The sequence below is a fragment of the Mus musculus genome, chromosome 11 (assembly GCF_000001635.26).
Source record: "Mus musculus strain C57BL/6J chromosome 11, GRCm38.p6 C57BL/6J".
NCBI lineage: Eukaryota > Metazoa > Chordata > Mammalia > Rodentia > Muridae > Mus > Mus musculus.
The window spans coordinates 28,720,352-28,792,440 of record NC_000077.6 but is presented as its reverse complement, the minus strand read 5'-3'; the positions used below and the strand labels follow the sequence as shown (position 1 = coordinate 28,792,440).

The 72,089-nt window shown below is 38.1% G+C and overlaps 2 long non-coding RNA genes and 4 other non-coding genes across 6 annotated transcripts; 1 reads left to right on the top strand and 5 right to left on the bottom strand.

Annotated features, from left to right (window-relative positions):
* Nucleotides 1–20,272: 20,272 nt before the first annotated feature.
* Nucleotides 20,273–38,363, bottom strand: Gm40818. Its single transcript, XR_872324.1, has 3 exons — nucleotides 38,295–38,363; nucleotides 23,573–23,611; nucleotides 20,273–21,956 (listed from the first exon to the last, which is right to left on the bottom strand). It is a non-coding gene; the product is annotated as a predicted gene, 40818 (long non-coding RNA).
* Mir217 (microRNA 217) lies at nucleotides 28,606–28,713 on the bottom strand. The gene has a single exon (NR_029828.1). It is a non-coding gene; the product is annotated as a microRNA 217 (primary transcript).
* Mir216a (microRNA 216a) lies at nucleotides 35,358–35,429 on the bottom strand. Its single transcript, NR_029797.1, has one exon. It is a non-coding gene; the product is annotated as a microRNA 216a (primary transcript).
* A 2,296-nt stretch (nucleotides 38,364–40,659) lies between the features above and the next one.
* On the bottom strand, nucleotides 40,660–61,808 carry Mir217hg. Its single transcript, XR_381119.3, has 3 exons — nucleotides 61,418–61,808; nucleotides 42,896–42,972; nucleotides 40,660–40,812 (listed from the first exon to the last, which is right to left on the bottom strand). It is a non-coding gene; the product is annotated as a microRNA 217 host gene (long non-coding RNA).
* Nucleotides 46,165–46,250, bottom strand: Mir216b (microRNA 216b). Its single transcript, NR_030419.1, has one exon. It is a non-coding gene; the product is annotated as a microRNA 216b (primary transcript).
* Nucleotides 46,175–46,243, top strand: Mir216c (microRNA 216c). The gene has a single exon (NR_106152.1). It is a non-coding gene; the product is annotated as a microRNA 216c (primary transcript).
* Nucleotides 61,809–72,089: the final 10,281 nt, after the last annotated feature.

Here is a 72,089-nt window from a genome sequence, read left to right as displayed (position 1 = left end):
TATAGATACATGAAATCATGTAAGCATATATCACATGGAATCATGTGTGTATATATCACATGAAAGCAGAAGCAAAACTGTCTAGAGAAAGAAGGTGACTGATGGAAGGAATAGGGCAGAGAAGGAATAGGGTAGATGGGTTTGAGGGATATGTTCAATGCACAATAAGTACACATGTGAATGTTCTTATATAAGACTGAATTGTGTGTCCCCACCACTATCCCCTAATTTAAGAATGGAAGCCTAAATTCCCATGTGATTGTGCTTGGAGATGGGACTTTTCAGAGATATTTGGCACTTGTGGTTTGAATGTAAAATGACCCCTATAGGCCCATGTGTTTAAAATGTCTGTCATCAGATGGTGCCACTCTTGTGGAAAGCTGTAGAACCTTAAGAAGCTGGGGTTCACTTTAGGGAACAAGGCGATTAGAGATAAGCTGTGAGGTTTAGTAGCCCAGCATCAATAACCATCCCTCTGTTTCTTTCTAACTATGGATATGAACAGTTGCCTCATACTTTTGATGCTACACTCTCCTGATTTGACAGACAACATTCTTTCTTGTAGACAAAGATAAATCCTTCTTCTATTTGGTTGCTACTTGTCAGGTATTTGATAAGGAGAAAGGTAACTGACATAGAAAGTTGGTACTAGAGTAGGACTGGATTATGATAAACTCGAATGTGAATGTAGGGTTTAAAAACCAGCTTGCAGGAGCTCAAACAGCCTTAAAATGCTATAAGCCGAGCTTGATGGAGGATTTTTTGTCGGGAGTTTAGAAGGCTAGAGTACTGGGAAAAATGTGGAATGAGGAGGTCCAGCTGATGAGGTTCCTGAGGGGAAAATGAACTCTACTGGTAGTTGGACTAGAAACCATTTATGTTTGCATTTTAGCAAAAGAATCTGATTGCTTTTTGCCTATATCCTTAGAGTTTCAGTATTTTAGAGTTTGAAAGCAATTTGTGGAGGAAATTGCAAGGCTGGATTACATTTAGGGTGTGACATGGGTTTTGCTCACTGCTTTGTTCCAGGTTTACAGTGGGAGAGAGCAATATGTAGAGCAAAAGGATACAAGAATGTGAAGTGTGATGAGGAAAGACTCAACAAATTGCAGGCAAAAAGATCCTAACCCAAAACATCAGGGAAATCCAGGACACAATGAGAAGACCAAACCTACAGATACTTGGTATAGGCGAGAAAAAAGATTTCCAACTTAAATGGCCAGTAAATACCTTCAACAAAATTATAGAAGAAAACTTCCCTAACCTAGAGGAAGAGATGTTCATTAATATACAAGAAGCCTACAGAACTCCAAATAGGTTGAAACAGAAATGAACATCCTCCCATCACAAAATAATAAAAACACCAATTGCACAAAACAAAGAAAGAATATTAAAAGCAGTAAGGGAAAAGGTAAAGTAACATATAAAGGCAGACCTATCAGAACTATACATGACTTCACCCTAGAGACTATGAAAGCCAGAAGATCCTGGACAGATGTCATACAGACCCTAAAAGAACACAAATGCCATTCCAGGCTACTATACCCAGCAAAAATTTCAATTACCATAGATGGAGAAAACAAGGTATTCTGTGACAAAACCAAGCTTACACAATATCTTTCCACAAATCCAGCCCTTCAAAGGATAATAAAGGGAAAACTTCAACACAAAGAGGGAAACTAAAGCTCGAGAAAAAGCAAGAAAGCAATCTTTCAACAAACCTAAAGAAAATAAGCCACATGAACAGAATTCCAACTCTAGCAACAAAAATAATAGGAAGCAACAATTACTTTTCCTTAATATCTCAATGGACTCAATTCCCCAATAAAAAGACATGGACTAATAGACTGGCTACAAAAACAGGACCCAACTTTTTGCTGCATACAGGAAACCCACCTCAGTGACAAAGACAGACACTAACTTAGAGTAAAATGCTGGAAAACAATTTTCCAAGCAAAAGGTCTGAAGAAACAAGCTGGAATAGTCATTCTAATATCGAATAAAATCAACTTCCAACCCAATGTTATCAAAAAAGACAAGGAGGGACACTTCATACTCATCAAAGGTAAAATATTCCAAGATGAACTCTCAACTCTGAATATCTATTCTTCAAATTCAAGGGCAGTCACATTCACTAAAGAAACTTTAGTAAAGCTCAAAGCACACATTGCACCTCACACAATAATAATGGGAGACTTCAACACCCCACTCTCATCAATAGACAGATCAAAACAAAACCTAAACAGAGACACATGGAAACTAACAGAAGTTATGTAACTGGATTTAACAGATATCTACAGACATTTTATTCTAAACAAAAGGGTATACCTTCTTCTCAGCACCTCATGGTACTTTCTCCAAAACTGACCTCAGCAGATACAAAAATATTGAAATAATCCCATGCACCCAACAGATCACCACAGACTAAGGCTGATCTTCAAAAACAAAATAAATAATAGAAAACCCACAAACATGTGGAAGCTAAACAACAATCTACTCAATGATAATTAGGTCAAGGAAGAAATAAAAAAGAAATTAAAGTCTTTCTAGAGTTTAATGAAAATGAAGCCACAAGATAACAAAACTTATGGGACACAAGGAAAGCAGTCCTAAGAGGAAAACTCATAGCTCTGAGTGCCTCCAAAAAGAAGCTAGAGCAAACATACACTAACAGCTTGACAGAACACCTGAAAGCTCTAGAACAAAGGGAAGCAAATTCACCTAAGAGGAGTAGACAGCAGGAAATTATTAACCTCAAGGCTGAAAACAACTAAGTAGAAACAAAAAGTACTATTCAAAGAATCAAACAAACCAGGAGCTGGTTCTTTGAGAAAATCAACAAGGTAGATAAACCCCTAGCCAGGCTAACTAGAGGGCAAAGGGACAGTATCCTAATTAACAAAATCAGATGTGAAAGAGGAGACACAATAACAGAATCGGAGGAAATAAAAAAAAATCATCAGATCCTACTACAAAATGCCATACTCAACAAAACTGGAAAACCTGGTTGAAATGGACAATTTTCTAGACAGATACCAGGTACCGCAGTTAAATCAGGATCAGATTGACAATCTAAACAGTCTCATATCACCTAAAGAAATAGAAGCAGTCATTGATAGTCTCCCAACCAAAAAAGTCCAGGAACAGATGGGTTGAGAGCACAGTTCTAACAGACCTTCAGAGAAGACCTAATTCCAATACTCTTCAAACTATTCCACCAAATAGAAACAGAAGGTACTCTACCCAATTCATTCTGTAAAGCCACAATTACTCTGAAACCTAAACCACACAAAGACCCAAGAAAGAAAGAGCACTTCAGACCAACTTCCCTTAGAATATTGATGCAAAAATACTCAATAAAATTCTTGCAAACTGAATCCAAGAACACTTCAAAATGATCATCCATCATGATGAAGTAGGCTTCATCGCAGGGATGCAAGGATGGTTCAATATATGGAAATCCATCAATGTAATTCACTATATAAAAAAACCTCAAAGGAAAAAAAACCACATGATCATCTCATTAGATGCTGAGAAAGCTCTTGACAAAATCCAACACCCATTCATGATAAAAGTCTTGGAAAGATCAGGAATCAAGGCCCACATATAAACATGATAAAAGCAATATACAGCAAACCAATAGCCAACATCCAACTAAATGGTGAGAAACTTGAAGCAATCCCACTAAAATCAGGGACCACACAAGGCTGCTCACTCTCTCCATACTTATTCAATATAGTACTTGAAGTCCTAGCCAGAGCAATTAGACAACAGAAGGAGATCAAAGGAATCCAATTTGGAAAGGAAGAAGTCAAGATGTCACTATTTGCAGATGATATAATACTATATGTGACCCCCCCAAAACTCCACCAGAGAGCTCCTAAACCTGATAAACCACTTCAGTGAAGTAGTAGGATATTAAATTAATTCAATCAAATCAGTGGCCTTTCTTTACAAAAAGGATAAACAGGCTGAGAATGAAATTAGGGAAACAACACCCTCCAAAATAGTCACAAATAATATTAAATAACTTGGTGTGATTATAACTAAGGAAGTGAAAGATCTGTATGACAAGAAATTCAACTCTTTGAAGAATGAAATCTAAGATGATCTCAGAAGTCAGAAATATCTCCCATGCTCATGTATTGTCAGGATTAATATAGTAAAAATGGTTATCTTTCCAAAAGCAATCTACCGAGTCAATGCAATCCCCATCAAAATTCCAACTTAATTCTTCAACGAATTAGAAAGGGCAATTTTTGTGATAAAAACTGCATGGTACTGGTATAGTGACAGACAAGTAGACCAATTGAATAGAATTGAAGACCCAAAAATGAACCCACACACCTATGGTCACTTGATCTTCGACAAGGGAGCTAAAACCATCCAGTGGAAAAAAGACAGCATTTTTAACAAATGGTGCTGGCACAACTGGTTGTTATCATGTAGAAGAATGAGAATCGATCCATTCCTATCTCCTTGTACTAAGGTCAAATATAAGTGGATCAAGAAACTCCACATAAAACCAGAGACACTGAAACTTATAGAGGAGAAAGTGGAGAAAAGCCTCGAAGATATGGGCACAGGGGAAAAATTCCTGAATAGAACAGCAATGGCTTGTGCTGTAAGATCGAGGATTGACAAATGGGACCTCATGAAACTGCAAAGCTTCTGCAAGGCAAAAGACACCGTCAATAAGACAAAAAGACCACCAACAGATTGGGAAAGGATCTTTACCTATCTTAAATCAGATAGGGGACTAATATCCAATATATATAAAGAACTCAAGAGGGTGGACTCCAGAAAATCAAATAACCCCCTTAAAAGATGGGGCTCAGAGCTAAACAAAGAATTCTCACCTGAGGAATACCGAATGGGTGAGAAGCACCTGAAAAAATGTTCAACATCCTTAATCATCAGAGAAATGCAAATCAAAACAACCCTGAGATTCCATCTCACAACAGTCAGAATGTCTAAGATCAAAAATTCAGGTGACAGCAGATGCTGGCGAGGATGTGGAGAAAGAGGAACACTCCTCCATTGTTGGTGGGATTGCAAGCTTGTACAACCACTCTGGAAATCAGTCTGGCGGTTCCTCAGAAAATTGGACATAGTACTACCAGAAGATCCAGCAATACCTCTCCTGGGAATATATCCAGAAGATGTCCCAACCGGTAAGAAGGACACATGCTCCACTATGTTCATAGCAGCCTTATTTATAATAGCCAGAAGCTGGAAAGAACCCAGATGTCCCTCAACAGAGGAATGGATACAAAAAATGTGGTACATTTACACAATGGAGTACTATTCAGCTATTAAAAAGAATGAATTTGTGAAATTCCTAGGCAAATGGTTGGACCTGGAGGGCATCATCCTGAGTGAGGTAACACAATCACAAAAGAACTCAAGTGAAATATACTCACTGATAAGTGGATATTAGCCCAGAAACTTAGTATAGTGAGATATAAGGTACAATTTGCAAAACACATGAAACTGAAGAAGAACAAAGACCAAAGTGTGGACACTTTGCCCCTTCTTAGAATTGGAAACAATCACCCATGGAAGGAGTTACAGAGACAAAGTTTGGAGCTGAGACAAAAGGATGGACCATCTAGAGACTGCCATATCCAGGGATCCATCCCATAATTAGCCTCCAAACGATGACACCATTGCATATACTAGCAAGCGTTTGCTGCAAGGACCGTGATATAGCTGTCTCTTGTGAGACTATGCCGGGGCCTAGCAAACACAGAAGTGGATGCTCACAGTCAACTATTGGATGGATCACAGGGCCCCCAATGAAAGAGCTAGAGAAAGTATCCAAGGAGCTAAAGTAATCTGCAACCCTGTAGGTGCAACATTATGAACTAACCAGTACCCTGGAGTTCTTGACTCTAGCTGCATGTGTATCAAAAGATGGCCTAGTCGGCCATCACTGGAAAGAGAGGCCCATTGGACACGCAAACTTTATATGCTCCAGTACAGGGGAACGCCGGGGCCAAAAAATGGGAATGGGTGGGTAGGGGAGTGGGGGGGGTGTGGGGGGGACTTTTGGGATAGCATTGGAAATGTAATTGAGGAAAATACATAAAAAATAAAATTAAAATAAAAAAGAAAGGGCAATTTTCAAATTCCTCTGGAATACCAAAAAATCTAGAATAGCAAAAATTATTCTCAATGATCTAAGAACCTCTCGTGGAATCCCCATGCCTCAAACTGTATTACAGAACAATTGTGATTAAAAACTACATGGTACTGGTACAATGACAGACAGGTAGATTAATGGAACAGAATTGAAGACCCAGAAATGAACCCACACACCTATGGTTCCTTGATATTTGACAAAGGAGCTAAAACCATCCAGTGGATAGAGAATAGCATTTCCAATAATTGGTCTTGCATCAACTGGCAGTTCACATGTAGAAGAATGTGAATTGATTCATTCTTATCTCCTTGTACAAATCTCAAGTCTAAGTGGATCAAAGCACTCCACATAAGACTGGAGACACTGAAACTTATAGAGAAGAAAGTGTGGAAGAACTTTGATGATAAGGGCACAGGGGAATGATACATGAACAGAACAGCAATGGCTTGTGCTGAATGATCAAGAATCTACAAATGGGACCTCATAAAGTTGCAAACCTTCTGTAAGGCAAAGGACACTGTCAATAAGACCAAAAGGCAACCAACAGATTGGGAAAAGATCTTTACCAATCCTAAATCTGAGAGGGGGCTAATATCTAATGTATATAAAGAACTAAGAAGTTGGATTCCAGAAAATCAAAGAACCCTATTAAAAGGGGTACAGAGCTAAACAAAGAATTCTCAACTGATCAATACTGAACGGTTGAGAATCACCTAAAAAAAAATGTTCAACATCCTTAATCATCAGGGAAATGCCAATCAAAACAACCCTGCGATTCCACCTCACACTATTCAGAATGGCTAAGATAAAAAACTCAGGTGACAGCAGATGGTGGCAAAGATATTAAGAAAGAGGAACACTCCTCCATTGCCCGTGGGACTGCAAGCTGGTGAACCATTCTGGAAATAAGTTTGGTGGTTTTTCAGAAAATTAGACATAGTTCTATCAGAAGATCCAGCAATTCTTCTCCTGGGCATATACCCAGAAGTTGTTCCAACTGCTAATAAGAATACATGCTCCACTGTGTTCATAGCAGGCTTATTTATAATAGCTAGAACCTGGAAAGAACCCAGATGTCCCTCAACAGAGGAACTGATACTGAAAATGTGGTACATTTACACAATGGGTACCACTCAGCTATTAAAAACAATGAGTTTGTGAAATTCTTAGACAAATTTTTGGATCTGGAGGATATCATCTTGACTGAGGTAACCCAATCACAGAAGAACACACATGATATGCACTCACTGATAAGTGGATATTAGCTCAGAGCTCAGAATCCTTCTTAGAAGGGGGAACAAAATTCCTGTGGAAGGAGTTACAGAGACAAAGTTTGGAGCAGAGGCTATAGGAGTGACCAACCTAGAGACTGCCTCACTTCGGGATCCATCCCATAAACAACCACCAAACCCAGACACTATGGCAGATGCCAATAAAAGCCTGATGACAGGAGCCTGATATAGCTGACTTATGAGGGCCTTTCTCAGTGCCGGGTAAATATAGAAATGGATGCTCACAATCATCTATAGGACAGAGCACAAGGTCCCCAATGAAGGAGCTAGAGAAAGTAAGTACCCAAGGAGCTGAAGGGGTCTGAAGCTCAATAGAAGTAACATCAATATGAACTAATCAGTACACCCAGAGCTCCTTAGAACTAAATCACCAATCAAAGACAACACATGGTGGGACATGTGGCTTTAGCTGTATATAGATGAGGATGGCCTAGTTAGCCATCAATGGGAGGAGAGGTCCTGTGAAGGTTCTATGCCCCATTATAGTGGAATGCCTAGACTGGGAATGGGAGTGAGTGGGTTGGGGAGCAGGGGGAGGGGAGAGAGGAGAGGGATTTGGAGGGGAAACTAGTAAAGGGGATAACATTTGGAATGTAAATAAAGAAAATATCTAATAAAAAATTGTCACCATTGGAATTTAGCGCTCTGTTAGACCATGTTCATTGAAGACTCGGTCTCAATGTCAATTCACTTGAAAGAAATATGCCTAAACTGAGGAGGCCACTAAGGATTCCTTACTCAATTACTACTAGAAAGGTAGTCTTTTCCCAGAGTCAAAGTACATAGGCACCTACATCTTTGCATCAAGGCGGACAGGCTACATCCCAAGCTTATAGCAGAACTTGATAGCATCATTTATGTGGTAACGGTTTTGAAGGCTTGAACCATGTAAGGAGAATGAGGGGTTCATGGAGGCCTTTACCAAGGTTCTTGAAAGTTGCCTAGGCAAGGCAATGTCAGAAAGGGGGTTCAACAGGTCATTATGTGAAGTTATGAGGTAAAGTCAATGCAAAGGAGATCCCAGAATTTTTGATATGCAAGGAGCATGGTATTTCCACTGAAGAAAGCTTCATGCATGGAGTAGAGCTGGTCCAGAGAGAGACAATGTGTGTTTCATAAGACAGAACTGGAGGGGTAGGGATATGTAAGCCCATTGGTGTCTAGATGATTTCATCATGAGCCCCAGATGATGAGCAGGATTTGGTATTTTCCTTGTTGTTTTCTTTTTCTTTGTTTGTTTGTTTTTTGTTTAAGCCATACAAAGTATGATATTTTGCTAGAGTCCTGTAGTATGCTGGGAAGATTTTTTGACCTGTGTGTTTTGGATATATCTAGATGCTCTATGAACAGGGCTCATAATAGTGGGTACCAAGGATTATTAGTGTTACTATCTGAAAAGAACAACCACTCTGTCCTTCCAACTCCTTTGTAGGAACCTTCCTCATATTGTCATTGAGAGATCTCCAAATCTAATAGTTGTCTAATTGTTGGGCATGTGTAGGAGATAAAAAGTGAGGGTTACTACTTCATTGCTTTTCAACTTTGTTGTTGTTGATCAATTTCTGTATCTCTATTATGAGTGACTGTCCTCTAAGCCAATCAACTGTCATCTTATAGAGTTTGGTTATACTCCATTGCAAAAGAAGTATCCCATCTTGTCTTGTATACCATTTATATCTACTCATAGCAAGATGGGAAGCTCCCAAGACCCCCACCTGGGTATCCAGTTGCCCCAAACCACATGTTATATGCAACTCTGCCTTTATTGATTGAGGGAGGTGCTACAGTATATAGGGTAAGGGAGACTAGGGGAGAGGCTAAATGAAGCTCTAGGAGCCCTTACCTTGCTGAGTAAAGGCTTTTCAGAGGCAGTCTGTTTTGAGGGGGGGGCCAGTGTACAGCCCTGGATGTAACCACTCATTAATGCTCTGCAAAGATATTCAATAAACTCACTTATTTATCAGAGTTGGTGGAATTTTGCCTTGATTGTCATTGGGACCTTAGAAGATTGGATAGATGTTGCTATTTCCCTCCAGGAAATATTCGTTCCTTTACATATGCATATAAGAACAAATATGTTGAGCCTGAGAGTTAGCTCTGTCTTTAAACAACACACCAGATGGGTACAAGGGGGGAAAGAGTGGACAGAGAGGGAGAGAGAATATAGATATTCTAAAAAGCAACGAGAGGGGATCAAACATTGCCCCACATTCAGTTATCCAAGATCATAAACTGTCTTTAGTAGCTCATGTTCTGTGCTGCTTGTTTTCAGAGCACACTGGTCTATGGGCGCTGGGCAATACTTCCCACATGTGTTTCCCATTAGGGTGATAACTAAAAAGTGCTCAGGTTCCATTTTCTTCTGTAATTAGCCTGGGTTGGATGTTACTGGAGAGAAGAAGTGAGAGACTCATTTTTGAATTGAAAATTGGACTGGACATGTCACACTGGGTAAAATTGCTTCAATTGGCTGTAGTGAGAAACTCCTAGATTCCTCCTCTCACTCATTGTGAACAGATTTCCTCATTGCAAGTAGATTCCTCAAGATTTTATGTATTTACAATTTTTTTACTTATTTGAATTTTAATGGGCAAACTTTTACAATAGTCACATGCTAGAAGGAAATATTGAGTGAAAAAATCACAGAAAACATTACCAGATAATCATCATAAAATTTAAAATGTATATTCCTTTGCTCACATACAGTGCTTTAAAAGAAATCATAGCATCATAAAAACATGCTGAGGTTAGAATAGAAATGCTGTATCAAATGCGAGATACAAGTCTTAGTATCTGGTTCAGAACTTTTCTTTAGCATTATATATGAAAGAACATTCAATGGTATGGGTAAATGATACACCATTAAGTGTCAAATCAAATGCAATAATGAAATATTTTATAAAGTGTGGAGTAGTTTCGCCTAAGTTCATAGGAGGGTACCTAAGATAGAGAAAATAAAAAGAAATATGGAGAAGATGAGAGAGAAAAGTAAATATCAAAACCACTTTCAAGTTCTTTGAAGGTCTTCAGTTCTAGGTCTTCTTTGAAGGTCTGATAGAACTCTGCACTAAACCATCTGATCCTGGGCTTTGCTTTTTTTTTTTTTTTTTTTTTTTTTTTTTTTTGGTTTGGAGACTGTTAATGACTGCTTGTATTTCTTTAGGGGATATAGGACTGTTTAGATCATTAACCTGATCTTGATTTAACTTTGGTACCTGGTATCTGCCTAGAAATTTGTCCATCTCTTCCAGGTTTTCCAGTATTGTTGAGGATAGCCATTTGTAGAAGGATCTGGTGATGTTTTGGATTTCCTCAGTTTCTGCTGTTATGTCGCCCTTTTCATTTCTGATTTTGTTAATTAGGATGCTGTCCCTGTGCCCTCTAGTGAGTCTGGCTAAGGGTTTGTCTATCTTGTTGATTTTCTCAAAGAACCAGCTCCTCCTTTAGTTGATTCTTTGAATAGTTCTTTTTGTTTCCACTTGGTTGGTTAGACTCTGAGTTTAATTATTTCCTGCCATCTACTCCTCTTGGGTGAATTTCCTTCTTTTTGTTCGAGAGGTTTTAGGTGTGCTGTCAAGCTGCTGGTGTTTGCTCTCTCTAGTTTCTTTTTGGAGGTACTGAGAGCTATGAGTTTTTCTCTTTGGGATGCTTTCATTGTGTTCCATAAGTTTGGGTATATTGTGGCTTCATTTTCATTAAACTCAATAAAGTCTTCAATTTCTTTCTTTATTTCTTCCTTGACCAAGGAATCATTGAGCAGAGTGTTGTTCATTTTCATGTGAATGTTGGCTTTGTACAATTTATGTTGTTATTGCATATCATCCTTAGTCCATGGTGATCTGATAGCATGCATGGGACAATTTCAATATTTTTGTATCTGTTGAGGCCTGTTTGGTGACCAATTATATGGTCGATTTTGGAGAAGGTACCATGAGGTGCTGAGAAGAACGTATATCCTTTTGTTTAGAATAAAATGTTCTGTAGATATCTGTTAAATCCAGTTGTTTCGTAACTTCTGTTAGTTTCCATGTGTCTCTGTTTAGGTTTTGTTTCCAGGATCTGTCTATTGATGAGAGTGGAGTGTTGAATTCTCCCACTATTATTGTGTGAGGTGCAATATGTGCTTTGAGTTTTACTAAAGTTTCTTTAATGAATGCGGCTGCTCTTGCATTTGGAGAATAATAGATATTCAGAGTTGAGAGTTCATCTTGGAATATTTTACTTTTGATGAGTATGAAGTGCTCCTCCTTGTCTTTTTTGATAACTTTGGGTTGGAAGTCGGTTTTATTCGATATTAGAATGGCTACTCCAGCTTGTTTCTTCAGACCATTTGCTTGGAAAATTGTTTTCTAGCCTTTCACTCTGAAGTAGTGTTTATCTTTTTCCCTGTGATGGGTTTCCTGTAAGCAGCAACATGTTGGGTCCTGTTTGTGTACCCAGTCTGTTAGTCTATGTCTTTTTATTGGGGAATTGAGTCCATTGATATTAAGAGATATTAAGGAAAAGTAATTGTTGCTTCCTATTATTTTTGTTGTTATAGTTTTGATTCTGTTTTTGTGGCTGTCTTCTTTTAGGTTTGTTGAAGAATTACTTTCTTGCTTTTTCTAGGGTATAATTTCCTTCCTAGTGTTGGTGTTTTTCTGTTATCCTCCTTTGAAGGGCTGGATTCGTGGAAAGATATTGTGTGAATTTGCTTTTATCATGGAATAATTTGGTATCTCCATCTATGGTAATTGAGAGTTTTGCTGGGTATAGTAGCCTGGGCTGGCATTTGTGTTCTCTTAGTGTCTGTATAACATCTGTCCAGCACGCAAACTTTATATGCCCCAGTACAGGGGAACGCCAGGGCCAAAAAAGGGGAGTGGGTGGGTAGGGGAGTGGGGGTGGGTGGCTATGGGGGACTTTTGGTATAGTATTGGAAATGTAAATGAGCTAAATACCTAATAAAAAATGGAAAAAAAAAACATCTGTCCAGGATCTTCTGGCTTTCATAGTCTCTGGTGAGAAGTCTGGAGTAATTGTAATAGGCCTGCCTTTATATGTTACTTGACTTTTTCCTTACTGCTTTTAATATTCTGTTTTTATTTAGTGCATTTGTTGCTCTGATTATTATGTGTTGGGAGGAATTTCTTTTCTGGTCCAGTCTATTTGGAGTTCTGTAGGCTTCTGGTATGTTCATGGGCATCTCTTTCTTTAGGTTAGGGAAGTTTTCTTGTATAATTTAATGAAGATATTTGCTGGCCCTTTAAGTTGAAAATCTTCATTCTCATCTACTCCTATTATTTGTAGGTTTGTTCTTCTCATTGTGTCCTGGATTTCCTGGATGTTTTGACTTAGGATCTTTTTGCATTTTGCATTTTCTTTGATTGTTGTATCCATGTTCCCTATGGAATCTTCTGCACCTGAGATTCTTTTTTCAATCTCTTGTATTCTGTTGCTGATGTTCGCACCTATGGTTCCTGATTTCTTTCCTAGGGTTTCTAGCTCCAGAATTGTCTTCCTTTGGGTCTTCTTTATTGTTTCTACTTCTATTTTTAGATCCTGGATTGTTTTGATCAATTCCATCACCTGTTTGGTATTGTTTTCCTGTAACTCTCTAAGGGATTTTTTTGTGTTTCCTCATTAAAGGCTTCTAGCTGTTTACCTGTGTTTTACTGTATTTCCTTCTTAAAGTCCTCCATCATCATCATGAGAAGTGACTTTAGATCCATGTCTTGCTTTTCTGATGTGATGGTATATTCAGGACTTGCTATAGTGGGAACCTTTGGTTGTGATAATGCCAAGTAACCTTGGTTTCTGTTGCTTCTGTTCTTATGCTTGCCTCTTGCCATCTGATTATCTCAATTGCTTGTTGTCCTCAATATATCTGATTGATGCCTGTCCTTCCTATAATCTCAGTTGATTCAGAACTCCTCGGAGTTCAGCTTTCTCTGTGATCCTTTGATTTTGGGCTCCTGTAAACCTGAGATTCTGGGTGTGTCAGAGTTCTTGGCAGTCAAGCTCCTGAAATACTGGTGTGACCCAGCTCCTGTTATCCTGGGATCCTGCTGTCCTAAGATCCTGGCCGTGTTACAGTGCCTGGAAATGGTGTCTCCTTTGAGGACCGTGGAGCTGTCTGGTCTGTTCGAAACCAAGGTAAATGAGAACTGATCAAAAGGTATCTGAGCTTCTGGTCAGGAAGGGCTCCGGTGTCCTTGTTCCTGCTGCCACAGGCCCGTCACGATTGGATTGGAACTGCTGTTGTATTCCACTCACCAGTGATCCTAAGAACATGTGGAGAGTCCTCTAGGGACCACGTGGGTGTCTGCTGACTCCGTGGCCAAGGTGACCCAGTGCTGGCGCCAACTGGAAGGGACTTGTGCCCCAGATCAAGCCGGTTTTCTGATTCCCCAATGCTATCTTAAAAGGAAAGTTTTAATCACAGATTGTGTATTAAAAACTTGAAAGGCAGTTTACAGAAAATGGTAAGACTTCAAAATTATGGCAGGTGGGGGAGCCAACTTGGGTCCTGGATCCCTTAGAAACTAGTCTACACAGGTGAGAGTGCAGACTACAGAAGCAACACATCTTCTGGGACAGGCAGAAGAGACACAGCTTCTGGGACAGACCCCATTTCAGGCTCCAGAAATCTGGGCACCTTCTCTGCCAGAGGAGAGGTATCCACCCAGGAGGGCTCTGCTGGAGCAGGTTGGGGAGCCATATTGGGTCCCGGATTTCTCAGAGACTAGTCTGCACAGGTGAGAGTGAGGACTACAGAAGCTACACAGCTTCTGGGACAAGCGCTGTTTTGGGCCTTCATCTTCAGCCAGGAGGCAGGTCCGAACACCAGATATCTGTGCACTTTCCCTGCAAGAGGAGAGCTTGCCTGCAGAGAGTACTCTGACCACTGAGACACAGGGGAGAGCTAGACTCCCAGGACTGCTGACAGAGGCTAACAGAATCACAGGAGGAACAAGCTCCAACCAGAGACAACTATAAAAACTAACTCCAGAGATTACCAGGTGGCAAAAGGCAAACGTAAGAATCTTACTAACAGAAACAAAGACCACTCACCATCATCAGAACCCAGCACTCTCATGATCCTGGTAGAGGACATCAAGAAGGGCTTTAATAACTCATTAACGAAATACAGGAGAACACTGCTAAAGAGGTAGAAGTCCTTAAAGAAAAACAGGAAAACACAACCAAACAGGTGATGGAAATGAACAAAACCATACAAGACCTAAAAAGGGTGGTAGAAACAATAAAGAAAACCCAAAGTGAGACAACGCTTGAAATAGAAACCCTAGGAAAGAAATCTGGAACCATAGGTGCAAGCATCATCAACAGAATAAAAGAGATGGAAGAGAGAATTTCAGGTGGAGAAGATTCCATAGAGAAAATGGGCACAACAATCATAGAAAATGCAAAATGCAAAAAGATCCTAACTCAAAACATCCAGGAAATCCAGGACACAATGAGAAGAACAAACCTACGAATAATAGGAGTAGATGAGAATGAAAATTTTCAACTTAAAGGGCCAGCAAATATCTTCAATAAAATTATACAAGAAAACTTCCCTAACCTAAAGAAAGAGATGCCCATGAACATACCAGAAGCCTACAGAATTCCAAATAGACTGGACCAGAAAAGAAATTCCTCCCAACACATAATAATCAGAGCAACAAATGCACTAAATAAAAACAGAATATTAAAAGCAGTATGGGAAAAAGGTCAAGTAACATATAAAGGCAGGCCTATTACAATTACTCCAGACTTCTCACCAGAGACTATGAAAGCCAGAAGATCCTCGACAGATGTTATGCAGTCCCTAAGAGAACACAAATGCCAGCCTAGGCTACTATAACCAGCAAAACTCTCAAATACCATAGATGGAGAAACCAAATTATTCCATGACTAAATTCACACAATATCTTTCCACAAATCCAGCCCTTCAAAGGATAATAAAGGGAAAACACCAACACAAAGACAGAAAGTACACCCTAGAAAGAGCACGAAAGTAATCCTTCAACAAACCTAAAAGAAGACAGCCACAAAAACAGAATCCCAACTTTAACAACAACAATAACAGGAAGCAATGATTACTTTTCTTTAATCTCTCTTAACATCAATGGACTCAATTCCCCAATAAAAAGACATAGAGTAATAGACTGGCTACACATACAGGACTGAACATTTTGTTGCTTACAGGAAACCCACTTCATGGAAAAGGACAGATACTACCTCAGAGTGAAAGGCTAGAAAACAATTTTCTAAGCAAATCGTCTGAAGAAACAAGCTGGAGTAGGCATTCTAAAATTGAATAAAACTAACTTCCATCTCAAAATTATCAAAAAGATAAAAAGGGGAACTTCATACTCATCAAAGATAAAATCTACCAAGATGAACTCTCAATTCTGAATATCCATGCTCCAAATACAAGGGCAGCTACATTGATTAAAGAAACTTTAGTAAAATTCAAAGCACACATTGCACCTCACACAATAATAGTGGAAGACTTCAACACTCCACTCTCACCAATGGACAGATCCTGGAAACAGAAACTAAACAGAGACACATGGACACTACCAGAAGTCATGAAACAAATGGATTTAATTGATATCTAAAGAACATTTTACCCTAAAACAAAAGGATATACCTTCTTCTAAGTGCCACATTATACCTCCTCCAAAACTCACCATATAATTGGTCACAAAACAGGCCTCAAAAGATACAAAAATATTGAAATTATTCCATGCATCTTATCTGATCACCACGGACTAAAAGCTGATCTTCAATAACCACATAAATAATAGAAAGCTAACATTCATGTGGAAACTGAACAACACTCTACTCAATGATTCTTTGGTCAAAGATGAAATAAAGAAAGAAATTAAAGACTTTTTAGAGTTTAATGTAAATGAAGCCACAACATATCCAAAATTATGAGACACAATGAAAGCAGTCCTAAGAAGAAAACTCATAGTCCTGAGTGCGTCCAAAAAGAAACTAGAGAGAGCATACACTAGCAGCCTGACAGCACAACTAGAAGCTCTAGAATTAAAGGAAGCAAATTCACCCAAGAGGAGTAGACTGCAGGAAATAATCAAACTCAGGGCTGAAATCGACCAAGTGGAAACAAAAAGAACTATTCAAAGAATCAACCAAACCAGGAACTGGTTTTGAGAAAAATCAACAAGATAGATAAACCCTTAGCCAGACTAACTAGAGGGTGCAGGGACAGTATCTTAATTAACAAAGTCAAAAATGAAAAAGGAGACATAAGAACAAAACATGAGGAAATCCAAAACATCATCAGATCCTAATACAAAAGGCTATACTCAACAAAACAAGAAAACCTGGATGAAATGGACAACTTCCTAGACAGATACCAGGTACCAAAGTTAACTCAGGATCAGATTAATGATCTAAACTGTCCCATTTCCCCTAAAGAAATAGAAGCACTCATCAATAGTATCTCAACCAAAAAAAAAAAAAAAAAGCCCAGGACCAGATGGGTTTAGTGCAGAGTTCTATCAGACCTTCTAAGAAGAACTAATTCCAACTCTTCTCAAACTATTCCACAAAATAGAAACAGAAGGTACTCTATCCATTTCATTCTATGAAGCCACAATTACTCTGCTACCTAAACCACAAAAAGATCCAAGAAAGAAAGGGAACTTCAGACCAATTTTCCTTAAAAATATCAATGCAAAAATACTCAATAAAATCCTCGCAAACAGAATCCAAGAACACATCAAAATGATCATCCATCATGTGCAAGTAGACTTCATTCCAGGGATGCAGGGATGGTTTAATATTTGGAAATCCATCAATGTAATCTACTATATAAACAAACTCAAAGACAAAAAACATATGATCATCTCGTTAGATGCTGAAAAAGCATTTGACAAGATCCAACACCTCTTCATGATAAAAGTTTTGGAAAGATCAGGAGTTCAAGGCCCATACCTAAACATAATAAAAACAATCTACAGCAAACCAGTAGCTAACATCAAACTAATTGGAGAAAAGCTGGAAGCAATCCCACTAAAATCAGGGACTAGACAAGGCTCCCCACTTTCTCCCTACCTATTCAATATAGTACTTGAAGTTCTAGCCAGAGTAATCAACAACAAAAGGACGTCAAGGGGATAGAAATTGGAAAGGAAGAAGTCAAAATATCACTATTTGCTGATGATAAGACAGTATATATAAGTGAACCAAAAAATTCCATCAGAGAACTCCTAAGCCTGATAAACAGCTTTGGTGAAGTAGCTGGATATAAAATTAACTAACAGAAATCAATGTCCTTTCTCTACACAAAGGATAAACAGGCTGAGAAGAAATTAGGGAAACAACACCCTTCACAATAGTCACAAATAATATAAAATACCTTGGTGTGAATCTAACTATGGAAGTGCAAGATCTGTATGATAAGAACTTCAAGTCTCTGAAGAAAGAAATTGAGGAAGATCTCAGAAGATAGAAAGATCTCCCATGCTCATGGATTGGCAGGATTAATATTGTCAAAATGGGTATCCTGCTGAAAGCAATCTACCGATTCAATGCAATCCCCATAAAAATTCCATTTTAATTCTTCACTGAGATAGAAGGAGAAATTTTCAAATTCATCTGGAAAAATAAAAATCCTAGGATAGCACAAACTATTCTCAGCAATAAAAGAACCTCTGGTGGAATCACCATGCCTGACATTAAGGTGTACTACAGAGTAATTGTGATAAAAGCTGCATGGTATTGGTACAGTGACAGACAGGTAGATCAATGGAATAGAATTCAAGACCCAGAAATGGTCGGTCACTTGATCTTTGTCAAGGGAGCCAAAACCATCCTGTGGAAAAAAGACAGCATTTTCAATAAATGGTGCTGGCACAACTGGTGTTTATCATGTAGAAGAATGCGAGTTGATCAATTCTTATCTCCTTGTACAAAGCTCAAGTCTAAGTGGCTCAAAGACCTGCACATAAGGCCAGAGACACTGAAATTAATAGAGGAGAAAGTAGGGAAAAGCCTCGAAAATATGGGCACAGGGGAAAAATTCCTAAACAAAACATCAATGGCATGTGCTGTAAGATCGAGAATTGACAAATGGGACCTCATAAAATTGCAAAGCTTCTGTAAGGCAAAAGACACTGTCAATAAGGCAAAAAGGCCACCAACAGACTGGGAAAGGATTTTTACCAATCCTAAATCTGATAGGGGACTAATATCCAATATATACAAAGAACTCAAGAATCTGGGCTCCATAAATTCAAAAACCCCATTATAAAATTGGGTTCAGAGCTAAACAAAGAATTCTCAACTGAGGAATACCGAATGGCTGAGAAGCACCTGAAAAAATGTTCAACATCCTTAATCATCAGGGAAATGTAAATCAAAACAACCCTGAGATTCTACCTCATACCAGTCAGAATGGCTAAGATAAAAAATTCAGGTGACAGCAGATGCTGGAGAGGATGTGGAGAAAGAGGAACACTCCTCCACCGCTGGTGGGATTGCAAGCTTGTACAATCACTCTGGAAGTCAGTCTGGAGATTCCTCAGAAATTTGGACATAATACTACTGGAAGAGCCAGCAATACCTCTCCTGGGCATACACCCAGAAGAAGTTCCAATGATGGTAACTGGTAATAAGGACACATGCTCCACTATGTTCATAGCAGCCTTATTTATAATAGCCAGAAGCTGGAAAGAACCCAGATGTCTTTCAACAGAAGAATGGATACAGAAAATGTGGTACATTTACACAATAGAGTACTACTCAGCTATTAAAAACAATGGATTTATGAAATTCTTGGACAAATGGATGCATCTGGAGGATATGATCCTTAGTGAGGTAACCCAATCACAAAAGAAGTCATTAGATATGCACTCACTGATAAGTGGATATTAGCCCAGAAACATAGAACACCCAAGATACAATTTGCAAAACACAAGAAAATCAAGAAGAGGTAAGACCAATGGGTGGATACTTCATTCCTCCTTAGAATAGGGAACGAAATACTCATGAAAGGAGTTACAGAGACAAAGTTTGGAGCTAAGACAAAAGGATGGACTATCCAGAGACTACCCCACCGGGGGTTCCATCCCATAATCAGCCACCAAACCCAGACATTATTGTATATGCCAGAAAGATTTTGCTTAATGGACCCTGTTATAGCTGTCTTGTATGAGGCTATGCCAGTGCCTGGCAAATACAGAAGTGGGTGCTCACAGTCATCTATAAGATGGAACACAGGGCCCCCAATGGAGAAGCTAGAGAAAGCACCCAAGGAGCTAAAGGGGTCTGCAACCCAATAGGTGGAACAACAATATGAAGTAACCAGTACCCCTAGAGCTCGTATCTCTAAGTGCATATGTAGCAGAAGATGGCCTAGTTGGCCATCACTGGGAAGAGAGGCCCCTTGGTATTGCAAACTTTATATGTACAGGGGAATGCCAGGGCCAAGAAGCGGGAGTGGGTGGGTAGGGGAGCATGGCAGAGGAGGGGATAGGGAACTTTTGGGATAGCATTTGAAATGTATATAAAGAAAATATCTAATAAAAATGAAAAAGAAAAGATAGAAATAAGTCAAGTTGAAACAAACAAACAAAAAAAGACTTCAAAATTACAAGGAATAAGAAGATGTTCTACCTTGTTAGAGAGATGGTTCAATGAGTAAGCACACTGGCCATGTAAGCAAAGTATATAATTTCATTTTTAGTAATTATTTTAAAATATGATTATTAACGGAAAGTTTACAAATAGAAAGGAAAGGTAATGTTAAGAGCCTCTGGTTATGTTGCAAGCAACATTTTACCATGGCAAATAACATTCTAGAATCATCCAGGCAAGTAAATTAACTAAATACTAAAGGCACCTTTAATAGCTAGTATTACCTACTATGGGGAAAAAAGACTGGTAGGGGTGTATATTGTTATGCATTTGTGTATAGATTTGGCTCAGCAATCTCATTCCTAGCTATTGACTCAGGAGAAATAAAGTCTGACAGGCACAATAGAAACAGATACACATGTGTTAACAGTACATTTATTTATAATTAACAAAAATAGAAAGCTCCTGGAGTTTTTCAACTGGGAAGAGGAAAAACTGTTCATATACAATAGTCAGATTGCAGTGGGAGGGAGCTGTTATGTGCAGCATGTCAGGGATTCTCAAAGTAATTTTGATGAGGAAATGTTATGTGGCAAAGGCTATAAGATCTTCTTAAAAACATAAAACCAAAGGGACAGACCCATGGTTTGCCAGTGCCTAGAGGCAGGGAGGACTGACACATGAAAGCTTCAGGGTATGTGAGTGATCCAACTTAGTGGAGTTTATACAGTTAGTAAATTCTTACAGCTGTATACCAAGTAATGCACTTTACTGTTAGACATAATTCTTCAAAAAGACTAGCTTCAGAGGGAAGGGAAAGACATGTCTCAGGATTACAGTGCACTTCCTTCTCTTCTTTCTTTTCCCCTTTAAAACAAGATGTCTTGAGTAGCCTCTGCAGGCCTTGGACACTTGATTCTCCTGCCTCACTTCCAAAGTGCTGGGATTTCAGGTGTGTGCCACCTTACCTACTTTCTTTCATGAGTGTGAATGTTGGTCCCATGTGGTGATAATCAGTGAGCTTTTACATGTGTTGAATCCGTGGATGGGCAGAAAATGTTAGGAGGACATTTGACTTCAGTCACTGTTCATAAGGCAGAGATGGAGGAAGAGTATGTTTAGATTCTCTCATGCTTCCATGCACAGCAACCCCAAACTGACAAGGCGGGGTGGTGAATTAACGGTCAATACCCATGGTTTTTTAAGTCTCTAATCCTCACAACTTCTTAGCTTTCTAATCTCTACCACATTTCAAAACTAAGCTGCATCTGGATTGTAAGACTGAGATGCCAAAGAGGAAGTGATTTAGTCAAAGTGGGAGTTCACCTTTCTTGTACTGCACATCAGCTCCTCATATTCCACCATCTGAAACCAATTTGTTGTACATAATTTATTCCATAAAGTTGCTGGAATAAACAATACATACAAAGCTCCTTAGATGTGAATTCAGCAGGGGCTTGCCTGGCTGCATGTGATTTCAACTCTCAGCACTTTCAGATGCCATCCAGCATGTGGGTGTCATGTGGATTCTCAGAAGGGCTATTATTTATGAATTAAGATATTATGTGATGGTTTGTTATCTGTGACTGATGTGACATAGTCCATGACCCCCATTCCCAAGTTGCTCTTAAGGCCAGATCAACGAGTTAGTAATAGGAAATAGGCATGCCCACTCTGTGCATCTGGCTCAAATGAGCACAGTAGGATTAGGGAATGTTTGGTCAAATGTGTGACAAGTTTCAACATAGTGTTCATCACTTACCCAGAAATGAAAAGCACCTCATATGGCATGCTTTCCATAATAACAGATACTTACAGAGTGTGGCCCAGCTGTAGTTCTGTGATGTGGATGGCTGAATCATTTCATACAACTTAAGACTTTCCACCTTACATCAACTGCTTGGAACCTCATAAGTTGATGAATGCTACAAAAGAATAGGACACTCCTCTTCAGAGACTTCCTCAAACTTTCTTGAAATCTTTAAGACTCTCTTCATACTACACATTCCAAATATATTTTAGAGAGGGGCTATGATAGAGATATGCTAGGTTACTTCTTAATTATTTTTCTTCCTAATCTCCATATTTTTGCTTTGTCTCAATCAAAGTAGTGGCATTAAAGATTTTCCTCTTGAAATCTTACAGCACTATGATTACTTTAAGTTAGATAGTATATAAAGGACAGGAACTCTACAGGAAGACCAATGAAGTCAACTAACCTGGACCCCTGGAGGCTTTCAGAGTGTGAACCACCAACAAAAGAGCATACATGGACCAGAGAGAGGAACCCACACATACTTAGCAGATGTGAGGCTCAGTTTTCATATGGGTCTCCCAACATCTGGAATGGGGGACTGACCCTAAATCTGTTGCCTGTCTGTGGATCCTGTTCTGCTAACTGGGCTGCATTTTCTGGCCTCAGTGAGAGAAAAGGCACTTAGTCCTGCAGAGACTTGAGTGCCAGGGTGGGGGGCCTACCCAGGAAGCCTTCACCCTCTCAGAGAAATAGGGAGAGGGGAATTGGAGGGGGAAGCAGGGGGGTGAGGACCTGGAAGGTGACAGAGTGATTGGGGATGTAATAAGTAAATAAATTAACTGAAAAGTTAGTATAAGTCATTAAAGAACATTTTAGAATGCTGACCAGTTCTAGAATTACATCCTGTGTTTCTCTCTGGAAAAAGCAGGTTTTCTTTTCTGTGAGAAGAAAAAAGGTTTTCATGATGGAGTATAGTTTTCTCCTATGGTACATACTTGGAGTCCATCAGTCTCCAGATTATTCAGAAATATTTTCAGAATACTTTCTAGGTTTGAGAACTGTTCTAGGCACTAAAAAGTTAAGATAAAGTCACAGAATTTGTGGAGTTGGGGTAGGGGTTTAGAATAGAGAACAAAAACAAAATAGAAAATTATTTCAGAACATATGTTATGTTGAGAAAGAAATATAACATGCAATAAAAAAGTTGTGTAGGGGTGAGGAGAATTTATTACTTTAGATAGCATATAGTCATTGAAAAAATGTGGAAGTAGGTGACTTGAACTGAGTTAGAAGCAAGAAGCCAGATCTATAATGACTAAGGAAAGAAACTCACAGCCATTTATTCATTAGGCATTATTTGCCCTTTCCATCTAGAAGGGTAGAAATAGGAATTGCATCTTTCACTGTTTCTCTCCTTAAAACCTTGGAAAAGATGAATCTGGCATTCCTAAAGACAAGGCTGCTTCCACTGACATCATCATTCTGTGAAACTGGGATGGCTTTACTCATTTCAAGCATTGGCTAGAATTCAGAGAGTTGGAAGAAAAAGGACTAGAACAGCCATTCTTGTCTCTAAATCCTGCAAGCTGAACTTCCAGAGTGACTACTTCCTTTGACTTAAAAGGCTTCGTGAGTCTAGTTGTGGTTATCATGTCCTTTGCTCTTTTTTTCCTGGGACTAGGGTAAAAATAGCTTTCTGTTGCTGCTTAGTTAGAAGGCTTGGGATCCTTAAATTTTCTGGGTCCCTTAACCTTAACTTCATCTCTGCAAAGTCTCTTCAATTACCTTTTAGCGTGGGTCATCAGGTCCCTTCTGCACCCTTGACTAGTACAGGGAGAAAAAAAGTATGGTATAAGTTGAACAAGATAGTTATTCTTCAAAAAGTGTGCCTATGTGAATAGTAAACAGAATTTCTTTTGTTAAAATTATAGGGAAGTTTAAGATATTAACCAAGATAATATCATAACCTCTAAGTCATCTTTTAAAGAGATTATTGTGGTTTCCTGGAAAAAAAATTGATGAACAAACACACACCACAAACAGAATAAGTAGAATATTAATTTGAATATTTATTGTATTCTAGATGTTGTTTAAAACACCTGCTTACATGCATATTTAATAATTTCCCTAACCATCCTATGAAGCTATTTATATTTTTAGAAAAAAAAAACAAAACAAAATAAAACAAAACAACGAGATACAAAAATTAAACCACTTCCCAATCTCAACCACTATCAGCTTAAGAATCAATAAGGGGGGAGCTTGTATCCCAGGTCCCTTACAGACCAGTCTGCACAGGAGAGCATGAAGGAAGCAAACAACATAGCTTCTGGTACAGGGTGCCTTTCCTGCCTTCATCTTCAGCTGGGAGGCAGAACTGAGCTCCAGAACCCTGCGCACTTTCCCCACCTTAGGAGGGTTGGCCTCCAGGGAGGGCACTGACCTTGGGGCCAGGTGAGAACATCATCTTGTATCCCAGGTCCCTCAAAGACCAGTCTGCTCAGGAGAGCGCATAGGCAGCAGAAACAACATAGCTTCTAGGACAGGGTGCCTTTCAGGCCTTCATCTTCAGCCAGGAGGCAGAGCTGAGCTCCAGACTTCTGTGCACCTTGCCTGCAGAGAGTGCTCTGACCACTGAGAATCATGAGAGAGTTGGACTCCCAGGAGTGCTGACAGAGGCTAACAGAATCACAGGAGGAACAAGCTCCAGCCAGAGAGAGAGCTAGAACAACTAACACAAGAGATAACCAGATGGTGAAAGGCAAACCTAAGAATCTTACTAACAGAAAACAAGAACACTGGGCATGATCAGAACCCAGTATGCCCACCACAGCAAGTCCTGGATACCCCAACACACCTGAAAAGCAAGATTTGGATCTAAAATCATATCTCACGATGTTGGTAGAGAGTTATAAGAAGGGTATTAATAACTCATTTAAAGAAATACAGGAGAAAACTGCTAAACATGTAGATGCCTTTAAAGAGGAAGCACAAAAATCCCTCAAGGAATAACAGGAAAACAATGCTAAACAGGTAGAAGACCTTAAAGAGGAAACACAAAAATACATTACAAGATTACAGGAAAATACATCCAAGCAGGTGATAGAATTGAACAAAACCATCCAAGATCTAAGTAGAAACAATGAAGAAAACCCAAAGGGAGAAGACTCTGGAGGTAGAAACCCTAGGAAAGAAATCAGGAACCATAGATGCGAGAATCAGCAACAGAATAAAAAGATGGAAGAGAAAATCTCAGGTGCAGAAGATTCCATAGAGAACATGGACACAACCATTGAAGAAAATGCAAAATGCAAAAAGAACCTAACTCAAAACATCCAGAAAAACCAAGACCCAATGAGAATACCAAACCTACAGATAACAGTAGAAGAGGATGAAGATTTTCAACTTAAAGGGCCAGCAAATATCTTCAACAAAATTATACAAGAAAACTTCCCTAACCTAAAGAAAGAGATGCCCATGAACGTACAAGAAGCGTACAGAACTCCAAATAGACTGGACCAGAAAACAAATTCCTCCTGACACATAATAATCAGAGCAACAAATGCACCAAATAAAGACAGAGTATTAAAAGCAGTAAGGGAAAAAGGTCAAGTAACATATAATATAATATAATATATGTTAACATATATGTATATGTATATGTATATGTATATGTATATGTATATGTATATGTATATGTATATGTATATGTATATGTATATGTATATGTATATGTATATGTATATGTATATAACACATATATAATAGGCAGGCCTATTATAATTACAACAGACTTCTCACCAGAGACTATGAAAGCTAGAAGATCCTGGACAGATGTTATGCAGATCCTAAGAGAACACAAATGCCAGCCCAGGCTACTATAACCAGCAAAACTCTCAATCACCATAGATGGAGAAACCAAAGTATTCCATGACAAAACCAAATTCACACAATATCTTTCCATGAATCCAGCCCTTCAAAAGATAATAAAGGGAAAACACCAACACAAGGAAGGAAATTACACCCTAGAAAAAACAAGAGAGTAATTCTTCAACAAACCTAAAAGAAGACAGCCACAAAAACAGAATCAAAACTATAACAACAAAATTAAGAGGAAGCAAAAATTATTTTTCCTTAATATCTCTTAACATCAGTGGACTCAATACCCCAATAAAAAGTCATAGACTAACAGACTGGCCACACAAACAGGACCCAACATTTTGCTGCTTATAAGAAACCCATCTCAGGGAAAAAGACAGACACTACCTCAGAGTGAAAGGCTGGAAAACAATTTTCCAAGCAAATGGTCTGAAGAAACAAGCTGGAGTAGCCATTCTAATATCGAATAAAACCGACTTCCAACCCAAAGTTATCAAAAAAGGCAAGGAGGGGCACTTCATACTCATCAAAGGTAAAATGTTCCAAGATGAACTCTCAATTCTGAATATCTTTCTCCAAATGCAAGGGCAGCCGCATTCATTAAAGAAACTTTAGTAAAACTCAAAGCATATATTGCACCTCACACAATAATAGTGGGAGACTTCAACACTCCACTCTCATCAATGGACAGATCCTGGAAACAACACCTAAATAGAGACACATGGAAACTAAGAGAAGTTATGAAACAACTGGATTTAACAGATATCTACAAAACATTTTATCCTAAAACAAAAGGATATACGTTCTTCTCAGCACCTCATGGTACCTTCTCCAAAATTGACCATATATTTGGTCACAAAATAGGCCTCAACAGATAGAAAAATATTGAAATTATCCCATGTATCCTATCAGATTACCATGGACTAAGGCTGATCTTCAATAACATATACTCTAGATATAGATTTTCCTTTCCTGCATGCCCTCCTTCCAAAAGTACTATCCACTGACTTAGCCATCATCATAGTAGCCCTTGAAGCATAGTCTGTAGTCAAGAAACTAACTTGATAGCAAAATAAAGGCCATCCAGAGACTGCCCTACCTGGGGATCCATCCCATATATAGTCACCAAATGCAGACACTATTGTGGATGCCAAGAAGTACATACTGACATCCTGATATAGCTGTTTACTGAGAGGTTCTGCCAGAACTTGACATATACAGAGGCAAATGCTTGCAGCCAACCATTGAACTGGTCCCCAATGGAGGAGTCAGAGAAAGGACTAAAGGAGCTGAAGAGGTTTGCAACCCCATAGGAAGAACAACAATATCAACCAACCAGAGCTCCCAGGATCTAAACCACTAAGCAAGGAGTGCACATAGAGTGATCCATGGCTCTAGCCACATATGTAGCAGAGGATGGATTATCAGGAATCAATGGGATAAGAGGCCCTTGGTCCTGTGAAGGCTCAATGCCCCAGTGTAGGAGAATGCAAGGGCAGGGAGGTGAGAATTTTGGAAGGAGGGCATGCAGGAAAGGAAAATCTATATCTATAGTATATGTTGTAGTTAACAACAAAACCATAGCTTCTTTCATGTTGAAAGAGTTCCCATGTAATCAACCAGCTATCACCAACTGGATGGCTGACCATTGAAGAAATGATGTTCCTTTCAGGACTCAGTGTATTTCTCTGTTACTGCTGGTTGACTGGAAACTCTACAATGGGCACAATTAGGTTGGCCTTGCTGAGAATAAGCCCATATTATGTCGAAATAACCTCCATTCCCATCACCATGGACTGTGCACATGATCTCATCAGGCAATGAGAATGAAAGGGGTGGCTGGGAAGGAGATTGGAATTTATGAGCAGCTGGTCTTATCTCCTTGCTTATCCTGGAATTTACTCAGTCACTTTTTCGTGTATATCCACATAGGCACAGATAGTTTCACTATTTTTTTTTGTCTGAAGAGGTATATCCTCATATTTCACTTTAGATTTATTTAAATGTCTTAGATTGCATGTGTGTGTGTGTGAAGTATTCATGCCACTGCACAAAAAGAGAGTCTAGATGACAAGGGGAGTCTCTCCTTCCACCACGGGATCTGGGAATTAAATTTAGGTTTATCGGGTTTTTGTGTCAAATATTTTTATCCTCTGAGATGTTGTGTCATCCTCTCCTCATGATTATTTTCCAAATTCCTTTTCAAAATTATTATTTTTAAATTTATGTTTCATATTTATTTCTGTGTATATGTTTTTATGCCTGAAGATCAGTAACTATACAACTAAAATCAGTAAGTGCCTTAATTTTCTCAAACACTGAAACCACCTCTGGTATAACAGTTGCAATTATACTCATCATCTGGTCAAGTTTATGGCCCACTGTTATCCTTCAAGATATATCTACAAACACAAGTTGCAATGTGTCTAGCACATATACAGAATGGGTATAGTTATATGACAAGTGTGTAAAAAGCTGCAATGTTACTTGTATATGATAGTGTTTTGCTCATATTAAAGCACAGTATTTTCAAGATTATTCTCTTCTGAATATTTATTCAAAGAGAATATAAGCATTTTAGTTTGCATGTTCGATATGCATATTTAGACACCTATAAACCTAGAAGTTTATATTAAGCAAAGAAAGAAATGTACTCAGGTTTCTCCCAAGGAATAAAAATGATGAGCGGCTTTTAAATTGTTTTATTTAGTACTATATTCTGTCACAAAGGCACAGTACATTATAGGACACACATGGGACTAGATTAATGTCTCCATTTGCAGTAATATGTCCAGAAAAGTTCCAGGCTAATAAAGATAGCTGCTTTAGTATCTTGGGCCTACTTCTCTTCAAGAAAACTTTTTCCCTTAGAGCTAGATCTCCTGTCAGATGACCAAAAACACATCACAGCAAGTCTAACTTGAGGTGTTTGCTGGTGGTTGTTTAGATGCTGAAGGCAATGCATTAGGAACTGATGGGGATTAAGTCTTATCCAGTCAGTTCCTGATGCAGTATCTGCAACATCAAAAACTGTAATGACTATGTTTAACAATTCATATTTCCCAACACAGCAACGCATTCTCTTTTACTTTTTCATTTGTAGTTAGGAAAGCTTTTATGAAGGTATTTAATAAAGCAATCCAATGTCATACTAATCCCCCAAACTCCCCAAATATACCAAGAAGAACATAAAAATTATCAGCATACATATTTATTTAATGGCAAAATAGGTAGATAAGTAAGTAGATAAGGATATTAAAAGACAGTTTCCTCAGGCCACTAACTCCTGTTTTGCCATGGTAGTTAAAAAAAAAAAAAAAAAAAACCCACTAAAACCTTAAAGTGGATTTGAACAAAACAATTCTAAGTATTTATTAAACCAGGTTAATTTGTTAGAATAAAATGCATTTTAATATATATTTATGGTGCTTATCTCTCCCCCAAGTTTACTGAAGATAATTTGTATGTAAAACTAGCACATAATTAGTGTCTATATGGTGATGTGTTTGGACATATTTATGCACTCTGTTACAATAACTAAAAGAAGGTGATACACACTACCATCATTTTCAAAAGTGTTCCCCTTCCAAAAGACCCAATTTTCATGCTATACTAGATTTTAGCTCACTGAAGAGGTGACATTAGATGCAGTTGGAATATGGTATCAAGAAGAACAGCAGTCACACAAGCCCAAGATGTGGTTTATTTACTACTTCATCAGTGATATTGAGAATTAGTTTTAATGCCTCTCATTAAAATATCTAATCAATCCCCTAAGATTTAGCCAAAGTTAGAATAAAAACTTTAACATTACTTACCATTTTGTTCAATGGAGCTTTTAATTTATATAAGTGAGATAGCAATATTGGTTAGGAGGTTGAGAAAGAAAATAGAGTATTATAGATCTGGGAACTTATAGTCTACTTGCTGCTTTCTATCTTCCTACCCCACAATCAGATATATTCAACTGATTAACATGTATTTTCTTGGGGTTCAATTTTTATACTCGTCATAGACAGTCTTTAAGTCAAAATGTTTGTAAACAGAGCCATCTTGGCTATGCTGCAGGTATCCTTGCTGGAGAAAGAATCTCAGCAAGGACTGAAAGCCAACTTCTAAGGATGCTCTGCTGCTCCCTTGTAGGTAACACTTTGGGTTGTGCAGCTAGACTTGGCAAGTTAGGGAATTGGCTCAATAACTCTAACAGTAGCTGGGTATCAGTCGTCATTGTATCATTTGTGCTCTGAAAGGGAATGTGATTTCGTAAATAAAGGGACGTGGAGAATGGGGTCCCTCAGGATTTGAGAAGTGTGACTATGTTCTCTGTGATTTTCCTCTGGGAAGTATATCATCAAAAATAACGAGTCAGAAGCCTTATTTATCATGACATAATTCTCAGTTACTGGAATGTCAGGTACAATATTACAGAACTTCAAAAGCTGTGAATACTGCAATGGTGGCTGGGGCAAAAGGACACTGAGAAGTCACTGTTCATTGCCAGAGGAGAATAAGGTGAGAAAATTGAGACTCAGGGATGGGTACATAAAAAGTTGATTTACAGAAGAATCGTCTTGAACTTTTGAGTTGCCAGGTATGGCATTGACCTAAGGACTGGAATTTAAAACAAGTTTATAGGCCTAGAAACCATAATTTAAAACAACTACCTTAACCTAGTCAGACGGTCCGACTTGTGGGATTAAGTGATCTTAAAAGTAACTGTTGATAAGTAAATGTGATAATCTAGAGGGAATGATGTCAGAATTAATTACCAAAAAGCTCAAGTCTTACAAGTTAGTACAGCTCTGGATGTTGCATATTGGACAGTGTACTCTTATGGGTCTTGTGGAAGTATAGCTTTAACTCCTTAGTTCTATTTCTCCCCAGAAAATAGTAAAAAGAAGCTTTGCTGGTTTTGGTGGACTAGCAGCATTTCTTGAGCTTAAAAACAGCAAGGCAAGCAAACATGTTTATAGATGCTGTGAAATGACAGTAATGGCAGACAACTCAGAGACTAACTCTAGGAAACCAGAATTCTAAAATCCAGTCTCCAGAAATCTTTGTAAAGGCTGGAGAGCTCTCCTCCAAACTGAGGGGTTTCATGAAGATAGATCTGAAAAAGAGGAGAATCTTTTCTAGATTACTCCTTGATCTTCTCTAGAAAGATCCTCTTGAGTATGTACAAATGCTACAAGACAATCCTATCAGGTAACTATATGGAAGATTATTCATTTCTAGACTTCATCCAAATTTGCTTCCCTTTCCCCAGAGTCTTTTAACGTTGATGTCACTGTTTAGATGATCTTTTCCCCCTCATTGGTTCACAGCAGCTAACCATTCATAATTGTAATGGACATAGTTATGTGGTAGTTTAACAGCTAACTCTTCCAGTATATCAAGAACAGGGATGGTAAGTTCATGGCAACCTTCCTACCTGGGACTTCACTGGCATCGAATACATGCTGAGTGGAAAATGAAAGGTATTAAATTTTATGAGTCAGGATTTGAAGGTGGCATTTTTTGTTGGAAAGACATGTGGGCTGAGCTTCCCCCCTTCTCCTTGTCATTATATTCTTGTTTAGTGGAGAATGAGATGTGGGTGGAACACATTTTGAGAACAAACATTAAATAATGCCATTAACCCACAGATGTAGTTATCTAGTGGTATAGAATTCAAGAACTACTTGAAAGAACAAGTTAGATTAGCCCATATCTGGCAGGGTGACTGAAGTGAGCTCTAAAAGTGCAGGACTGAGTCAACAAGGAGTAGAGTGTTCTCCATCTCTCTGCCTCACTGATAAACAGCTCCAGCTGGCTTGGAGACCTTGTGATGACCACTGAAGGCACAACTATTGATTTACTGGTGAGAACATTGTGAAAGCAAGATAAAAATGATGTTTTCCATGCAACTAGGAGCTGCTCCTTCTCCAGTAGTGTATCTTGAGAGAGGGCCAGGCCTCCAATCTGCATTTCCACAGAAAACAGACAAAGCTGGCCTCTGTGCAGCCAATATAAGTGTTGCTGCTAGGATGCCTCCGACTGCCTTCACTCTGGGCATGACATCAAAGAGTTATTGGTGGTGCATGGAACTCTGATTGGTCCAACTTCAGGCTGCCCACATTTTTTAGCATGCCCATTCTGAAGAAAAATAAATTCTTTGAAGGCACAAAGCAGAGGTTGGCTAGCATACTGTCATGAACAGAGTTAAATTACTGTCAATACAGAACTAATAGCACTGGAGTTCCTTCAACAACTGACATGCTAGTACCACTGCCTGAGCTAGCTGAGCTAAGCATTGATGTCAAGTGTTCTTTGATGCCTTATTAGTATTCTCAGGCCAGGAATGTAATATTGTATTTGTGTTGTCAGTGACATCACAAGGTCCCATTTAAACAAAGTAGAGTGGTTTATCATTGAGGTAGAGAATAAAGACACCTTTCCTTTCAGTTCTAGCATTATGAAGGTCCAGTCAAAAGATTCAGGGGGAATGAGATCAGTAGGTGATCTTAGCTTAGTTGAGGAAGCAATGTGTTGCTTGGAAAGCTAGGGATCAGGGAGAGATTAATATTACCACGGTGGTGGTGGTATACTGCAGGGTCTACACATATAACTGTAGAGAAAGCTAGGAGTGCTTAGAGAATATTCAGGGGGAAGATTTGGACTTCTACGCTGATGTGTATGTATATGCTGGCATAGGGAACATCTAAAGAAATTGTCTTGTGATGTCCTTTGTTCAGGATACCAAATAGACAACAGTGGAGAGTGGTAAATGACCACTGTGGATTGCAAGTGTAATTCCTGGCCTAGAGGTGGGGTTTGATGTGAATAACATCCAGAGCCTCAGTGAGGTTGGGGCCATGGTTAAGCAGCAACCAGGGGCTAGAGAATTACTATCATACAACTGGTTACTCTGGGCAGAAAGAGAACTTAGCCTCAAATCGGAGGCATTATTAGATCCAAGGCCTGAAGAGTGTCTGTGGCTTAGTTAAGAGTTGGGAGTCAAAGACAGGTGAATTTCTGAGTTCGAGGCTAGCCTGGTCTACAGAGTGAGTTCCAGGACAGCCAGGGCTACACAGAGAAACCCTGTCTCAAAAAAAAAAAACAAAACAAAACAAAAGAGAGAGAGAGAGAGAGAGAGAGAGAGAGAGAGAGAGAGAGCCTTTACTTTGTCTTGAATAACTTCCACATCATGGGTGGAGAGAGAGAAACTCAAACCATGCTGTTGGTGCAGTGATGAGCTAGAATAGTGAGGGCTTATTCCCAGAATTTCTAATAAGTTCTCAGACAGTGAGCAATGCAGACCCTTGTCTCCAGTACCTCATTGAACTTCAATGTGCTGAGTACTGGCTTGAATGAACCAAACCTTACAATATTTGGAGAGTTTCACAGAAAGAAGTGCCAAATCACTCACATATTTTGATGGCAATTAATCTCAGAATTCAGTTCTAGAATTATGAAACTTACAAAAGGTTGGGTGCCATTGTTATTGGCATTTTTCTTTTGTTTTTTGTTTTTGTTTTTAACAAGGGGTCTCTGATAAGTTGATCTACAGGAGTTAGGGCTCTTGATCAGTTGGCTTTATATTCATAAAGTTACAAGGAAGTTATTGAAATTCACCATGTTTGTGTTTCTTTAGAGTTTACAAATTATTAGGTGCCAAGAAAAGCCTCTTTAATTAAATTCTATCACAAATATGCTACTTTCAGTGAAAGCCTCTGATTGCTTCTCAAGTCACTCACGCTGAAACCCAGCATCCTCATCAATCCCCATCCCCACCTATCTTCTTCAGTCTCATTTCTTGAGTATTTTTTTCCATTTCAACTCACTGGACCCCAACTTTCTTGTGCCCAGACTCAGTGATCCTTGTTTCAGATTGCACATTTGAATTCCTCGGGTGTCTCTTTTATAGTGGTGTGCGGACCCTCTTTCCAGGCACTCTGATCAAGGCTACATGTGGTAGACCTCTGTGTGCAGACAGTGCTGCAGACATCTAAAACAGCAATGATACACCAGTGATACTGACACACTAGAAAATGCTGATGCTGACACTCAGGCCATAGCAACTGTTTTGAAAAGTTATTTATCCCATTGAACTACACCCATCTTCTTTTCTTTGTGAAAATGTTAGCAAGAACAGCAATTCTTTTTGTTTTTTTTGTTTTTATTTATTTATTTATGTTAGATATTTTCTTTATATACATTTCAAATGCTATCCCAAAAGTTCCCTATCCCCTCCCCCTGCCCTACTCCCCTACACACCCACTCCTGCTTCTTGGCCCTGGCATTCCCCTGTACTGGGGCATATAAAGTTTGCAATACCAAGGGTCCTCTCTTCCCAGTGATGGCCGACTAGGCCATCTTCTGCTACATATGCAGCTAGAGACACGAGCTCTGGGGGTACTGGTTAATTCATATTGTTGAAGAACAGCAATTCTTTAACATTTTTTTTTGTGGGGAAGGGTTATTTTAACTAGTATGATTATATATTATTTGGAAAATGTTGGCACTTTACAAAAGTCTAATGACACTGCAGATTTTAAATATGAAAGGTCTTTATACAATAGGTAAGTTACATTATCACTTAGAGTTTAGAGTTCACTCTTTGAAAATAACTAGTTCTTCTACTGACTACTTTCTATTCATCCTTATATGTTGCAAAAATTATAGGTCATATTAATTTGTTTTGATACATAAATGTAACTTAATCAGGTTGAGGCATACCGGCTTCTTTTTCTGTGGGCATTCAAGAAAAATATATGCCACTCAAAACTTCTGAAACATTCTTAATAATTTTTGAAATAAAAGTTGATCATATCCTTAACTACAAATTTGTTTCATTTGATTTGTTTGATGTTAGTGGATTAATAAAGAGAACTGGTCTTGAATCTCAACCTTGAAAATTTTTTTCACTTTTATGTTATTAAAGTATGTTTATTTATATAGATATTTATGTACATGTTTATGTGTATGCACATGAATATGTGGTTATTCATGCACATGTGATTTTATGTGTCAAAGTTAGGTGTCCTCTTCATTTATTCTTGGTCTTATTTTTTTGAAATAGGATCTCTCACTGAGCTGAAGCTCACCAATTCAGCTAAGCTAGCTGACCATTGAGGCTCAATGCTTTTGCCAAGTGAAGGGATTCATATCTGTTTTGAGGACCAACAAGGATTAGAGTTGGACAGAGGCTCAAGCATCTTATGTAAGTCTCAGTCTGCTCTGCAGTTTGTCCGTAACTAGTATTCATCAGGACTGTTGAATGTAAGGCATTTATAGAGAATTAGGAAGGGGGATTAAATGTATTCTGAAGAGCTGAGGTCACAGGAGGTCCTCAAGGAATGCCTAGATTGATTACCTAGAATTTGATGGACAAGTATCCACAAAGGAAGTGGAAGGGGCTTTCACAGAGAAAGGACTTTGTGTTCAGCTTCTGAAATCGCCACATTGTTGCTGAATTTTAAAGTGAAATATAAAACAACAAATAACACAGCAAGTGCATTATAAGTAGAAGTGAATTCCAGCTAGTTTCTTTTCCAGACAAAGAAACATTTTAGAAAAGCATCAGTAAGATTTAGAAGAGGTTGAGGACAGACAGTAACTCTCATAGGTCTGCATGAAATTCAATTTTGGTGTTCTGATTCAGGTTGTCATGATCATCTTTGGGTCCACAAGGTCAAGGAAATTGCTCTGTTTAGCATAATCCCAGAGACCACTGTGAGGAATGATAGGGACATCTCACAGTTGCCAGCTGAGATTAAACCAACTCATAGCCATCCAGGTTGGACCTGCAAGAAAATTCTTGTGATCAGAGGTGCTTGGAGGCTCTAGGTAGAACTGTGTCTGTTTCCTGAATGTACAAGGTAATGACCTGGTGCTAAAATCACATGGAGTTCTCTGAACTTTTCTTGATGAGACTGAACAAACTATTGCTGAACTAAAATTTATTTTCACAGGTTTCTGGTATAGATAGTCTTGTATGTTATATCATAAAAGCATCTTTGTATTAAGAAAGGATTTCCATGACTTAATGTTTATACAAACACTATCAAGTGTGAATAGACACCAATGTCTCTAAAACCACTTACCCAAGAGACATTCTAAAACAAGATCTATAAAGAATTTAGAAATGCAAAAACTCAAAAGCTTCCTCAGACAAGGGAACTAGCAATTACATAAGTCAAAGCAAAGAATGACTTCACCGATGGTCAGGTGTGACAAGGGACATCTGGCTTGTGGTTAGGGATTTCTGTGTCCTCCTTGTTTGCTTATGCTATGTTATTATGGCTCAGTGAGATTGGGCCATGAGCTGCAGCTCCTTTTAGCTCAGTGGACGAGGCTGATCAATGGTAGACATAATGATCAAAAAAGAACACGAGAGGGAATAGCTTCAGAGAGTCTCCACCATTTGGTTTGGATAGCATAAGAGGAGAACATTACAAATAAGACCCACTTAGAGATTTTGATTCAGTGTTTCTGGTTGGGGGATCTGGTTTGTACTTTGGTAGGAATTCTCCCTGCCTTTCTCACTAGCTTGCTTTCAAACCAGACCATTTGTTTTCTCCCACCCAGTCACCTCCATCCAAAACAAAATCCTCAAAATGCCCAGAATCTGAAGGTCTGTGTTCTGTCTTTGGTCCACCTGGGATATTTTTCTCTTCTTCTCTCCTTGCTTTAGCCTATACTTGGGCAGCTGTGCAGAGGACATACAACGAAAAATGCCAGGCACTGATTTCTCTCTCTGGTCTCTTTTGCTGGCCATCCCTTTGAGTTTGTAATTTCTATTTCTGCACTTGTTAAACACAGTGATCTTTTCTGACTTACACATTATCAGGCTGTGAACTTCTATATGGGGAAGGTATGTACATACCTTTTTAAATGTTCAAACTCTCAGCATTGATATACCTGACTTTTAATAAACATTAAGTAAAAAATGGGTTGAAGTAAATAAAACATCTGTTGGACCAAAGAAGTACTGGTCCCCATAATTCTATAATTTTATAAAGCTATAGCTCATAATTTGTAATTGAGTATCTGAAAATTGACACAATTAGGATAATTTGCTGAATTTGAAAAATGGCGCCTTTGAGTGAGAAAATGGTTAGGTAGAGAAAGGACAAGTGGATATAGATTTAAAGGCTTTCCATGTTGAGACTGGGTAGGTAGTTGGGTTGGTAAAGTGCTTACACACAAGCATGAGAAGCTAAATTTTATCTTCAATACCCATGTAAAAAATGCTCCAGCCCTGAGGGGGCAGTCACAGGAGTACCTTTGAGCCTTATTGGCTAGCTAGTCTAGTCAGCCAGCAAGATTCAAGTCCAGTAGGAAACCTTGTCTGAAAAAAAAAATAAGACAGAGAAACTGGCTAGATTATTCATAAATATCTGCTCTTGTAGATGACAACACTTTGGTTCCTAGAATGATAGTTCAGATTTTTAACCTTAGAATAGATGCCACTTTCTTTTATGGAAGCAAGAGCGATTAGAGACATTGAAGATGACTGATATAAAGTTGCACAAATTAAAATATGCCTTCTGGTTCTAGGGACTACATAAGAAAAAAGGGCAGCAGCAAACACAAAAGTGGATGCTCACAGTCAGCTAATGGATGGATCATAGGGCTCCCAATGGAGGAGCTAGAGAAAGTAGCCAAGGAGCTAAAGGGATCTGCAACCCTATAGGTGGAACAACATTATGAGCTAACCAGTACCCCGGAGCTCTTGACTCTAGCTGCATATATATCAAAAGATGGCCTAGTCGGCCATCACTGGAAAGAGAGGCCCATTGGACTTGCAAACTTTATATGCCCCAGTACAGGGGAATACCAGGGCCAAAAAGGGGGAGTGGGTGGGCAGGGGAGTGGGGGTGGGTGGATATGGGGGACTTTTGGTATAGCATTGGAAATGTAAATGAGTTAAATACCTAATAAAAAATGGAAAAAAAAAAAACCTAACTTAAAAAAAAAAAAAAAAAAAAAAAGAAAAAAGGGCAGGTGGAAATAGCTCATTGTGTGCTGATGAGGGAGGTGAGAAAATCAACAAGATTGACAAACCCTTAGCCAAACTAATCAAGAGACAGAGAGACAGTATCCAAATAAACAAAATCAGTAATAAAAAGGGAGACCTAACAATTGACACTGAGGAAATTCAAAGAATCAATAGGTATTACTTCAAAAGCCTGTACTCCACAAAATTGGAAAATTGTAACAAAATGAATGATTTTTCTACACAGGTACTAAGTACCATAGTTAAATAAAGATCAGATAAACTATTTAAATAGCCCCATAATCCTTAAAGAAATAGAAGCAGTCATTAAAAGTCTCCCACCCACCCACCTCCCCAAAAAAAGAAAGAAAAAAGAAAAAAAAGTGCCCAGGGCCAGATGGTGTTCTTACAGAATTCTACCAGACTTTCAAAGAAGAACTAATACCATTGTTCTTCAAACTATTTCACAAGATAGAAACAAAAGGAACACTAACAAACTGATCCTATGAGGCTACAGTCACTCTGATACTTAAACCACACAAAGACTCAGCAAAGAAAGAGAACTTCAGACTGATTTCTCTTATTGATGCAAAAATACTCAATAAAATACTTGCAAATGGAATCCAGGAACACATCAAAGATACCAACCATCATGAACTGGTAGACTTCTTCACAGGGATGTGGGGATGGTTCAGTATACAAAAATCCATCAATATAATCCACCAACTGAAAGAAAAAAATCACATGATTATCTCATTAGTCTCTGAAAAAGCCTTTGACAAAATTTGACACCTCTTCATATTAAAGGTATTGTAGAAATCAGGGATACAAAGCACATACTTAAACATGATCAAAGCAATAGACAGCAAGCCAATGGCCAACATCAAACTAAATGGAAAGAAAGTTAAAGCATTTCCACTAAAATTAGGAACAAGACCAGGCTGCCCACTCTCTCCCTTTATATTCAATATAGTACTTGAAGTTCTAGCCAGAGCAATACGACAAGTATAGGAGACCAAGGGGATAAAAACTGTTATATAACACTTAGAAACAAAAACAAAAATAGAAAATGTAGAAAGAGCAATGTCAATAGTGCAGGTGTGTAAGAGAATTCATTGCAAGTCCTCGGTGTTCTTATGGACACTCTCCTGTGCTCCTAGAAGCTATGGCAGCCTACAATTTCCCTCATTGTGTTCTGAAAGGAGTGGTTGTGCAAGCAGTAGTCATTTCCAGGTCTGGCTCTTTCTTACCTCATTGTCTTGCTTTTTCTGTGATTGAAACTCTTCAAGGTTTGAGAGTTAGACAGATATTATTTACTGTTTTTGTAGCTTCGTAGGCTTTTAGAACATGTTTGGCTTCTAACTGATTTCAATAAAGTATTTAGCTACAGTTACAAATGAGCATTTTGGCTAGAGTTTTGTTAAATATGAGCTTGAAGCTGAAAAGCTGCCTTAAATAAATCTATCTTTTTCAGTGAATTTTGTTTGTTTATCAAGTGCATAGTTCCTAGATTTTTGTGGAAGAGAAGGTCAGATGGAGGAGAATGAGGGTAACGGTGATTATGGGTAGAGGAAGGCATTCATGGAGCTTGGTGTTTAGAGATAAGGCTTTACGAGAAGGGAGTTGAGTCATCATGCAATAAGTGGGTGTCCAGCCCAAGGCCAAAGCTGGAAATGCTATTGGACTGATCTTCCTTTTGGCATGTTTTCCACATTCTGCATGGTGAAGATATTCTTAAGCAGGTCACAATTAACAACAGAGAAGTTTTGCTGATATAAAGGATGGTCCCCATAAATAAGCTTTGTCTAGTGTAAGCTTCTACAAAGCCCTAAGAATGGCCATCTCTAATTCAAGAGATTAGTTGTATTCTCCCAACTAGAAGTTAAGCAGTTGAATACACAACTTTTTAAGAACAGCTATTAGCAAGTTAGATAATGAAAATGACATGTGTGATTAAAGAGAGAAAAAAAGAAAAAAAACAGTTATTATTGATTGCCTATATAAACTGGGCTATAGCTCTTACAATTTGACATCTCTTTCTTAAAAATGAATATTTTAGAGACCACAGGCACAGCAACAAGTAACTGCAGTGACAGGAGCCATTCTGCTGTCTCAGGGGTTTGTAATCCCTGAGTGGGTGAATCAGCTTGGACCCACCTTCTTTGGTAGATACTACCCACAGTAACTCAAAAAGGAAGTTATCCTTGGAGATTTTAGGAGAGAGTATTTAGAATTTAGTATTCTGCCGATTGTTGCAATAGAAAAGGAATTAAAGTCTCCAATTCTAAAAGAATCCTTAGTTTTGGAGGATAAAAGAGATTCTAAATCAACAAACATCAAGAGAGGAAGGTAGTTAGGCACTTGAAAACAGCAACTACTTATATCTGAATGATAGCATGATGGGCACTGTAAGTAAAATGTAACGTACCCATTGCCAGCTCCTTAAAGCAAAGGCAGGATTTGAGTTTTATTTGGAATTCTCACAGTAGCCAACTGGGGCTCAATGTCTTCTCATTGAGGGTCTGAGCATCAGTGAACAGTTTGTGAAGATTCAGATCCTGCAGGAAGGTGGTTGTTCAGAAGCTTCCCCAATCAATTTAAACGGTTAATGTCCAAGAAGCACCCAGCTTTCTCATTTTAAGACAGGGCTTCCAAATCTATCTCATAGAACTTCTCAAGGTTTAAATAAGACTATTTATATAAAGTGTCTGACAACACATGATATTGCACTCAAAGGTGTTTTTATGAGTGAGTGCTGTGGACTGAAGCACTAAACTTTATGTGGATTATCTTACTGGTTTTTCACAACAACTCAATCAAGATTCTTGAAGAAATAAAATGAAAATGAGAGAATGTTTAATAGTATATTTCTATGGAGTTATAAAACCATATGGAACTTGTTTTATGGAAGCACAAGTGTGTATGGAGAAAAATAATGAGCGAGAATGAGGAAGCATAGCTATTTTAGTAATTATAAAGACCTTTGTGACTAAGATCCTGAGAAACTCACCCAGCCCAGCACTGTGAAAGACCATTGGGGACTTTGTGGGCAGTAGTTCAGGAGTTTAGAGATGGTTTTGTGAGGAGGGGAGGAGAGGAGTAGCATTCTACATCACTGGAATGTTATTAAGTCAAGTTGCTAACTTCATAGAGAAGATGAGGGCATCTAGGGGAAAAAAGGAGAGAGCTGTCAGAAGTAGATCTGGTGCCTGAATTTTAATGCTTGAAAACAATTAAGTACTTGAAACATTAACAGCAGCAGAAAAAGCAACAGTGGTTTTAGGAAACAGATTATAAATACGCAGACTTTTTTTTGACAGTGTGTGTTTAGAGGAAGGGAAGCCAAGATTCTTCAGAAATACATATTTTTAAATTACTTTATTGAGGTAAAGACAAGGTAAAACACATAAATTGTTAGTATATAGTTTGATGAATTATCACAAAATGAATATTCCCTAGTAACCATTACCAGGTCAAGGAAGAGGATGTTCCTATCTTCATCAATATTTACTATCCATAGTTTTCAGAGGCTGAGTTTCTTAAATAAATTATTTATCCTTTCAACACAGACATTTAAACATAAATAAGACCAGTTAAGGCAGTTTGTTCATGAAGTGAGAAGAGGGTGTGTTTTAAAAAATGAGTCAGAGTAAGCTCTTAAACCCATAAGATCTGTATAGTGCATAATTAACATACAATATAAGATATATATATATATATATACTTCTAAAATCCATTAGAATAGAATATTGTAACCCAAAGAAGAGTTGCCATTTTTTACAAAGGAACATAATTCCTAACGCTTTTAAGCATACACATTGCTCTTGGCACTGTTCTAAGTACATCATGTTCTCAGCAAGTATTTGTCAATAATGATAACGGTGCTATGTAGTCTTTTAATATTGTTCACCGTGATCCCTCTAAAGCAATAACTTGTAAAAGAAATGCATCTTCTAGTTCTTCTAAAGTTCCTGGTTGGAACTTCATTCAATGGGAGTTAGTGACAACACTTTGTGCATCACTGAAGTTATTTTGCTCTTTCCCTCACTATTCCCAACCACACGGCTCTGGGATTTTCAGATGCAGAAGTGGGGAGGAGTAAGAGAAAATATTATGAAAGACAGAAATATGACAAGAAACAAATATTGAATTAAAGAAAGTTAAAAAGGGGGGCTGTGTTTTCTATGAAAGTGAAGAATAGCCATGCTGACTTTTGCTGAGAACATCACTACTAAAAACTCAGTCTAGTGATTAACTATGCATATTAATAGAGTATACTTCATTTTACATTTATATTATAACTATATCTTGGTCATTCATAATTTGTGAGCTTCTCAGTGGTAGCCACCAGTGGTAGGTGGCACTAATAAAGGAAAGAAATCCATTCAACAAATGAGAAAGATGATGGATATTTCCTTTGAAATTTCACAGAAGATAGAGTACATATGATATGTAAATTTGATAATTAATAGTGATTGTGGCACATTTCTCTGTTTATGAGTGTTAAAGCAGTCTTGTTTTATGAACACTCCAAATGATCTCCACAGTGTTTTGAATATATTCATGGTTTGTTCAAACTTGACTTTAAATTGTCAGCAATGTTATAAAGGGAGGAGGATTTCTTTCGTAAGAATGTGAATTTTATGTTTGCTGTGTCTTTAGTAGAAGGAAGCCAAATTTATCGTTTGGTGTTGGTGTTAAAATATACATAGATCTAGAATTTATTGGATGTTCTAGTTGTCCATATCAGCCAGTGTATTATAACTTAATAGCTTTGCGTTTGAATGAACTGTTTAGCTATGACAAGTTGAATTGTTACCCATTACATTTTTATAACAAATATAGGCAATTCAAGCAATTATAGGAACATGTCAAACAGTACAAAGGACACTGACACAGAGTTTTGGGTAAGTACTGCATGACTTTGGGCTACTTTCCCTTTGAGCCTTAACAGTCAAAACACATTAATATAAGAGAGGATTTATTTAACCTGTAGAAAGTTCAGTTTTCTCATCTGCATAATGGAACCTTTAATAGTCAAGCTTCAGATAAAGTTATTGCAAGGACCAAAGGGGCTGTCTATGTAGCATCCATCATTATCAACACTCTACAAATAATTCTAAGTAAAGTAGCCACTCTCTTCCTTTACAGATCTGAATGCTAGGGTTCTGAGAAATACTTAAATTAGATGTTAATTACAACCCCTGGCATCCCTTGGAAGAAGAGGAGGAAAGCTCTTATGGATTTACCTGGCACAGCTCTTCTGGAAAAGCTGTGTGTCCTAAGGTCTTCTTGGGATCACCAGGGCTCAGACTAGGAACAGGACCTGGAGAAGGTGATAAGGAAAGAGGAAAGGGTGTTTAGGATGCACTGAAGGAGACTGACTGAACCTCCCATTGGCATCCTCTCCTTTGAAGTTTCACTTGTATGGATGCAATCTTGGAGGACTAGAAATAGAGTCTAGGCCATGACTGGACTGTGCAGTTCACCCCAAACACAAAAGCAACATTCTACATTTTTTTTTTTTGACAAGAGCTTTCTCCAGCAATGGGACACAAATATGATGACATTTAGTCCAGATTTTCTAAGCCATAGTTTCATGCTTGTTCTTCTGTACTACATTTTTTTTTCTAAAATGCCAAGCTGTAAACACTTACATAACTTCCTCTTCCCAATATAGAACCTTTCTGAACTTCATTTTCTTCATAAATTATGACTCTTTTAGAAATTAATTTATTTGCTATTTATGTATATGTGTATCTATATATGTATATATATAGATACATACATGTATATAGACACACACACATGAATGTTTTGTATGTATGTATGTATGCCTGTGCACCACATAGATGGTTAGTGCCTACAGATGCTAGAAAAGGATGCAGGGTAGCCTCTGATTGGAGTTACCAGTGGTTGAAAGCCATCATCTGTGTGCTGTGCTAGGCATTGGACTTAGGTCATCCAGAAGAGCAACAAGTGTTCTATACTGCTGACCCACATCTTCAACCTCTAAGTAAGACTCTTGGTTTTGTTTGTTTGTTTTGAGACAGGGTTTCTCTGTATAGGTCTGGCTGTCCTGGAACTCACTCTGTATACCAGGATGGCCTCAAACTCAGAAATATGCCTGCCTCTGCCTCCCGAGTGCTGGGATTGAAGGCACGTGCCACCACTGCCTAGCCTAAGTAGGATTCTTAGTACTTTTATTGTGTTTGTGAGAAAACAAAGGCAGATCACATGCATGGCATGCTCCATGCAGTAGTATCTATTGGATATTCATGTCCATATTGTAACAGTATGCTAGATTCCTAGTATTGCTCTACTATTGTTGTTGTTTCTCCAGTAGAATCCCATGTTTTGAAAGATTTTGCCCATCAATTGCATACATTTGTTAACCCTTGCTCTTTTTTTTTAAACCATTATCAAATGCCAGCTGGAATTGTAGCAACTGCAGAAAGGTTGAGTCAATTTGTGAAAGTCAAAAAGTCTGGTGGCTAGATAACCACTCTATTTTTATCAAAGTGAAAGTTCTCAGGGAGGAGGCACAGTGTTCTTTAAAACACCTTGCTGACCTCCCACACTATTTGTAGAGTCCATGAAGAGCTGAACTCTCAATTTTCAGTGAATGAGCCAAACCTCACTATTATGATCTGAGTAAATTGATGCTTTGTGTGTGATCTAATTCAAGTTTTGGTTGTTACATTTTCCATTGCATCATGGGAAATTGCTGTGGTCCAGAAATAATCAAAATCAATTGGTTAAGAGTTAAATGGAAGATGAATTCCTAACAAACTACTAGGGGTTACTGGTTATCAGGCATACCAATTGTTTATATGTTGTTTTGAAGTATAATACGAAAATTATGAAATTTACTCATTGTCAGAGGCCAAGTGCAATTGTAATTTACCCTTCAGCCATGCAGTTTTATAGTATTAAACACAAAGGAAATAGGTAAAAGTTTTCTTAGTAGATCATTTATTGCCAAATTTAACTCTTAATAGGGCAAAACTACAAAGAACATTGAAAAAGATAGTCATGTAGTCATCATTTATTTTGCCAAGATATGTTTCATAGAGAATAAGTCTTAAGTCTTCCTAATATTATTGAGCCAGGCTGAAATAATTTCATTGTAAAATCATTTTTCTTCTCTGTGTGCAGGCTAAGTGCATATTTTGTGACCTTAGAAATAACTTTCCAAAGCTGTGTGAAGAATGTAGCAATGCAATCTAATAAGAATTATGGCTCACAACTTGAATGATGTCAGTATCCTTTTACTCCTCCCAGACTAAAACGTTCTCTACTTCTGAATAGATTTCTTAACTCTTTATTTCTAAGGAGAGTTTTGTAATCTCAGTGGCAAAGAGTTGAAGATGAAACTTCCTCCAATCAATGATCATGTGTATTATCAAGACTATCATTTTACAAAAGTCATTCATTCTTGACAGTAATTTTTTATTGGACATTTTCTTTATTTAAATTTCAAATGTTATCTCCTTTTCTGGTTCCCCATCCCTCGAAATCCTCTGCTACATATGCGGCTGGAGCCAAGAGTCTCTGCATGTATATTCTTTGGTTGGTGGTTTAGTCCCTGGGAGCTCTGGGGGGTCTGGTTGGTTGATATTGCTGTTCTTCCTATGGGTTGCAAATCCCTTCAGCTCCTTTAGTCCTTCCCCTAACTCCTCCATTGTGGACCCCGTGCTCAGTCCAATAGTTGTGAATATATATTATTTTGTCAATCTTTGTTGTCCATTTGATGACAACTTAGACATATCTGGGAAGAGGGAGTCTCCATGGAGGAATCACTTCCACCTGATCGACCTTTAGGTGTGTTGGGGCATTTTCTTGATTGATGTTTGATGTGGGAGGTCCCAGCCCACTGTGGGCAGTCTCTCCTTCAGATGGGTAGATAGTAATAGGAAGTAAAAGGTAGCTAAATGTGAACCTGGGAACAAGCCAGTAAGCAGAGTCCCTTCATGGGCTCTGCTGTGGGCTTTCCTCAGTGATGGACTGTGAGCAGGATCTATATGCCAAATAAACTCTTTCCTCCCCCAAGCTGCTTTTGATCTGTGCTTTATCACAGCAACAGAAGCCTGAGTAGGACACTTTTTGTATTTTGTTTAGTTTGAGATGATTATTTTGAGTTCAGTTTTTTGACTGTGATCTTTTGTTTTCTTTTGGTCAGTGGTTACAAAGTGGAAGATCAGTCAGCATTACCTGGGCGAAAATTGCTAGAGCCAATTGGAGGTCCTGATGTGGGTGTTCCCATTTCTAACTGGATTTCGAGTGATGCCAACAATGGTTAGGTCACATCCTCATTGTCACTTCCCTAAGCCATGTTGCAAATTAACCTTACAACTTAATTTGGTGAGAATGAACCATCATCAGACATGCAGTCCTCTCAGATGAAGCCAAGGTTTAATGGACAAGCCTTCATTCGGTTATTTCACTAGACTTTGTACATGTCAGAGCAGAGAATATAGAAAAATCATTGCTTGATAAAGGGGTTTGATGCTTGATGTTGTCAGACTGAAGAATCTCTACAGGTAAGTGTGTGGTTTCTTCAGTGACATCACATTTGCCTGCAGAGATTTCCCAGTCTGCCAATGTGCAATTACATCTAAGATGTAAAACCATTTTTCACTCTACAATGGTCTTTCTAGTCTTGCTAAACTCTAAAATTATTATGTTTCAGAAATTATATTTATGAAACATATATTATTCATTTCATAAAATATTTATGAAAGATTGACATTAGGTAGGAAGTAAGGACTATAGATAGGATTCAAACACAAGAGCAAGAAAAAAGGCATTACGTTCTTCTGAAGGCTAAGGTAACAGGTAAATACCAGCTCTCTCACCTATAATGATGCTTGACCACACTGCAAACTTCACAGTCCTGGAGTTTCTTGAATGCCAGGCGATCTGTGTGCTAGAACTTGCATTTCTGTTTCTGCACAGCTTTTTAAACTTATAGATATATCTAAAAAGCACAAGGAGAGTGCACTAGGAGCTGTACTTGTCACCTTCATTTTCCCCATGTGTCTTTTATTACTTAGTAGCTGTCTAATCATCATAGATTAATCACATCATCTACGGCTAATTTTTAAAGCAACAAAATAATATGCAGTATTTACTATATGAGAACAGCACAATTTGTGATGATCACAATATCAACTCTGCAATGCTGATAGTTATTGCTCATGGAACTGTTTTCCATCTATTAACTATACAGCCATTTCACTATTTTAACAGAACAGAAAATTGAAATATTTTATTTCCTACTGTATCCCAGGCATATAGAAAGTGTTTGTACTGACTAGTTTTGTGTCAACCTGACACAGCTGGAGTTATCACAGAGAAAGGAGCTTCAGTTGAGGAAATGCCTCCATGAGATCCAACTGTAAGGCATTTTCTCAATTAGAGATCAAGGGGAAAAGGCTCCTTGTGGGTGGGACCATCTCTGGGCTGGTAGTATTGATTCTATAAGAGAGCAGGCTGAGCAAGCCAGGGGAAGCAAGCCAGTAAGGAACATCCCTCCATGGCTTCTGCATCAGCTCCTGCTTTCTGACCTGCTTGAGTTCCAGTCCTGACTTCCTTTGGTGATGAACAGCAGTATGGAATTGTAAGCCAAATAAACCCTTTCCTCCCCAACTGCTTCTTGGTCATGAATTTTGTGCAGGAATAGAAACCCTGACTAAGACAGTGTTAAATCAGCACCTACTACTTACAGTCCATTGATTTACTAAAGTCCTTTATTTCAAATGTCTACTATTAAAGAGGCATATATGTATGTGTATATATATATTCACATTTTATTGATATCAGAGTAAACACACTTAAATTCAGACAAGATAAGTAAAAAATAGAAATATATAAATGTTTTATGTATTTAGTCTTGTGCTATAATAGAGAATTTGAGTGATATTTGGTTTAGAGGCAAAAAGTCATGGTGAGTGCTTTCTCTGTAACTCCTGGACCCCACTGATCTTTTTACCATCTCCACAGTTCTTGCCTTTCCTCAGTCTTATTGTTGGAATCATATGGTAGTATATCGTCTTTTTCAGATTGACTTCTTTACTTAACAATAATATATACTTAGATTCTTCCATGTCCTCGCAGGTTTGTAATTAACCAATAATCATTCCTTCATTTGGATGTGCCAGCGATTATTCCTTTCCTAAAAGGCATCTTTATTGTGTGCCAATTTTGTGATTATGTCTAGGGAGTATGAACAATTGAGCTTGAGTTTCTGTGTGACCACATTGCCACCTCCTCTGGCTAATATCAGAGCCTGACTTATGAGTTCTGTAGTGACTCTATATATAACATTGAAAGACCCTGGCATATTCTCTTATAAGTAGTATTTTGCCTTCCAACTAGCAGTGAATGAGGTATCCTATTGTTCCAAATCCTTGGGAGCATTTGGTGTTGTCAGTGCTCTGGTCATTCCAATAGAAGTACCGTATACCTTTGTTTAATTTACAAGTCCTGGTGACATATAATGTTGAATATCTTTCAAATGCTGCTTCACACAGTTTTCTCCCCCTCCACACCGCGCCCCCCCCCCTGCCCGGCTTTTTGAGACAGGGTTTTTCTACGTAATCCTGAATGTTCTGAAATTCACTCTATTGACAAGGCTCACCTCAAACTCAGAGATCCACCTGCTTCTGCCCCCTCCTCCCTCACCCCTCGACACTGAGTGCTGGGATTGAAGGCACTACCACCATCCAATTTACATATCTTCATTAATAAAATGCTGGTTCAGGTTTTCCTTTCAGCATTTTAGTAGGGGTCATTTTCTCACTGTGTTTTAAGAGTTCTTTGTGTATTTGTGGGTAATATTGCTCTATGATGTAAATATTTAAAATTTTTCTTTTAGACTGTATCTTGCCTTCTCAGTCTCTTACATATAGAAGAGCAGAGTTTTACATTTTTAATAAAGTCATGTTTGTCATTTCTTTCAGGGATCTTGCTTTTGGTGCTAGATCTGAAAAGAAGGTCATCTAGGTTTTATGTTGTTTTCCTCTGGCAATTTTACAGTTTTTCATTATATATTTGGTTTAGAAAGTATTTTGAATTAACTCTTGGTTCTTATGAAGATTGAAAGATCCATGTCTAGGCTCACATTTTTATACATACATACATATCTAATATTTTAGCACAATTTTTGAAAAGACAAGAATTTCTCCACTGTATTCTTGATATCCCTGAGACCAGTCTACACAGGAGAGCACATGGGTGGCAGAAGCAACAGAGCTTCTTGAACAGGGTCCCTTTGGCCTTCATCCCCAGTCAGGAGGCAGAGCTGAGACGCAGATGGGTATAGTGCAGAATTCTATCAGACCTTCATAGAAGAACTAATTCCAGTTCTTCTCAAACTATTCCACAAAATAGAAGCAGAAGGTACACTACCCAATACATTCTATGAAGCCACAATTACTCTGATACCTAAACCACATAAAGATCCAACAAAGAGAACTTCACACCAATTACCCTTATGAATATCTATGTGAAAATACTCAGTAAAATCCTCACAAACCGAATCTAAGAACACATCAAAACGATCATCCATCATGACCAAGAAGGCTTCATCCCAGGGATGCAGGGATAGTTTAATATATGGAAATCCATCAACGTAATCCACTATGTAAACAAACTCAAATCAAAAATCACAAAATCATCTTGTCAGATGCTGAGAAAGCTTTTGACAAAATCAAACACTCCTTCATGATAAAAGTCATGGAAAGATCAGGAATTCAAGGCCCATGCCTAAACATAATAAAAGCAATATACAGCAAACCAGTAGCCAATATCAAACTAAATGGAGAGAAACTTGAAGCAATTCCACTAAAATCAGTTACTAGACAAGGCTGCCCACTTTTTCCCTACCTATTCAATATAGTACTTGAAATCCTAGCCAGAGCAGTTCAACAACAAAAGGAGATAAAGGGAATACAAATTGGAAAGGAAGAAGCCAAAATATCACTATTTGCTGGTGATATGATAGTATATATAAGTGACCCTAAAAATTCCACTGGAGAACTCCTAAACCTGATAAACAGCTTCAGTGAAGTAGCTGGATATAAAATTAACTCAAACAAATCAGTGGCCTTTCTCTACAAAAAGGATAAACAGGATGAGAAAGAAATTAGGGAGACAACACCCTTCACTATAGCCACAAATAATATAAAATATGTTGGTGTGACTCTAAGGAAGTGAATGATGTCTATGATAAGAACTTCAAGTCTCTGGAGAAAGAAATCAAAGAAGATGTCAGAAGTTGGAAAGATCTCTCATGCTCTTAGATTGGCAGGATTAATATAGTAAAAATGGCTATCCTGCCAAAAGCAATCTACAGATTCAATGCAATCACCATCAAAATTCCAACTCAATACTTTACTGAGTTAGAAAGGGCAATTTGCAAATTCATCTGGAATAACATAATACCTAGGATAGCAAAAACTCTTCTCAACAATAAAAGAACCTCTGATGGAATCACCATGCCTGACCTCAAGCTGCACTACAGAGTAATTGTGGTAAAAACTGCATGGTACTGGTACAGAGACAGACAGGTAGATCAGTGGAATATAATTGAAGACCCAGAAATGAACCCACACACCTATGGTCACTTGACCTTTGACAAGGGAGCTCAAACCATCCAGTGGAAAAAAGACAGTATTTTCAACAAATGGTGCTGGTACATTCATGAAGAAGAATGTGAATTGATCCATAATTATCTCTTTGTACAAAGCTCAAGTCTCAGTGGATAAAAGAACTCCACATAAAACCAGAGACACTGAAATTTATAGAGGAGAAAGTTGGGAAAACCCTCGATGATATGGGCACAGGTGAAAAATTCCTGAGCAGGACAGCAATGGCTTGTGCTGTAAGATCAAGAATCGACACATGTGACCTCATAAAATTGCAAAGCTTCTGTAAGGCAAAAGATACTGTCAATAAGACAAAAAGGCCACCAACAGAGTGAGAAAGGATTTTTACCAATCCTAAATCTGATAGGGGACTAATATCCAATATATACAAAGGGCTCAAGAAGCTAGACTCCAGAAATTCAAATTAAAAAATGGGGTACAGAACTAAACCAAGAATTCTCAACTGAGGAATACCAAAGGGCTGAGAAGCACCTGAAAAAATGTTTAACATCCTTAATCATCAGGGAAATGCAAATCAAAACAACCCTGAGATTCCACCTCACACCAGTCAGAATGGCTAAGATCAAAAATTCAGGTGACAGCTAATGCTGCCAAGGATGTGGAGAAAGAGGAACACTCCTCCCTTGCTGATGGGATTGCAAGCTGTATAACCACTCTGGAAATCGGTCTGGTGGTTCCTCAGAAAATTGGACATAGTACTACTGGAAGATCCAGCAATACCTCTCCTGGGCATATATCCAGAAGATGCCCCAACTGGTAAGAAGGACACATGCTCCACTATGTTCATAGCAGCCTTATTTATAATAGCCAGAAGCTGGAAGGAACCCAGATGCCCCTCAACAGAGGAATGGATACAGAAAATGTGGTACATCTACACAATGGAGTACTACTCAGCTATTAAAAAGAATGAATTTATGAAATTCCTAGCCAAATGGATGGACCTGGAGGGCATCATCCTGAGTGAGGTAACACATTCACAAAGGAACTCACACAATATGTACTCACTGATAAGTGGATATTAGCCCAAAACCTAGGATATCCAAGATATAAGATACAATTTCCTAAACACATGAAACTCAAGAAAAATGAAGACTGAAGTGTGGACACTAAGCCCCTCCTTAGAAGTGGGAACAAAACACCCTTGGAAGGAGGTACAGAGACAAAGTTTGGAGCTGAGATAAAAAGATGGACCATGTAGAGACTGCCATATCCGGAGATCCATCCCATAATCAGCTTCCAAATGCTGACACCATTGCATACACTAGCAAGATTATGCTGAAAGGACCCTGATATAGCTGTCTCTTGTCAGAGTATGCCTGGGCCTAGCAAACATAGAAGTGGATGCTCACAGTGGACTATTGGATGGATCACATGGCCCCCAATGAAGGAGCTAGAGAAAGTGCCCAAGAAGCTAAAGGGATCTGCAACCCTATAGGTGGAACAACATTATGAACTAACCAGTACCCCGGAGCTCTTGACTCTAGCTGCATATGTATCAAAAGATGGCCTAGGCGGCCATCACTGGAAAGAGAGGCCCATTGGACACGCAAACTTTATATGCTCCAGTACAGGGGAACGCCAGGGCCAAAAAAGGGGAGTGGGTGGGTAGGGGAGTGGGGGTGGGTGGCTATGGGGGACTTTTGGTATAGCATTGGAAATGTAAATGAGCTAAATACCTAATAAAAAATGGAAAAAAAATTCAGGTGACAGCTAATGCTGCCAAGGATGTGGAGAAAGAGGAACACTCCTCCATTGCTGATGGGATTGCAAGCTGTATAACCACTCTGGAAATCGGTCTGGTGGTTCCTCAGAAAATTGGACATAGTACTACTGGAAGATCCAGCAATACCTCTCCTGGGCATATACCCAGAAGATGTTTTAACTGGTAAGAAGGACACGTGCTCCACTATGTTCATAGCAGCCTTATTTATAATAGCCAGATGCTGATAAGAACCCAGATGTTCCTCAACGGAGGAATGGATACAGAAATGTGGTACATTTACACAATGGAGTACTACTCAGCTATTAAAAAGAGTGAATTTATGAAATTCCTAGGCAAACGGATGGACCTGGAGGGTATCATCCTGCGTGAGGTAACCCAATTACAAAAGAACACACACGATATGCACTCACTGATAAGTGGATATTAGTCCAGAAACTTAGAAATCCTAAGATACAATTTGCAAAACACATGAGACTCAAGAAGAAGGAATACCAAAGTGTGGATACTTTGTTCCTCCTTAGTATGGGAAACAAAATACCCATGGAAGGAATTACAGAGAGAAAGTTCGGAGCTGAGATGGAAATAAGGACCATCCAGAGACTGCCCCACCTGGGGATCCATAGTATAATCAGCCACCAAACGCAGACACTATTGCATATGCCAGCAAGATTTTGTTGATATGACCCTGATATAGCTGTCTCTTGTGAGACTATGCCAGTGCCTGACAAATACATAAGTGGTTGCTCACAGTCATCTATTGGATAGAACACAGGACCCCCAATGGAGGAGCTACAGAAAGTACTCAAGGAGCTGAAGAGGTCTACAACCCTATATGAAGAACAACAATAGGCACTATCCAGTACCCCCAGAGCTAGTGTTTCTAGCTGCATATGTAGCAGAAGGTGGCCTAGTTGGCCATCATTGGCAGGAGAGGCCCTTAGTCTGGCAAAGATCATATGCCCTAGTACAGGGTAATGCCAGGGCAAGGAAGTGGGTGGGTTGGGGAGCAGGGTGTGTGTGGGAAGTATAGGGGACATTAGGGATAGCATTTGAAATGAAATGAAGAAAATATCTAATAAATATTGTTAAAAATCATTAAAACATTAGTTTTCTTTCATTGGAATGTTGTAGGTTTTTTTCCCCCATACATGTCTAGCTAAACATTTCACTGGGAGAGTTGCTATTTCAATGATAATATTTTTTTTAATTACAAATTTTACTTTCAATTGCTCATTAGCTTTATTCCATGCAGCTTTTCAGTAGTTACTTATTAGTACCAGAAGGTCCTAGGACTCTTTCAGATTATCTGTTTAGATGTGCCTGTTATCCACAAAGTTAACAATTCTATTTCCTTTCTTGAAAATTTGTATATCTTCTTTCCCATTGCTTTGATTTTTTTATGTTGGTATGTCTTTAGTGCAATGTTGAAAAACACTGATGATGGTATATTCTTATCTCATTTCAAGGCAGTTATATTTCAAGCTTTTTCTAATTAATGATAATGCTAACTTTAGGCATTTTGTAGATGTTCCTTGAAAAATTAAGAACATTCTACTTTTGCTAATGCAGACAGCTCACCTGAAATGAACATTGAGTATTTATTGTTAAATTCTATTTCTGTATCTTCTGATATAATCATGATTTTTCTTCTTCTTTAGCTTGTTACATTAATGGTTTCTCAAATGGTGAATGAAGCTAACACACGTGGCAAATTCAAGTTGACCATGAAGTACAATTCTTTGCATACACAGTTAATATAATATAGTATTTTGTTTATAAATTTTTGTACAATGCATATCTAAAGCACGGCTCCATAGTTTTTCTTTTTGGCAGCACTTTGTCTAGTTTTGCTTTTAGAACACTGTTTGCTTTGTGGAGTAAGATAATATTCCCATTACCTTTGTTTTCTCCAAGATATTTCAGAGAATAGATACAATTTCTACGTTAAATGTTTGGTAGATGACAATCAGAAAGTCTGTATGAATCTAATCTAGGCCCTCTGCATATATTTTATAGTTGTCTAGCTTAGATTTTTTTTTTTTGTAGGAATACCTAACAGAGGGATCCAGGGATGTTTCTGATGCTTTTGCTTGCTTTTTGGGATCCTTGTTCTCCTACTGGGTTGACTCATCTAGCCTTAATATGAGAGGAGGTGCCTAGTCTTTTTGCAAGTTGATATGGTATATTTCTTTGATATCCCTGGGAGGCCTGCCTGTTGGTGAAGAGAAATAGAGGAGAAGTATATGGGGATAAATGAGGAAGGGGCATAGAGGAGGTGAGGAACAGAAGTAGGGAGAGGAAAATGCTTTTATCTTTCAAGAATTTGCTCTGTTTCATCTAGATCAGTGGCTCTCATCCTTCCTAATGCTGTGATCCTTGAATAAAGCTCCTCATGTGGTGGTGACCCCAACCACAAAGTTATTTTTGTTGCTACTTCATAACTGTAGTTTTGCTATCATTATAAACTACAATGTAAATACTTTTGGAGATACAGATTTGCCAGAAGGGTCATGACACACAGGTTAAGAACTGATCTAGATTATCAAATTTGTGGGGACATAGTGATCCATATCCACTTTTTACCCTCTAATGTCTATGCTATTTCTAGTGATTTCTCATCTCTTATAGCTTATATTTTCACTTCTTTTCTTATTTATTGAGAGAGTAATCAATATTATTGATCCTTTCAAAGAACAAGTTTTTGGTTTTATCAAATTTCCCTGCTGATATTCATTTTTCAATTTAATTGATCTCAACACTATTTTTAAAATTATTTTATTCTTACTTTAGACCTAATTTTTCTATATGTAGTTTCCTTAAAGTGAATCTTCTAAAACTTTCCTCTTGTACTGCTAAGACTTATCCTTAAAGTGTTCACATCATATTTGTATTTATATGCATATATTTTATTTTTATTTATTTAAGTTTTATTTAAAACCTTTTAAACTTCTTTTGACATTTATTTATTAAGCCATGGTTTAGTTAGAATTGTGCTAATATCAAAATTTAATTTTTATAGCTGTTAGTGAGTGGATTTTATTTGGATTTTCTATGGCAAGTTATTATACAATATATACTTTTACAAATTTCAAGGGGTGCTTTCTAGCCCAGAAAGTGTTATGCTGGTAAATGCTGCATGTGAGTGTAAAAAAATATGTTGCCTGTTGTTTTTTAATGAAGTTCCTATTCATGCTCACCACTGATGGTTTTGTTAAATTCAACTCTGCCTTATAATTTTCTGCATGTCGGTCCATTTCAAGAATAGATGACTTATTTCCCCATGGGGGCTTAGCAGCTTGTCCCTTGCACATCTGGCCCTCTATCGTTAGACATGGACAGTATGTTCTTTTTCAGGTTATTATGCCACCTCTTCTTGTGCTATAATGTCGTCTTCTGTGAAGACTGGTTTTTCTGTAACCATATGTGTTTTATATTGATCATTATTAGCATGACATATCTCTCACCATAATTTCACCTTTTATTTATAATCCAAATATTTAAAGAAGGTACTTATAAACAACAGTAGTTGAGCCATTTCTCCCGACCCCCAACTACACTTGCTGTTTGATTAGCACACAGGTGGTTATCATTGCACTTGGACTAGAGCTGTCATATTTCTTCTGTCCTGTTTTGTCCCCTGGTGTCACTGTTACTTTTCTTTTATATTTTGAACTGAGCACTTTATTTGACTCAGTTTTCTCTCCTTTCTTAGCATGTCAACTTTACCTCTTTAAAATATTATGTTTGGTGGTTGCCTAGACTTGAGTTGTACACATAAATTTATAATTGATCCAAGTTCATCTCACAATATACTTCCTGGGTGACATAAATACTTTATGACAACAAAATATCCATAATTTTCTCTGTTTTATCACTTATATTATTGCTTTATTAATTTAACTTATCTAAATTTACACAAAACTTATCTTGAGTATATGAACACTTGTATTTGCATATTGAATACATCATTGCTAGTATTTTGAATAAACTTAAGAAAAGAAAAAAATAAAATCTTTTTTTTTATCATCACATACTAATTCTTGGTTGCTTTCTAGTTTTGTATGCATCTGAGTTTCTAGCCTGTAGCACATCACATTTTTTCTCTTTGAAGAATTCAACATTTCTTTCTTGCCAGGCAAGTAATTCAGTTTTTGAGACAGTCTTTAGTTCTCCTTCACCTTTGAAAGTATAGTTCTGTAAGCCACACAATTCTAGATAGGAGTGTCTTTTTTTTTTTTATCAACAATTTCTATATTTCATACCAGCAACTTCTCACTTGGATAGCTTCTGTCTGTTGTTATTTTTGGTCGTCTGTAGGGGAGGTGTGACCTCACTGTGACTTGGGTCTCCCAGGAGCTTTGAACTCTTGCATTCACACACCCTGGTGCCCTGGCTGTTGGAATTTGTGCTTTATAACCCAGCCGGGTAGGTAAAGGAAGTTCAGAACCCAGGAAATTTCTGTTCGGTAGGTTATGAGTCTCTGGTCATCCTTTCTTTTTTTTTTCCCAGTTTGCTGCGATCTCAGACCTCAGATGGATCAAAGAATTGTTGATATTTCTATTTGCTCAGCGTTTTTATTTGTGAGGGCAGAGTGATGGCTGCCAAATTAAAATGCCAGTGCTGTTATGGAAGCTTAGGCATTCCTACCAATTTTTGGAACAACTATGGTGCTTGGATAGCTTTTGGTGCTTCCTGGCTTTTAAATTCTTATTTAAAAGAAAACAGGTATTTATAAATCTATAACGATATAAATCTGATAAAAGTGGGCTTTTCCTAGGGCTTTTAACTATCAATTTTCTCTCCTTATTGATGGCCCCAACTTGAATCTATAGAGTCTTTTATTGTCAGCTACACTGGTCTTTTCTACATGGAGAATCGGCAGTGATTTCTAACATCTTTTTCAGGGTGGTATGAAAAACCTCTTGTTATCTGAAAAGTGAGGAACAGCTCTCTTAGTGGACAATCAAGGGAAGGAAGAACAACTCCCAACCCAGCAGGGGCTTCAGATATTTGCCCTGTAGTTGACACTGGGTAGGAGGATTATGCAACTGAAATCTGGAAGAAACCTGTTTGCTGAGCAAAAAGACCATTTAAATTGTCTCCTTTAAATGATTCTGCACAGGCAGGGTGTATTTCGTTAACCCGGCCTAAGGGGATGTTTTAAAGGTGGAGAATTGCCCTGGTGATGAACAAATATGAGAAATAAACTTCCAGCGGGGCTGGGTTGCCTGCTGATTGTGATTTCATGATGACCTATAACAATGGTTATTCACTAACAGCTGGCGCTTGTCTCCCTCGGACAAAGCCACTGGGAAGAGCAGGCTTTCTGATTGGTGAACCAGAACAGTTTCCCTGGTAACCGTTAACTAGCACGTGTTTTATGGTTTCCAACTGCTTTTCCTTGGGTATTTGCAGGTGGTGGGAGGTGCTTTCTTAAAAGGGGGTCATAACCTCATGAACTTTCAGATGTTCCAACAAATTTGGGAACAAAACATTTTTTTCTTTTCAAATATAGTTAAGTATATTTTATTACATATCATTTTCAAGACAAATGCTGCCCATTTTTCCGTTATTTCCCACATGTTATCCATTTTAAAGCCAGAGTTTCATTTTAAGATCATGACCTATAGGAAGGTAATATTAGTCACCTGCATGTTCTGAGAATATTACTTTTTTGCAGTAAGAGGGCCTGCTGTCCTGGGTATATACTTTGCCATGAAATGTGAGATAAACCATAAAATGTGAGAATAATTTTTGGTATGGCTTGTAAAGGTTTATATATTTTACCTCTTTATTGACTGGTGATTTTTTTGTATATTGCTAGTTTCTGTATTCATTCAGAATGTTTTAGAAAATGTATAATGTTGCTATAAACAAAAAGACTAAGTAAACTCAACTACAAGAATTTCCTCCAACATTTATTTGACTTGTTTTTTGAAGGTCTGCCTAATTTCCAGATGGATAGCTCCCTCTTCTGTTTGGTTTGCAGAATTTGGGTCTTTTAAAAACACAAAACACGGTAGGTTGATGTACCATTTGTCACTCAATATTCTACCTAGGCTGAAGCTGAATGGAGTTGCCGCTTGCAGAAGAGCAAATCTGTAAGTTAGAACCTCAAGGAAGCAAGGATGCTTCTACATAATAATCTGGTTTAAAATAAAATCACCTATCCTGCCATAAATTGTGGCAAATAAAACAAAAGCATTATATTAATATTGAATTTTATCTACATAGATATGTGTTAAAAATGTGCAGACCTGACCAGTCACTTTGTCTGAGCTCTGTCTGGAGCACATATACTTGCATCAGATAATTACTGCCACATGATCTGCACAGCATTGCAGATCCCCCACAGACCCCATAGTCTGTCCTCTGTTTAACCTGATTTACGGGGATTCTTCTCATGGGTATGCAAATGTGCTCCTGCTGACACCTCCCACTATTTTGTAATGTTTTGTTGTTGTTGATTCATTGGATAAAAATTATTTATTACATCAAGAGTTAGGGTTGTATTTGTATACAAAATGATTTGCACTCTACACAAAGCTGGCATCTAATAGGTTAGTTAAAGATTTCTCATAATAAAGGTATTTCAAGAAACCTAGAATAGCACTTTGACTTCAAAGTGGAAAATGTCAGTTTACCCACTTTTCTTGCTTCCCTTAGGGACAGGAGGAGTGGGTTACTATCCTTGTATGAATTGTTGGAGGAACAGTGTGAAAGCTACTCTGCCTCTTTGTTCTCTGCCTGCCTTCATCCATGGAGCCTTCTGAGGGAGAAATCACATTTTCCCTCACATGTTTTCCAGGAGCTTTTCTCTAAGCCCTTGGCTGTGAGTTTTATCAATATAGATTCTGATTTGTTTCTTTCTCTAAATGCAGGTTCTGATCCCCACCTTCCAGAATTATATTCATTGTTTCTTATTAACTTAATGACCTTGGACCAATTAACCAGTAGCTTTACACTGTGAGAGTGTAGGGGGGGGGGGATGGGAAGAGGGAGAGAGAACAAACCCAGGCAAGAACTCTAAAAGAACTCTAACACTAACCTACAATCCAAGTTAGTCTCACACTTCCTCTCCATCTCAGTTTTTATTCAGTGTGGCGTGGAATTTACTCTGCAGCCAAGACAGGCTTTCGTCTCAGCCTCTGGAGTAGCTGGATTAGAAGCCTGCACTACAGTTTTTACTTATGTGAAGTGACAGGAATAAGAGGGGTTGTTTCTAAGATTTAAGAATGGTGATATGTTCAGTACAGAGCCAAGTAGAAAGTTAGAAATCATCAAACCCTAGTTGTTGTTATTGGTGTAATTGTTTACTCTTCTTCCCCCAGTATAATCTGTAGCACTAATCTGCTCTTCAGCCTGCACAAATCACATTCTAAACAAGTTAAAATTTTACATTTATCTTTATAGCAGCATTATTTGTTACAGCTAAAAAGTTGAAGTATCCATAGTACACTTTGATAGATGATACACAAGCACAAAGGTACTGTTTACACACAATATGGGAGTATTGAGTTTAACAAAGAGCTTAACACAATTCTGACATGTTCTATGTGTATGAAATTTGAAGACACTACTCTAAGCAAAATAAGCCAGCTGTTAAAGATATGTGCTGGAAAGTCCATTTCTGGGTATCCCTGGAATAGCCAAACTTACAAAGATGGGAAGGACACTGCCTTCCAGGGGTTGGAAGGATCTAAGAAGGAGGAGCTGTTTAATAGGTATATAGTTTCAGTTACAAAAGTTGAAGTTCTGGAGACTGGAGGCACAACAAGAGGGGAGGTGATAGTACTGATGATAAGTTCTATGTGTGTGCTGCTCAAGTTACAACAACAACCATCCCAAAATTGAAGGGTCTGGTAAAATGAAAGTATATTTGTTATATTGATTAGCCTTGGACATTTTGAATCTCATGTCCCTGAGTTCTGGGTGAGAACCAAGAATATCCTGGTGCATGAATAAGTACACAGTTGTAGAGCTCAAGTTATATTTGTTCTTTCCTTCAGGACAGTTGCCTTCTTGCCAGCTGTAGATTTTATTCTTTATTTATAGTTTATGGACTTAGATGGAATTTCAGAAGTGTGTTTTTCCCATAGCCACAATTAAAGGAAACCCTCACAAAAGGGACTTCTTGAAAAGTGTAAGTATGTTTTGAAAGCAAAGTTTGATTCAGCAAGTTTACCACTGAAAAATCCACCTTGGGGGTAATTCTGGGAATGGGTATAGCTGCTGAGAATGGGGGTAGCACTAGGAATGGGGGTGGTGCTGGGAATAGGGGTGGTGCTGGGATTGGGGTGGCGCTGGGATTGGGGTGGAGATGTGGGAGGAGGTAAAGGTAGGGGAGTCAGGGAGGAGATGGAGACCACAAAGCTTAGCAAAAGCTCTGTTGAACAAAGCAGCTAAAGAAGCAGGGACAAGGAACGAGAGAAGAAAACTGCAGGGAGTTTAGTGGGTTTGTTTGTTTTTCATTCCAATCTCTGCTTAATTATAGTTTGTAACCACTGCAGCTTTCAAAGACACTGAATACAATCAAGTCAAATGGTATGAACAGCTGGAGAATAATTCATTCTAAATTATAATCTGATCATTTATTATAAATAGGCTCAGTTTAAAACATGTTTTACTTCAATTCAGGACTTAATTTTACCTTTTACTTAATATTAATATCCCCTTTATTTCTATGCAGTAACATTTACTGAGCACCTGCCCTCAGATGCAGACCCATATGATAGAGGGAAATATTAAATCAGCCTTCAAAAATTCTTCCTTTTTTTAATTTAAAATTTTCTAGGATTTACTTTAAAAATGTTATTTGAAAAAGAAAACTTTATATTTTGTCCTTAAAGTAATTAAGTACACTGATAACCATATCTAATCGTTTTCCCCAAATAACCCTTTTTAAATCATGGGCTAAATATTTGTGGAGGAAATGTTCCATAAATGTCATCTCTTCAGACATACTACATAGGAACAATCAGAGCAGTAACAAATGAGATTTCTCAAGCCAGCATCATAAAGGATAGGCAATCCACCCTCTGTCAGCTACCAAAAGTAGCAACTGAAAAGCTTTGTCATGTTGTGTGGTTAAATTCTGCCTGATCATTTTTGAAATTCTACTTTAATATTTCAATTTAAATTTCTTTGTCATTTTGAAATAGTAGTCATAGGTTTTGGTTTAATTACGACAAGCATGAAATAATAGAAGCATTGAAATATAAACATCGACTTATGTAAGACTGCTACCTCACCTTTAATTTTTGCATGGAAAAGCCTAGACTTATACATTCCCCAACAGGCTTTTAAAATATAATCTCAGAAAATCAACAACAGTGTTGAAATCGCAAAGCACAGATAACAGAAAGCAGTGGACTTACCGAAGAACACAGTTGCTAAGAGTGTGTGACAAATGGCACGTTTTGTTGACAGCCAGTTTGCTGGTTTTCAGCCTCAGGTTGTTTCTGTGAGCATTTGGAAGTCTTAGACATAGGTGAGACAATGAGAGCGTGGGTATCAATGTTTAGAGTTAGAAAGGTGAAAACGGCCCCTGACAACACATCTAAACACACAGGTGTACTTAATAGAAGTGTTTCCCTTTTTAGTCTCAATATTTCTAAAAGAGTTAGCATCCACCACCCCAAGGATTCTTAACCCTTGGAGAGGTAAACATTATTAAGTGCATTTTAAACAACTTTACTATTAGCTACTCACTAAAGGTGAACCTTTGGTGGCTTTTGATCTCTTTTCAAGTCATGAAACCTTAGGGAGAAACTAAAGAGAGAAAGACCAGAACATAGCCTACCTTTTTCAGTCCCGAGAACTCTCTTTCCAAATAGTTTCTTAAACAGTGAGGCCACTTCAGAGCTCTCACTCTCTCTGCTTGGAAGAAGTTACTAGATCAGCAGAAAGACCAACAAGAATGGCACATGAAGTCTAAGTTTTGTTTAAGAAACAGACAAGCAGTCTATACTTGGTTATTCAATTGATAGACAGCCATGTTGACAGCCCCAACCTTGGAAACCACAGGCCCTGCTGAGCTCAGCAGGAGTCAAACGCTGAGTGCCATCTGTCAAAGCTTAATTTCCCCTCTTGTCCATGCCTTTACCATAGGATGCTAACAAGAGCACTGAACAGAGTCACTAACTACAGTTAAACTTGAGAGCAGTGTCATATGTATGTTGGGACAAAAAATCCTCTCTCACTATCTAATAAATTTGAGTGAATTGAACTGGTAAGTTTTTTTAAACGAGTTATATAGACAGAAGTGTAGGTCAAGGAGTCTCATAGTAACAATCCAACTAATATCTCTGAATAAGAAAATGGAATATCACTTTGTATGGTTTTGTCAACTCTGCCCCCAAAATGAATGGTTTGAAAAGTTTTTTTAAACATGTGCAAAACCAAAATTTATTCTTTCCAAAAGATAGAGAAGATTTTGATGAGTTAAATGATTCACAGAAGCAGTCTCATTCAAGAGACACCCCTCCACACTCTAACAAAGTCTAAAAATGCAATAGTCTTAATCACCATCAAATCAATTAACTGAAATGTGGTATTGTTCATGCTGCTCCAGTGTGGAAAATGGTACAGAAATGGGAGGAGACAGAAGGGGCATTCCTTTCCCCTAAAGGTGTTAACAAGTGTGCCTGTTCATTGCAGAACAATTTTCTTTTGGATTGCATTACAAGATCTTGCATCTGTAAGGAATAATTGTTGGTTTTTAAAAGTTCTTAAATGTAAAGTAATATTTTAGTACAAACAATTATTTCAGAACTTTAGAGAATGTTCCTATAAATACAGAATTATAAAATAATAGAAATTTAGTATTTAAAATTTAAGAAATGGGTACTTTTTAGACTTATTGCAAATTTCAGTTCTCAATTATTCTTTAAATAGTAATGAATATTTCCACCAATTTGATGATTGTCTCAAATGATGACTGTGTGTTTAAGATATACTATGCTGTGAGAAATACATTACCTGTACTATGTAATATCATAGCAAATAATATTTGATGGTTAATCTCTTTGCCAAGAAGACATTGTGAAGAATTTTTAATGAATAAAATTGTGCTTACTCAAATTTGTTTTACATTTTTCTGAATTTGATTTTTGACAAAATTCCTATATGTAAATACTTGATAGTATGCATAAAAACTATTTTTAGTAATATCAAAAATCTAATTTTATTATTTGTAGTGACATTTGAAGTTTCAATACTAGCTAATTAGTTAGTGTATCAATTTTACAACACTAGCTATGTACATGTCCACAAAGGCAGCTAGAAGAAATCTGGTAGGTGCTATTGGAGTTGGGACTTTCCCCACCTGTTCCTTCTACTGTATACTACATGGGCTGACCTTACTTAGGAAGCTGCTGGTGATGGTAGGCAGAACCTCACTCTGTGAGCACCCCTCCCAGAACATGCCAATGCCTGCAATCCTTTCTCTGGGGGTCATGGAGAGAGGAAAAGTTCAAACGCAAGTGGCCGGTGAGAGAAGCCACATGGACTTAAGTGACTCTAGCTGACAGTTATTCTGAGAACAAAGAGAAGCAGAGGTGAGGAAGAGAGGGCATATCTAGATAAAGAAGGGTATGGAGACAAGGGCACGCTCAGGGGTTTACCTAAAGAGGCTGACATGGAGGCCTGCACACAAGCAGCCTTGCTTTGCATCACATTTATGTAGATTATCTTCATTCTCATCCTTACTGTGCACTTCTCAGAGTTCAGCAGACGTGTGTGGGTGTGGGTAGGGGTCATTATACCCTTCATTATAGAGTTGAAGAAACTGATTCCCACGAAAGTCTATACTATGAATTATCCAAGTCCTGGATTTTTAAAAAGCCATTTTCCAGTAAGGCTCATCTTTGTTTAAGTTCATCCAATAAAGTTGTTTTTGGAATTTAACTTAAAGCAGTGTCCACCCCCACTATATAAAGTAGCTAAAAACTGAGGGAAGGCAGTAAGTTCTGTTCCCATGTCTCTTGATGCCTGGGCCATACATTTTCTGTAGAGCTATCACAGTTAAATAAAACAGATTTCTGTTGCTTGGTGTGTTTGTACCCAAAATGATATTGTCTCAACAGCATTTGAAGATCCCACCAATGTGCCCTTCTACAAGACAGGCAGCCTTATGGGGTCACTATCAGGGAGCTGTGTCTTTCTCTACTTTAATAAGGAAGTGGAGAGAAACCCTGTCCCACTCCTTTGGATATATTCTATTTTTCTTTGTAAACTGTATGCAGAACCATGTAGTAATTTGGTAATTACTGAAACAGTCATCTCTACCTAGTTATCTGAATATCAACTATGAGAGGCTTATACATACATTTTGCCTTATTTGAAGACGTCTTAATTTTATGTAGTTGCCATTATATTTTATAACATGCTTTTCCTGTTTGCCAGAATTTTTAAATGTGACTTCCAACTCTTTGAAATTATAATTTAAGTGAATAAATATTCCATAATTTAATTTTCCATATAAGATGGGTAATAAATACCCATTTTTATTACATATGCCATTTTCTTTAAGCATATCTTCTTATATTTTCTAATACTAGGTATCAGATTAGTTTAAAATTTGTATATTTTTGGTATTTTCTACTGGATGGTAAATCATAGTTTTGATTTTCTATTCTAGGAAAATTAATTTTATAGAAGCCATTATATGAAACTATTTTTTTGGAAGAATGATTTGTTCAAAGCTATGAAAGTAAGTAATGGCAGAACCCAAAACCTTCCTCCTATGCCTGTAATGCCAAAGAGAAGCAATTCTCAAGATCCAAGTGTGGAAAAGCCAGAGCTCTCTGAAGGCCCTGACTGAGTCAGCAGTAAAGGGCAGGAATCTTGGAATCAGGGAGGTCGAGTACACATCCTGCTACTAGTCATATAGTCTTTTACTTGGCCTTTCAACCATGACATTGTTCCATTGGTGTATTGGAGTAAGTGGTGGCTTAGATAATGCCCTAAGTAATCCTGGTCTCACAGAAGTCTCAGGCTCAAAGCAGAACAAATTGCTCCTCTCTGATCCTAAGCACTGAGTTCACTCTAAGTAACTGTGGTGTAGTGCTTCTTAGACTTGACTCTGTAGGAGTCATCGGACACATCTGTTACTCTTTTAGTAGGCTTGGGTGAGCCTCGGATGTTGCATTTCTACCAGGTGACACCCATGAAACTGCTGATCCATGTGAGAGGAAGCTACTGTGAGGGACAGAGGCCATTCATTTGGTTAGGTGGAACCAACATTGTAGAGAGCAGTGGACTAGTAAAAGAGTTCTAAGGTATGGATAAAGAGCTTGCTTGGTAAGAAGTCAGACATATGGTCTGTCTATAATGCTAGAGTACATGAATATTCTGACTTGTTTGTGGCAGAAGCATTACATTATCTATTTTCTCTTTGATTATGGAAATCTCACATACCTAAGAATGCCCCTCCGTTTACCATCAAAGGCAAGATAATGTCAAAGGAGATGTGTTGACTTTAGGTACTGTGGAAGAGGGCAGTCTTTTGAAGCTCAGGTGACATAGATAGTCTATGTATTCTTTGCTGTTCTTGTTTTGTTTTCATTGAAGTTCCATGAGCAGGGTCAGGTGCAGAGTAAGAGTGGTGTGACTTGTCTTAGACGCACATCTTCCTTGTATGAGATGCATGCCTTCCTTGCATGAGACATGTTCATTTCTTGTGTGAGACATGCGACTTCCTTGTATGAAACACATGCATCCCCTGTATGAGACGCTGCCTTCCTTGTATGTGATACTCACTTTCCTTGTATGGATGAGACGCTCTCTTTCCTTTTATCAGATGCATAACTTCCTTGCAAACCAGATTACCTCTTGAGGAAAGAGTATGGGAGAGAAGTAAGGAGGGAAGAATGTCATAGGCACATCTATAAATTTTCTCCAAAACTTCCTTGATATATTCCCATGTGTGTTTACTCTAACTTAATAATGCCAGTGTCTCCATCTTTAAGCAACTTCACAAGCTTGCAATTTAGGAAAGGTGAACGAAATTTGATAAGAGAAAGACATAGCTTTCTACATCTTTAAAACTGTGTTTTACTGTGAGAAATGGGTGATAAGATTCTTTTGTCTTTCTTAAAAGTTTTTCTTATATATTTTCAATCAACACATTAGTTTATAATTTATAACTGAGAAAACAGCTTTCCAAGATAAGGAGCAATGCTTTTTAGAGGGTGCTTAGCCACCAGATCTTATATGATTAAAAGAGAGCTAATAAAATATGCATTTTCAAAATAAGATAGTGTCTGCAATTAAAAGTGAATCTCTGTAGCTCAAAATGCCCCTTCATCTTAATAGTCATAGAGGAAAATGAAGTTATGGACTAGATTTCTAAATAAAATTATCTAAAACACAATCACTCAAGTAAGAGATAATAAATTTTCTGTGTTTAAAACTCATATTATAGACTTAATTGACTATTTTTGTAAAAATGTTTGAGTTACACAGACATTTGGCACATCTGAAAAATCTTTTTTTTTAATTAAAAAAAATGTTCACATTGTATTTATGTAACTATTTACCAAAAGAGCTTCACTTTACTATTCTATAAAACTCAAAGTGATATTTTATTTTTTTAAATTTTTTTAGATATGTTCTTAATTTACATTTCAAATGCTGTCACCAAAGTGCCCTATACCCTCCCTGTGACCTGCTCCCCAACACACCCACTGGCCCTGGCATTCCCCTGTACTGGGGCATGTGATCTTCACAAGACCAAGGGCTTCTCCTCCCATTGATGACAGACTAGGCCATCCTCTGCTACATATGCAACTAGAAACACAGTTCTGGAGGGGAGAGGGTACTGGCTAGTTCATATTGTTGTTCCTCCTATAAGGTTGTAGACCCCTTCAGCTCCTTGGGTACTTTCTCTAGCTCCTTCATTAGGGGCCCTGTGTTCCATACAAGATGACTATGAGCATCCACTTCTGTATTTGCCAGGCACTGGCATAGCCTCACAAAAGGGAGCTATATCAGGGTCCTATCAGCAAAATCTTGCTGGCATATGCAATAGTGTCTGGGTTTGGTGATTGTTTATGGTATGGATCCCTGGGTGGGGCAGTCTCTGGATGGTCCTTCCTTCCATCTCAGTCCCTAACTCTGTCTCTGTAACTCCTTCCATGGTTATTTTGTTCCCCATTCTAAGAAGGAGTGAAGTATCCACACTTTGTTCTTCCTTCTTCTTCAGTTTCATGTGTTTTGCAAATTGTATCTTGGGTATTCTAAGTTTCTGGGCTAATACCCACTTATCAGTGACTGCATATCGTGTGTGTTCTTTTGTGGTTAGGTTTCCTCACTCAGGATGATATCCTCCAGATACATCCATTTTCCTAAGAATTTCATGAATTCATTGTTTTTACTTGCTGAGTAGTACTCCATTGTGTAAATGTACCACATTTTCTATATCCATTTCTCTGTTGAAGGACATCTGGGTTCTTGCTTGCTTCTGGCTATTATAAAAAAAGGCTGCTATGAATATAGTGGAACATGTGTCCTTATTATAAGTTGGAATATCTTCTGTGTATATGTCCAGAAGGGGTATTGCTGGATGTTCTGGTAGTACTATGTCCAATTTTCTGAGGAACCACCAAACTGATTTCCAGAGTGGTTGTACCAGCTTGCAATCCCATCAACAATGGAGGAGTGTTCCTCTATCTCCACATCCTCACCAGCATCTGCTGTCACCTGAATTTTTGATCTTAGCCATTCTGACTGGTGTGAGGTAGAATCACAGGGATGTTTTGATTTGCATTTCCCTGATGATTAAGGATGTTGAACTTTTTTTTTTAGAGGCTTCTCAGGTATTTGTTATTCCTTATTTGAGAATTCTTTGTTTATCTCTGTACCCCATTTTTAAATAGGGTTACTTGATTTTCTGGAGTCCATCTTCTTGAGTCTTTATATATATTGGATCAATTAGTCCACTATCTGATTTAGGATTGGTAAAAAATCCTTTCCCAATCTGTTTGTGGCCTTTTCGTCTTATTGACAGTATCTTTTGCCTTACAGAAGTTTTGCAATTTTATGAGGTCCCATTTGTCCATTCTTGATCTTACAGCACAAGCCACTGCTATTCTGTTCAGGAATATTTCCCCTGTGTTCAAATCTTTGAAGCTTTTCCCCACTTTCTCCTCAGTAAGTTTCAGTGTCTTTGGTTTTATGTGGAGTTCCTTGGTCCACTTAGACTTGAACTTTGTACAAGGAGATAAGAATGGATCAATTTGCCCTCTTCTACATAATAACAGCCAGTTGTACCAGCACCATTTGTTGAAAATACTGTCTTTTTTCCACTGTAGGGTTTGAGCCCCCTTGTCAAAGATCAAGTGACCATAGATGTGTGGATTCATTTCAGGGTCTTCAGTTCTATTCCATGGATCTACCTGTCTGTCATTGTACCAGTACCATGCAGTTTTTTTTAATCACAGTTGCTCTCTAGTACAGCTTGAGGTCAGGCATGGTGATTCCACCAGAGGTTCTTTAATCACTGAGAATAGTTTTTGCTATTCTAGGTTTTATGTTTTTCCAGATGAATTTGCAAATTGCCCTTTCTAACTCTGTGAAGAATTGAGTTGGAATTTTGATGGTGATTGCATTGAATCTGTAGATTGCTTTCAGCAAGATATCCACTTTGACTATATTAATCCTGCCAATCCATGAGCGTGGGAGATCTTTCCATCTTCTGAGATCTTCTTTGATTTCTTGCTTCAGAGATTTGAAGTTCTTATCATACAGATCTTCCACTTCCTTAGTTAGAGTTACACCCAGGTATTTTATATTATTTGTCATTATTGTGAAGCATGTTGTTTCCCTAATTTCATTCTCAGCCTGTTTATCCCTTATGTAGAGAAAGGCCACTGATTTGTTTGAGTTCATATTATATCTAGCTACTGCACTGAAGCTGTTTATCAGGTTTAGGGGTTCTCTGGTGGATTTTTTAGTATCATTTGTATATTCATCTGCAATTAGTGTTATATTGACTTCTTACTTTCCAATTTTTATCTCCTTGACTTCCTTTTGTGTCTAATTGCTCTGGCTAGGACTTCCAGTACTACACTAAATGGGTAGGGAGAAAGTGGGCAGCCTTGTTTAGTTCCTGATTTTAGTGGCATTGCTCCCAGCTTCTCTCCATTCAGTTTGATGTTGGCTACTGGTTTGCTGTAGATTGCTTTTATTGTGTTTAGGTATGGGCCTTGAAATCCTGATCTTTCCAAGACTTTTATCATGAAGGGATGTTGGATTTTGTCAAATGCTTTCTCAGCATCTAACAAGATGATCATGTGGTTTTTGTCTTTGCATTTGTTTATATATTGGATTATATTGATGGATTTCTGTATATTAAACCATCTCTGCATCCCTGGAATGAAGCCTACTTGATCATGATGGATGATCATTTTGATGTGTTCTTCGATTCGGTTTTTGAGAATTTTATTGAGTATTTTTGCATTGATATTCATAAGGGAAATTGGTCTGAAGTTCTCTTTCTTTGTTGGGTCTTTATGTGGTTTAGGCATTAGAGTAATTGTGGGTTCATAGAATGAATTACATAGAGTATCTTCTGTTTCTATTTCATGAAGTAGTTTGAGGAGAATTGAAAGTAGGTCTTCTCTGAAGGTCTGATAGAAGTCTACACTAAACCCATCTGTCCTGGACTTTTTTTGTTTGGAAGACTATTTATGAATGCTTCTATTTCTTTAGGGTATATGGGACTATTTAGGTCATTAATCTGATCCCGATTTAACTTTGGTACCTGGTATCTTCCTAGAAAATTGTCCATTTCATCCAGATTTTCAAGTTTTGTTGAGTATAGTCTTTTGTAGTAGGATCTGATGATGCTTTGGATTTCCTAATATTCTGTTGTTATGTCTCCTTTTTCATTTCTGACTTTGTTAATTAAGATACTGTCTTTGTGTCCTCTTTTTAGTCTGCCTAAGGGTTTATCTATCTTGTTGATTTTCTCAAAGAACCAGCTCCTGGTTTGGTTGATTCTTTGAATAGTAATTTTGTTTCTATTTGGTTGTTTTCAGCTCTGAGTTTCATTATTTCCTGTTGTCTACTCCTCTTGGGTGAATTTGATTCCTTTTGTTCTAGAGCTTTTAGGTGTGCTGTTGTTGGGCATTGGCCTATACACAGACCATCTGGTTTCCAGTCGAGCTGAGGTCTGAACCCCGGGACCCAGTGGTAATAATTCACCTACATGAGATAGAAGGAGTACTCTCATGCTCCTGGAACTCTGGTTCCTGTATAAGTTACAGCCCCACAAGAGAAGCATGGTTAGTAGTCATTTAGGCAATGTCCCAAGCTTCTGACCTTCAGACTAGTCTCCTCCCCAGTTATCTAGCAACAGTAAAGATAAGTAAGGTACACCATAAGAGGGGCTTCTTGGCCCCACCTCACTCCTCACTCTTCTCTTACTCCTCTCTTCTTTCTTTTTCTTCTCCTCTCCTCTCTCTTCTCTCTTCCACTTAGTCTCTAGCCTTTCTTCTCTTTCTCTCCTTTCCCCTTCTTTCCTCTTGACCATGACCAGTCTCTTTTTCTCTCTCTTTTCTACCTTCTCTCTTTCCCCCTGCCTTTCTATAATAAAGCTCTAAAACCATAGACAGTCTCTGTTCATCAAGGCCCACTGCACAGACTCTCGCCTGTGTGGGAACCTCTCTCCCTAAGCACTCTCTCCTATAAACCTGGGGCGACAGGGTGTTGTCCCAGTCCCCTGGTTTTGGGGGCTGCCCCTTGGCTACCCCCTGTCATGTGGGGTCAGAGGCTTAGATTTCCACCCAGGGCCAAGTGGAAAGCATCTGGCAGTCCTCCCTTTTCTGCCTGCCCAGAGTATAGGAGGAACTCTGGCCGGACTCTGGCTAGTCATCCCCCCCTTCCCCCCCTTTTTAGTTCCCACGTGCTGTCAATCTGCTAGTGTATACTCTCTCTAGTTTCTTTTTGGAGGGACTCTGAGCTATGAGTTTTCCTCTTAGGAATGCTTTCATTGTGTCCCATAAGTTTGGGTATGTTGTGGCTTCATTTTCATTAAACTCTAAAAAGTCTTTAATTTCTTTATTTGTTCTTTGACCAAGGTATCATTAAGTAGAGTGTTGTTCAGCTTCCTTTTAAATGTTGATTTTCTATTATTTATGTTGTTACTGAAGATTCGCCTTAGTCTGTGGTGATCTGAAAGAATACATGAGATAATTTCAATATTTTTGTATCTGTTAAGGCCTGTTTTGTGACCAATTATATGGTCAATTTTGGAGAAGGTACCATGAGGTGCTGAGAAGAAGGTATATCCTTTTGTTTTAGGATAAAATGTTCTGTAGATATCTGGTAAATTCATTTATTTCATAATTTCTTTTAGTTTCAATGTGTCTCTGTTTAGTTTCTGTTTTCGGGATCTGTCCATTGATGAGAATGGGGTGCTGAAGACTCCCACTATTATTCTGTGAGGTGCAATATGTGTTGTGAGCTTTTCTATAGTTTCTTTAATGAATGTGGATGCCCTTATATTTGGAGCATAGATACTCAGAATTGAGAGTTCCTCTTGGAAGATTTTACCTTTGATGAGTATGAAATGCCCCTCCTTGTCTTTTTTGATAACTTTGGGTTGGAAGTCAATTTTATTGGATATTAGAATAGCTACTCCAGCTTGTTTTCCTCAACCATTTGCTTGGAAAATTGTTTTCCAGCTTTTCACTCTGAGGTACTGCCTGTCTTTTTCCCTGAGTTGGGTTTCTTGTAAGCAGCAAAATGTTGGGTCCTGATTGTGAAGTCAGTCTGTTAGTCTATGTCTTTTTATTGGGGAATTGAGTCCATTGGTATTAAGAGATATTAAGGAAAAGTAATTGCTGCTTCCTCTTATTTTTGTTGTTAGAGTTGGGATTCTGTCTTGTGGCTGTCTTCCTGTAGGTTTGTTGAAGGTTTGCTTTCTTGCTTTTTCTAGGGCGTAATTTCTATCCTTCTGTTGGTGTTTTCACTTTATTATCTTTTGAAGGGCTGGATTCTTGGAACGATAATTGTCTGAATTTGGTTTTGTCATGAAATACTTTG